General features: G+C 49.2%; 2 non-coding genes across 2 annotated transcripts; both read right to left on the bottom strand.

Annotated features, from left to right (window-relative positions):
* Positions 1 to 9,012: 9,012 nt before the first annotated feature.
* TRNAS-CGA (transfer RNA serine (anticodon CGA)) lies at positions 9,013 to 9,094 on the bottom strand. Its single transcript has one exon. It is a non-coding gene; the product is annotated as a tRNA-Ser (tRNA).
* Positions 9,095 to 60,688: 51,594 nt separating this feature from the next.
* Positions 60,689 to 60,770, bottom strand: TRNAS-CGA (transfer RNA serine (anticodon CGA)). Its single transcript has one exon. It is a non-coding gene; the product is annotated as a tRNA-Ser (tRNA).
* Between the last annotated feature and the right edge of the window lie 178 nt (positions 60,771 to 60,948).

Genomic DNA, 60,948 nt, shown 5'->3' with positions numbered 1-60,948 from the left:
AGTTGCAGGAACAACACGAGGTTGATGAGGCAGAAGCAGTGGAGGAACTTGTACATACAGAGGAAGGATTGAAACACACGACTCGTGGGGACGGAAAGACTTGTACAGCAGACACTTCTCCATCTATCACCATAGTTACCCAGTGCCCAGTCAGCGACATGTAACGCCCCTGTCCATGTTTACTGTTCCAAGTATCTGTGGTGAAATGCACCCTGTCACACAGAGTTTCTCAAAGAAGTGGTGATATTTGGTGCGACATGCTGGTGTAGCGCGTGCACGCCTTTGTTGCAGAAGGAGTGGCGCCTGGGCATCGGCTATTGGGGCACTGCGATGGGCATAAGGTCTCGAAAATCCTCAGTTAAAAAGGTTGGAAAGGCAGCATTTTGGTAGCCAACAGTTTGCAGATGCAGAAAGTCAACCTCTAAGCCATGTCATGCCCTTCTAAAAGCATGTAAAACACAGCAAGGGGACTCCAACTACAGTCTTCCTTGTTTCCAAAAATTGGTCCACACACATCCCACTTGACTGGCATCAATTGACCCCCATTTTCAAGCTTACAAAGATGCTTTGCATGAAGCACTATCAAAAATACGCGTGCCTTTCGCCTCCCCTGGCTGACCCAGGGGAAGAAAAGTCCTCTGAGAGCCATGACTTGTTCATCTTGGTTCTTTTTCAAAAGCGAGGGGACTCCAACCACAGTCTCCCTCGTTTCCACTAATTGGGCCACACACACCTCACTTGACTGGCATCAGTTGACCCCCCTTTTGAAAAAGAAAAAGATTCTTTGCATGAAGCACTCTCAAAAATACGCGTACCTTTTGCCTCCCCTGGCTGACCCAGGGGAAGAAAAGTCCTCTGAGAGCCATGACTTGTTCATCTTGGTTCTTTTTTAAAAAGCGAGGGGACTCCAACCACAGTCTCCCTCGTTTCCACTAATTGGGCCACACACACCCCACTTGACTGGCATCAGTTGACCCCCCTTTTGAAAAATAAAAAGATGCTTTGCATGAAGCACTCTCAAAAATACGCGTGCCTTTCGCCTCCTCTGGCTGACCCAGGGGAAGAAAAGTCCTCTGAGAGCCATGACTTGTTCATCTTGGTTCTTTTTTCAAAAGCGAGGGGACTCTAACCACAGTCTCCCTCATTTCCACTAATTGCGCCACACACACCCCACTTGACTGGCATCAGTTGACCCCCCTTTAGAAAAAGAAAAAGATGCTTTGCATGAAGCACTCTCAAAAATACGCGTGCCTTTGGCCTCCCCTGGCTGACCCAGGGGAAGAAAAGTCCTCTGAGAGCCATGACTTGTTCATCTTGGTTCTTTTTTCAAAAGCGAGGGGACTCCAACCACAGTCTCCCTCGTTTCCACTAATTGGGCCACACACACCCCACTTGACTGGCATCAGTTGACCCCCCTTTTGAAAAAGAAAAAGATGCTTTGCATGAAGCACTCTCAAAAATACGCATGCCTTTCGCCTCCCCTGGCTGACCCAGGGGAATAAAAGTCCTCTGAGAGCCATGACTTGTTCATCTTGGTTCTTTTTTCAAAAGCGAGGGGACTCCAACCACAGTCTCCCTCGTTTCCACTAATTGGGCCACACACACCCCACTTGACTGGTATCAGTTGACCCCCATTTTCAAGATGAAAAAGATGCTTTGAATGAAGCACTCTCAAAAATACACATGCCTTTCGCCTCCCCTGGCTGACCCAGGGGAAGAAAAGTCCTCTGAGAGCCATGTCCACATTGTCAGTGGACAGACATGTGTGCTTATCTGCCAACAGACCCCCAGCAGCACTGAAGACAGGTTCCGAGAGAACGCGGGCTTCAGGACACGACAAGATCCCCAAGGCGTACGTGGCAAGCTCAGGCAATTTATCCAGATTGGAAGCCTAAAATGAGCAGGGCTCAAGTTGCACAGTAATGGCATCGATGTTTCCTTGCATATACTCATATATCTGTGTCTCCTCCTCTTTTTCCTTGTCCAGCTCTTTTGTTTTCGCATGAGTATATGTCCTTGTCACTTTCCCATGTGTTTGTGTTGTGTTGTGAGTTGTTTGTCACGTTTTGGACACCTTTGAGGGTGTTTTCTAGGTGTTTTTATGTGTTTGTGATTGCCTGCCATTGTTTCCTATGCGGTTCGAGTTCGGTTCGTCGAACGTTCGACGAACCGAACTCGAACAAAACGCCCGTTCGGCGAACCGAACTCGAGCCGAACCGCGACCGGTTCGCTCATCTCTAGTCTCCATCCGCCCTGCACAGTATGGTGGAACTGAGATGGCTGAGTCTGCAGAGCTGTTCAGTCACACTATAGCCTGGGAATCAGAGGTCTGCTCCCAAGCTACAGTGAGTACAGACCAGGAAATGGTCTGCAGTGATGCCCAGAACCTTTGTGACTCAGATTCAGGCCGTGATGACAAAGTTTCTGAGCATAATGATGACCCTTATTCACAAACTGAAACACGTGTGGTAATAGACAATGAGGAACATACTGATGACGATGAGACGCAGATACCAGATTGGGATGACAGCTTAAATATTCGGTCAGGGCAAGAAGAGGCTCGGTCTGAGGGTGAGGGGAGTGCAAACACAACAATTGATGAGGAAGTTCTAGATCCCACCTACTGTCAACCCACAGTCAGGCCCTCGAGGAGGTCAACAGAGACGGTGGAGGAGGCTGCAACTGATGACGAAGTTACCTTGCGCCTTCCTGGACAGAGTCAGAGTACTGGTAGCACGTCTACAACTGCATCCTCAGCCACCACTGTGCCTCTGAGCACTAGTTGGGGTGGATCAGCAGGTCGCATGCCCTCTAAGCCTTGCCTAGCCTGGTCCTTTTTTGACATAGGAAAAGATCGCCCAAATTATGTGATCTGTAAAATTTGTCGTGATTCTGTTATTTGAGGGCAAAACCTCAGCAGTTTGACAACTTCTTCCATGAATCGTAACATGAATAAATATTATATGTCCCAGTGGGAAGCTCACCGTGCTGCAATGCGGCCTAGCGGAGTGAACCATCCACCGCCTGCCCCTTCCAGTGCATCCGCGCGCTCTTCATCTTCTAGGACTGTGGGGACAGCTGTCACACCTGGTTTTCCACGCACAACTTCCACCACTGTAACCGCAACAGGCAGTTTGCTTGGTAGGTCGTCAGTTGGTTTGGAAGGGGAAACAAGTGCGTGTGTACAGCTCTCTCAGACATCGATAGCACCAACGTTGGATGAAGGCAACATCATGTCTACGCCTGCACTTTCCTCACAAACCTGCATTTTTCCAGGGACACCCTACTCAACACCGTCTACACACAGCAGCCAGATCTCTGTCCCTCAGATGTGGACAAATAAAAGGCCATTTCCTGCGACCCATGACAAGCTAAGAGGTTGACTTTATCCCTCTGTAAGCTCTTGGCTACCGAAATGCTGCCTTTCCGCCTGGTTGACACACAGGATTTTAGAGACCTTATGTCTGTCGCTGTGCCCCAGTAGCAGATGCCCAGTCGCCACTACTTCTCTAAGAAAGGTGTGCCCGCGCTACACCAGCATGTCGCAAACAACATCACCGCTTCCTTGAGAAACTTTGTGTGTGAACGGGTGCATTTCACCACCGATACTTGGACCAGTAAGCATGGACAGGGACGTTTCATGTCACTGACAGGGCACTGGGTAACTATGGTGATAGATGTTGAAGGGTCTGCTGCACAAGTCTTGCCGTCCCCACGACTTGTGTGTCAATCCTCTGTCTGTCCAAGTTCCGCCACTGCTTCTGCCTCCTCCACCTTATCTGGGTCCTCCACCTCCGCCCCAAGCCTGCCTGGTTAGGCCACCAGCGTTCTCACTGCGCAGAACGAATCACGTACCCCTCATTACTATGCTGGCAGCAGAGCGCAACGGCATCAGGTGGTCTTTAGCTTGACATGTCTTGGAAATAGGAGTCACACAGTGGATGAGTTGTGGGCAGCTCTGGAGACTGAGTTTAATAAATGGTTGTCTCCACTCAACCTGCAGCCTGGTCAATGCTGCAAACCTGGGTGCGGCCCTTTGCCTGGGCAAGGTGACACACGTGCCTTGTATGGCTCACGTGTTGAACCTTGTTGTCCAGCAATTTTTAACACACTATCTCCACCTAGATGGCCTTCTGAACAGTGCACGAAAACTGTCTGCTCACTTCCGCCGTTCAACCACCGCTGCTGAGCGACTTGCATCGCTCCAGAAGTCTTTCGGCCTGCCAGTTCATCGCCTGAAATGCGATGTGGCGACACGCTAGAATTCGACTCTCCACATGTTACAGCGACTGTGGCAGCACCGCCGAGCCCTGGTGCAATACGTCATGACATGTAGCCTGGGACAACGAGATGCAGAGGTGGGGCAGATCACCTTGATGGAGTGGTCTCAGATCAAGGACCTATGCACCCTTCTGCACAGTTTCGACATGGTGACGAATATGTTTAGCGCTGACAATGCCATTATCAGCATGACAATTCCAGTAATTTACATGCTGGAGCACATGCTAAACACTATTCGGAGTCAGGGGGGGGACAACAGGAAGGGGAGGAACTACAGGAGGATTCATATGCGCAAGACACAACAACATCACCAAGGTCCAGACGTTCATCATCACCAACGCGGCAGGCATGGGACCATGGGGGACAGGGATCAACAAGGGTGCATGGTAGCAGGAAACATGTTGAGGAAGGTGCAGGAGAACATGAAGAAATGGAGGACGAACTGTCCATGGACATGGAAGACTCAGCGGATGAGGGAGACCTTGGTCAAATTTCAGTTGAAAGAGGTTGGGGGGAGATGTCAGAGGAAGAAAGAACGGTTAGCACCTCTATGCCACAAACACAGCGTGGACTTCGTCCGCATGGCTGCGCAAGACACATGAGTGCCTTCTTGCTGCACAACCTCCAACATGACCCTCGTATTGTCAAAATTAGAAGTGATGATGACTACTGGCTTGCCACACTATTAGATCCCCGGTACAAGTCCAAATTTTGTGACATAATTCCAGCCATAGAAAGGGACGCACGTATGCAGGAGTATCAGCAGAAGCAGTTACTCGATCTTAGCTCGGCTTTTCCACCAAACAACCGTGCAGGTGCAGGGAGTGATTCTCCCAGTTGTAACTTGACAAACATGGGACGGTCTCGTCATCTTCAACAGTCCACCCGTACCAGTAGCACCGTATCTGGTGCTGGTAACAGCAATTTTATTGAATCTTTTCATAATTTTTTTAGACCCTCCTTTGCAAGGCCACCAGAGACAACAAGTCTGACACATAGTCAACGGCTGGAGAGGATGATACAGTATCTCCAAATGAACATCGATGCCATTACTTTGCAAATGGAGCCTTGCTCATTTTGGGCTTCAAATCTTGAAAAATGGCCAGAGCTCTCCACTTACGCCTTGGAGATTTTGTCGTGTCCAGCTGCCAGCGTTGTCTCTGAACGTTTCTTCAGTGCTGCTGGGTGTGTGCTGACAGATAAGCGCACGCGTCTGTCCAGTGACAATGTGGACAGACTAACGTTCATCAAAATGAACAAGTCATGGATCCACAAGGAATTTACTACCCCTGTGTCATCCTGGGGAGAGTAAATGCTTTTGGATTTTGAATGTGCTTGATGCAAATCTAGCTGTGAAGTGTACAACTAGGGCACAAGTGCTGCCACTGATGGGGTGTCTGTGTGGCCCAATTTTTGGAAAAAAGAGAGACTCTTCTTGGAGTAACCCTTGCTGTGTTTTAAAAATGATCCAAGATGCACAGCGCTGGGATCAGGAAAGACTTTGCTACTTACCCCGGTGTCATACTGGGGACGGTTAAGTATGGCGTATTTTTGAATGTGCTTGATGCAAATCTAGCTGTGAAGTGTACAACTGGGGCACAAGTGCTGCCACTGAAGGGGTGTGTGTGGGGCCCAATTTTTAGAAAAAAGGGAGACTCCGCTTGGAGTAACCCTTGCTTGCTGTGTTTTTTAAAAGGAGCCAAGATGAACAAGTCATGGTTCAGCAAAGACTTTGCTACCTACCCCGGTGTCATCCTGGGGACGGTTAAGTATGGCGTATTTTTGAATGTGCTTGATGCAAATCTAGCTGTGAAGTGTACAACTGGGGCACAAGTGCTGCCACTGAAGGGGTGGGTGTGTGTGTGTGGCCCAAGTTTTGGAAAAAAGGGAGACTGCGCTTAGAGTAACCCTTGCTTACATTGTTTATAAAAATGATCCAAGATGAACAGAGCTGGGATCAGGAAAGACTTTGCTACCTACCCCGGTGTCATCCTGGGGACGGTTAATTATGGCGTATTTTTGAATGTGCTTGATGCAAATCTAGCTGTGAAGTGTACAACTGGGGCACAAGTGCTGCCACTGAAGTGGTGGGTGTGTGTGTGTGTGGCCCAAGTTTTGGAAAAAAGGGAGACTGCGCTTAGAGTAACCCTTGCTTACATTGTTTATCAAAATGATCCAAGATGCACAGAGCTGGGATCAGGAAAGACTTTGCTACCTACCCCGGTGTCATCCTGGGGACGGTTAAGTATGGCGTATTTTTGAATGTGCTTGATGCAAATCTAGCTGTGAAGTGTACAACTAGGGCACAAGTGCTGCCACTGATGGGGTGTCTGTGTGGCCCAATTTTTGGAAAAAAGGGAGACTCTTCTTGGAGTAACCCTTGCTGTGTTTTAAAAATGATCCAAGATGCACAGCGCTGGGATCAGGAAAGACTTTGCTACCTACCCCGGGGTCATCCTGGGGACGGTTAAGTATGGCGTATTTTTGAATGTGCTTGATGCAAATCTAGCTGTGAAGTGTACAACTAGGGCACAAGTGCTGCCACTGATGGGGTGTCTGGGTGGCCCAATTTTTGGAAAAAAGGGAGACTCTTCTTGGAGTAACCCTTGCTGTGTTTTAAAAATGATCCAAGATGCACAGCGCTGGGATCAGGAAAGACTTTGCTACCTACCCCGGTGTCATCCTAGGGACGGATAAGTATGGCGTATTTTTGAATGTGCTTGATGCAAATCTAGCTGTGAAGTGTACAACTGGGGCACAAGTGCTGCCATTGAAGGGGTGTGTGTGTGTGTGTGGCCCAAGTTTTGGAAAAAAGGGAGACTGCGCTTAGAGTAACCCTTGCTTACATTGTTTATAAAAATGATCCAAGATGCACAGTGTTGGGATCAGGAAAGACTTTGCTACCTACCCCGGTGTCATCCTGGGGACGGTTTGGTATGGCGTATTTTTGAATGTGCTTGATGCAAATCTACCTGTGAAGTGTACAACTGGGGCACAAGTGCTGCCACTGAAGGGGTGGGTGTGTGTGTGGCCTAATTTTTGGAAAAAAGGGAGTCTCCACTTGAAGTCACCTTTTCAGTGTTTTACATGATTTTAGAAGGGCGTGCCATGCCTATATCTGTGTCTCCTCCTCTTTTTCCTTGTCCTACTCTTTTGTTTTCACATGAGTATATGTCCTTGTCACTTTCCCATGTGTTTGTGTTGTGAGTTGTTTGTCACCTTTTGTACACCTTTGAGGGTGTTTTCTAGGTGTTTTTATGTGTTTGTGATTGCCTGCCATTGTTTCCTATGCGGTTCAAGTTCGGCTCGTCGAACATTTGCCGAACTGAACTCGAACGAGATGCCCGTCGGCGAACCGAACTCGAGCCAAACTGCGACTGGTTCGCTCATCTTTACTCTTGAGGTTCACTTGGACTAACTTCTGAAAAAGTGTAAAAGTTTATTTTTAATACATAAAATGGGTCAACTGATTTAAAAATTGGTGAACCCTTCATTTTCTAATCTTTGGGTCTAAATTTGTTTCATAAATAAAACTAAAATGTAAATTACTTGATGTTTCCAGGACATTGGCGATATCCTTTATTCTTCTCAGGAAGCTCTGATCAAACCTGTCTATGTTTCTGAATATGCTCTGCCCAAAACGTCTATCGGCAAATCAAAAGTCCATTCCCACATTCAACCACAAGCAGAAAAACTTATTTCCAAAAGACATTGGAGAACCATCAGAAAAGGCTACAAGGCTTGATGGCTACATGAACGTTAAACTTGAAATCCGCATTATGGTTCATATTATGTTCAGAGTGCAGGGTTTTACCTTTGAAAAAATGGGACTTAGCTCATGAATGTTTAGCGAAATCAAAATATAGAAAAAGTTTATGAAAAAGAAAAAAATATATACAGATTAATTCCCTGGTTGCATTCTGTTGCAAAACACAAATCGAGCAGTAAAAAATATCTAGTAGACCACATCTCATTATGCCCAAGGATACAACGCTATTATCATTTTCTTCATGCTGATCTGAGATCACACCTTTCTCTGTCAGTAAGTTAAGCAAGATTTCTTTCCTATGACCATATTGTCAATATAATCAAAGTAAACTTAACCCAACACCTTCTTTTAGACCTGACTATTAAGTGAATTTTGCAAAAACATCTGATAACTTGCTGTACAGATTGGCTGAGGTGGCCGAGTGGTTAAGGCGTTGGACTTGATAACCCATGGGGATTTCCCTGCACAGGTTATAATCCTGTTCCCAGCGATGTATTTTATACATTTTAAAAAGAGATATTTAACTTCCTTCAGAAGGAAATCCCTATAAATCTATGGTTGAGATAAGTCTAAAATCATTGTGCAAATGAATAACTGCCATCTACAATACAAATGTCTTTCTTGTTAGACTCAAAAATAGTAAGATATATGAAATAAGTGAAGGTCTATATTTCTCATGACGCCGACTACTTCTTTCCATGTTCCAAGAAACCTCAGATCAGACCTGTCTCTGTCTCTTTTTTAACTATTTGCTAATAAAAGCATACTTTACAGCTTTTTAAGTAAATTGAAGACCCAAATAAAGTTTAATTAAATAAAAATTAGAAAAAGTGTAAAAAATGAACTAAACAGTTAAATTCCCAAGTTTCCTGCTTCTTTTTGCTCAAATGTCAACCATAGTATTATAGAGATTTATTTCTAAAGGAAATTAATTTCTTCTCATTAATATGTGTAAAATATAGCACTGTGAACAGGATTTGAACCTGTGTGGGGAGACCCCATTGGATTTCGAGTCTAACACCTTAACCACTCAGCCATCACTGCCAACCTGAACAGCAATAAATTAGATGTTTTACAAAGATTATTCTAGAGCAGGACATAAAACAAGGTTTTGGGTTAAGTTCTCTTGAATCTCTATCTCATGGTCACAGGGCAGAAAAACTGCTTGACTTACTGAAAGTATAAGGTGTAATCTCAGGTCAATATAAAGAAGCCGATAAAAGCTTCTTATCCTGGGACACACAGAGATTTGGTCTACTAGATGTATTTTACTGTTGAAGTTTTTTCACAAAGAATATAACCAGGGAATTAATTTGAATATTTTCTTTTCTTTTTCTATACTATAATTTCACGAAATTTTAATCAAATATGTCCCATCATTTCAAAGGTAAAACCCTAAACTCTGAACATGATTGGAATCAATCTGAGGATTTTAAGTCCAACATTCATGTGGCCATCAAAACACATGCCTTCGTATTTGATTCCCCAATGTTGTTTGGGAAGCACACTTTATATGTTGGTTTTTAACTGTGGGAATGGATTTTTGATGGCCGACAGATGTTTGAGGTACAACATATTCAGCAACCAAGGCAGGTCTGATCAGAGTTTCCGGAGAGGAACATATATGTCTTCAATGTCCTGGAAAACATCCAGCAATATTCATTTTAGTTTTCATGCTGTTTTGACACAGTCATAGGGAAGGTATCTTTGTGGAATGTGATTGACTTCCAGAACAAGAACCATGTAATCTTAGGTTAATGAGAAGAAGAACGTTAAAGACTTCTCCCCCAGGGCAGACAGAGATATGTTTTTTTTGTTATGCTTCCCACAGTACAAATTGCAAGTTGAGGCAGCAGAAAACCAGGAAATTATTCTGTGTATTTTATTTATTTTTCCCTATTTTTTATATAATTCATTTATATAAAACCTTATTGCAATCTTTAACCCCCTCACGTACCTATACGTCCTAGAAAGGAGGTAGCTCCTGATCCAGAACGTATATGTAAGTCCTGGCAATCGTGCAGACTTTATCACTGTGCCCGGCATGATTGCCCCTGGGGCCTCAGTTTTTCTGAGAACCAAGCTCCGGCTCTCAGAGCCAGGGACAGTCCCAACGCCATCCCAGGCTGTTTAACCACCTTTCCACCATAAATTATATTGACCAAAGCACTTAAAAGATTGAGAGAGGGACTGCATTCCCTCTCTTCTCTGATTGATGCTCTCATGATTACATCACAAGGGCCCGATTGTCACCATAGTGACTCAAAGTCGACTTGATGACCTCTAATACCGAGATCAGAGCAGCAAAACTTAATGCCACATATGGGGACTAAGTAAAAAAGTAAAAAAATGTAATTATATTTTAAAGAGAATTAGAAAATGTCGAACAAAAAAATGCATCCAATAAATATATATATTTGTGTAAAAAAAAAAGAAGAAAGTTTACTTATTTGGTATTGCCACGTCCATAACAACCCGATCTATAAAACTGTCTCACTAGTTTACCCTTTTCAGTGAACACATTAAAAAAATAAATGTAGCAAAAATTGTTTTCATTATACAGCTATTAAAAAAAAGTTAAATAAAGCGCAATCAAAAAGTTACATATATAACTTTACATATGACTCTATATAATATATAATAACGTGTGAAATAGATCCTTCTGTTTTTAATGACTCTATTTAATATATAATAACACGTGAAATAGATCCCTTTGTGTAACGACTCTATATAACATATAATAAACACATGAAATACTGGAGATCCCCTATGTGTAATGACTCTATATAATATATAATAAAACAGGAAATAGATCCCTCTGTGTGTAATGACTCTATATAATATATAATAAAACAGGAAATAGATCCCTCTGTGTGTAATGACTCTATATAATATATAACAAACATGTGAAATAGATCCCTCTGTGTGTAATGACTCTATATAATATATAACAAACGTGTGTAATGACTCTATATAATATATAGGAACAGATGCCTCTGTGTGTAATGACTCTATATAATATATGTGTTTTCTTTTTATTTTGAATTACTGAAATAAATGAACTTTTTGTTGATATTCTAATTTATTGAGATGCGCTGGTATATTTATTTGGTGGGCAATTAATTAAAGGACTTTTGGGGTAGCAAAAAACTTGAAAAGTCAAATGGGATAAAATTAGTGACATGTACTTTGATGCCAGAAGCTTCTAAAGAAAGGGGGGGGGGGAGAATTGTGGGAAAAGGACTGCTTGGGATGCCACAGTGTCACTGCATCTGATGTTTTCGCAGTGATAACCGATTCCGTTTCTGATTGGGTTGTGGGATCCCATGGAGGAAGCCGAGTCATTACTACCTGAAACATCTCTGCTTTAGAGGCAGATTCGGTATTCATCCCAGGACTACAAGAAGAAGCTTGTACCCCTGCTCCACACTGAGCATTCTGCACAACATGTTATTTTATGTCCCTGCCTAAATAAAAAAAAGCAAACCCAATCTAACTAGCAATTTTTTTATTTTATTTTATTTTTAAAATTATTATATACGTTTTTTTTAGCTTTAACAATAACCGTCACCTTAACCCTAACTAAGAAACAAAGAAACCATGTTTTTAGCTCACTATGGGGATGACACGGTACGTAGTTATTAAGGTGGGGTTTAGGACATTGGGGATAATGGGGAAGGATTTATTTGAAGCGAGCTAAAAAATGTATTTTATTCTTCATTGACAGCATTGTAATGTATCTCCCTTCTCTCCCAGAACAACAATGAGGGTGAGAGGAGAGAGGCGCACCCAAGTGTTCCCTATATTTACAAAATATTGGGGTTTTGAACAATTTGATAGGGTCTAATCTCAGGAAGCAATGAAACTGGCTCCTGACTGTTGCTGGGTGCCGGAGGCAGATCATAGCAGATCATGGCAGGCGCATAGCGCTTGCACCCTCCATTATGGACCGTAAAGAAGAGGAAGTGGATCTAGGGAGAACCTTTCTGATATCAAGGTACTGTGAGGACCAGGAGACACCTTTTCTCTCTCATCTGACATAGTTGACCAGGTCAGAGAAGAGAGAAATGATTTTCAATGGGGATCATACTATCATTTTACATGAACACTGTTATTCAACAAATCATGCATTCGAGAACCGTAAAAACCAACACTGATCATGTTACCCAGGGTCTCAGCTAGTCGTAGTAGCTGAAATCCCAGAGTTTTTCTGATGCTGAGAGGTGGTACAGGCTTATTCCTGATCACCGTTTTTAATTGGCATTTAGGGAATGAGGTCCCATAGAGGCCGCCATTTATATGTGAATCAGCAGTCGTTACATAAGCCAAAGGAACTCTTTTGGCCATTTAATCTCCAGGGAACGGGTGCAATTGCAACCGCTGTGTCTATTGTAGTTACACCTCTGCAAGTATGTCAGTAATATTGGGGAGGAGGGTAAAGGGTAAACAAGGCATATAGCCTAAAATAGAGCTAGGATCTTAACCATGCTCAATCCAAATATTGAAGGGTCATTGTCCTCAATTGACTACACTACGCCAGGAGCAGTAAATTCTCTCTAGTAGGTCTTCACTCCAAGGCTATAAATCAACGAACAAATCACAATTCTGCTGTGCACAGACGGTGCCCCAGCTGGTGGAGGTGTGCAACCTGCATCCACTGAGGTCTGATATCACAACAGAAGCTCAATGAGTGCCTCGTGTGTCCAAAGTTGGGAATTACCTTAACACGTTTCAAAAGATACTGCTTCATTCATCAGGAACTGTCCCCAGGCCAGACCTGTTTTGTGAATTTCTTGTTATATTATTGTTTCCAAAGCTTGTTTAATATGATAATGGCATTTACGGCCGATGCATCTCTATAATGCTGCATCCATATCATTCCCCAATAATTTAACCCCTTCAACCCCAAGCACGTTTTCACCTTCCTGACCACGCAATTTTTTGCAATTGTGACCAGTGTTACTTTATGATGTAATAAGTCTGAAATGCTTCAACATATCCCGGTGATTCTGACATTGTTTTTTCTTGACATATTGTACTTCATGATAGTGGTAAATTGAAAACGATATTTTTTGCATTTATTTGTGAAAATAATGGAAATTTGCCAAAAATTTTGCAATTTTCAAACTGTGAATTTTAATTCTCTTCAATTCAAAAGTTATGTCACACAAAACAGATCAAATAATATTTAGTATATAGTTATGTCACACAAAACAGATAATAGAATAATATTTCTCACATCTCTATTTTACATCAGCACAATTTTTGGAACATAATTATTTTGGTTAGGAAGTTAGAAGGGTTAAACTTTTATCAGCAATTTCTCATTTTTCCTACAAAATTCACAAAACCTGCTTTTTTAGGGACCACATCTACAGTTTTACTCAAATGAGTCAGTTAAAAAATGAGTACACCCCTCATCAACAGCTACTACATCTAGTATTGTGTACGACCTCCATGATATATAAGGATAGCAACAAGTCTTCTAAGGCTGAAATGGACAAAAAGGTGACTTATCACAACACCTATCTTTTTCCATTCTTCAGAACAAGCTACTTCTAGATCCCAGACGCTGGATGGAGAGTGATGACCACTCGTCTCCTCAGAATCCCCCATAGTTGGGGTCAGATCAGGAGACAATCAGCCACTGAATCTCTTTCACCCTGCTCTTATTCAGAAAACCAGCAGTGGCCTTAGATTTGAGTTTTGGATCACAGTATTCATGTTGGAAAAGTGCACATTTACCATGGGCATGGAGTGATCGGAGCAGGGATGTAAGAATCGCGGTCATAGAGATTGCAGACGGGCCTCAGAGGGGAAGAAGTCCACTGACCCTAGCGTCTACTTCAGCTGGGTGTGTTGACATACATTGCAGTGCAGATACCTGTTGAATCCCTGCACAGCAATACATGCGGCCAGCCAAACAGAGGCCGGCAATTGACACTGCCATGACCAGGTCTCACAGTAGGTGCCAGGCATATTTCTTTGTTCTCACTTTTGCATTAGCCAGTTTTGAAGCCATCAGCTCCAAAAACATTTATCTTAGTTTACTGGGACTCTGTCCTCTGGAATGATGAGACCGAGATAAATGTTTTTGAAGCTCACAGCTTCAAAACTGTGACGAGAACAAAAAAAATATTATATGAATCTCCGTCTTCTCAAAATTCTGGAAATTGTTCAGCGAAATATTGATTAAAATCATACTTTCCCAGGGACGAAAGGGATGTACCTATTTATGCTGAGCTAGATACATCTATATCTATATATATCTATATATATATAGATATAGATATATATATATATATATATATATATATATAATGTAATTAGAAAATATCCATAGGATAATGATTAGCGATCAAACCCAATGTTCCTATAATTCTGCAGCTAGATTTTCAAGCAAAACCCCCTATTTTGCCAAGAGTAAACTAAATCAAAATAGAAATAATTCCTATATGTCAAATCTGCGCTGAATTAAGGTTTAATTTAAATTTTTATTTATTTCTATCCTTATTTCAATGATGAAAAACTTGCGATAAAAATGTACAAAGGACCATAAAACACATAAATACCACTATGTATACTGTGAAAAAATTCTTCCTCTAAAACGTGTGTGGAGCCCCGGCCAGCGGCTACCACCTACAGATAGAAATTATACAATTAAAACGTAGGTATACTGAAGAAGGGTTGGACGTCTTTGTCACAGATGGAGAAATAAAGGAGGAGAAATAAAGGCGTCAAATAAAAATATATTTTCCAATAATACGGTCCGTTCAGAATCAGAACAGTATTTTTTATATATACTGTGTGTGAGAATGTTTAAATAGCTTCACAAGGAAAGCTAAAGTTCCTCCAAGTCTTGCAAATATTGCTATAAAACATGCGCTCCACATAAAACCAAGCTCCCCTTGGTATGTTTAAACTTCCCGCACTCCTGGCGCTAACCACAGGAGTGTTGCAGGAATGCAACGATACACCGGGACACCCGTGACAGGTACCCAGTGCAGGTTACCTGAAAAACTATACCAGTCTGGAGATTCCAAGGCAGATGCAGTCCCTGCGCGATGTGTGCTTCTCGTGTCTGGATAGATCAGTTTCAGCAAGGTTAGATCAGATCTCGTCTGTGCGGAATCCTATGCCCTGAGACACAGATGCTAGTAGGATTGTGTCCAATCACGGCTCCGCTCTCAGATGGCAGGGAGATCGTTAGTTTCAAGGGTTAGAGGTTCTTCCAGTGCATGGGTAGGAAAGCTTTTTGATGTTTTTTTTTTAAATTATTTATTTCAATTAAAAAAAAAAAGCTCCTTCCTGTGATCGGTTGCAGTCAGCTGACACGTTGCCACTCAGGGTGGGGGCGCATCTTACTGTAACCAATTACACGCGCTGGTGGGTGGGCAAAGTAGTGAATATTGAATTGTCGGCTCCGGAAGGAAAAAGTGTGACCCAGAAGGAGTTTGCCGCCATGACACAGCCTGGGTGAGTAGACCACGCTTGCTTCTACCCCCGTATCCCCCCCACAAATGCTTTTAATCTCCGGATTCTGGTCCCCATTGACTTATATGGGCACCGGACTCCGGAGCGGATCGGAATTTTTTTTTCAATCTGTCAGTGATCTGCTGCTCCCGGTTTTTGGCTGGTTCCATCAACTTTAGTTGTGTCATGATCCAGGCCCGGTATTCTCCACTTCAGAGTTTCCCAGATCTGGCCTAGTCATGTCAGGGGTTAACTCCCATCAGCCTCATTCTGGTTTCTGGAGACACTATATTTGGCCTCTGCACTTGCATTCCTGTGCTGGTTATATTTTTTCTTTGCAGCCTGTGACTAGCTCTGGTGAGATTTCCTGTTTTATCTGACTCCTTGTTACCATGCCCTGACCTGTACCCTCCCCCATTTGTCTCTGCCCCAGTCCCTGACTTCCCGCTCCTGTCTGTTGTTTGTATTTCCCTCTGTATTCCTAATCTCCCGGCTTCTCACTTGGTTCTGTGTTCTAACTTGATATTGATCCTCTTTTTGCAGTGACTTGACTTTCCTGGCTTGACCCTGACTGTTTGACTACTCTATGGCCCCCTGGTGGTTCGCCTGTTAACTGCCTTCTGAAGTAACTCTGCTGTACTACAGCTGCCTTTCTATTACAGTGTTACTTTGACTCGCCTTCACTACACTGCTGCCACCTAGTGGGGAATACGCTGTACTACGTCTTACTAGCCCCTTTGTACAGCGTGACCAGTTGGTTTTCAAGTGAAAGGTCACTGGTTCAAATCCAGTGAGCCATGAGGAAGATTTTCCTAGAATAGAGACATAGCATCATCCAGCTCATCGATCGCTGTCTCTCGGCCAAGAAAATTGCATCATGTGAGGCCATGACAGCTAGAAGAATATGAAATAAAGTCTGTTCATCCAAAAGCAAAGAGGTGACGTCCAGGCAAATATAGGAGTCAACAATTCGGCTTATCACAAGATCTATCAGTTCTGGAGACACAGATGTCCATGCAAGCACCGAGCAACATATGTTACACAAGTGTGGAATGGTGGCCCAAAATAAAGGTGAAGAAGACTTGACTTCAATATCATCATAATAAGCGTTGGCTCAAGCTTGCAAAAAAGTACAAAAAGTGGAAAATTGGAAACGTGTGATTTGGAGTGATGAGATGAAAATCAATAGATGTCTCTGCTGGGGGCAAATGGGTCTGGAAAAAACAAAGGAAAAGGGGCTAATGATCAAGAAATGGAAGGAGCTGTCAAGTTAAGTGGAGGAAGCCTGATGATATGGGGGTGTTTCACAGCCAAAGGTGCTAGATACCTGACCAGGATGGATGGTGGTCTCAATGCTGATCTATATGTGAGTATCCTACAAGACGAATTACTTTATACACTCAAGTACTATCGGTATGAAAAGGACGACATAGTGTTCCAGCAGGACAACAACCCAAAGTATACGGCGAGATTGGAGGAAAAATAGTTCAATGACAATGAAGTAGAGAAGCTACATTGTCTCCAGAGTCCCCAGACCTCAAGCCAATCCAACACATGTGGGTAGAGATGAAGAAGTTATTTACAGGGGAGGTATAGTTCGTAATGCTATTCGTGGTGTATGGTAATGAAGGGATACCGCCGCTGCCGATGGGAGTACTCGGGGTGATGGAGTAGGACAGCAAGGTGTCGTTGCCTTCCATGGGTAGGGGAAGGCCCCGGGACTCGGTGGGATGCCGTAGGATGCAGGGATCACTCAGGTACTCACTCAGTCAATAAGCAGGCGCTGACAACCGGGTAAACCAAATCTCGGGGTATCTTTGCCGCTTGAGAAGAGCTCGTCCGGGTCCCATCCCCTACGGTGTTGCCTGGTGATCCGTGACCTGCCTCCTGGCACTAAGTTTAAGTTCAACGTGGTGGCCCAGTAGTCTGAAAGTTGCCAGGCCCCGCTCCCCGCTGTGGCTAAGTGTGGTAGCCTGCTCTCATGGCTCAAGCTTGGGATTTTCTTGAACCGTTTGTTTGGAAGGCCCTATCCCTCTCGTTGCACTAGTGCCCTGATTCTGGAGCACGTGGGAACAGATCATGAAGGCTCCGTTCTCCTCAGGTTAATTTTCGGGTTGTCTGAAGCTTCTCCCCGACCTAGGCTCCGTGACCCCGCCATGCCGGACCGGTGACAGTGCCAGGCTGCTGACCATCCTCCTTGACAGGTCCAGGCACCGAGCCACAATCCCCTGAAACTGGGGGTCCGACTCCTCTAGGTCCAGACCACCTCTGCAACCTAGACAGCTTCTCTTGGGAGCCATCACTCCCAACCTCCTCTCACTCACTCTTCTCTTACTTCACTCTAACTACACTACTCACCTCGCTTCCCTGACCCCCCAGGTGGGTGACTCTATTCCACTCAAGCCGTCCACTGGTGTGCCTGGTGGGTGTGGTGCAGTGTGTATCTAGGATTTGATTTGTTGTTGGAGGCAACACCGTAAGATAGGGACCCAGAACCATGAGAGACTCGAAATACTGCATGAAAGGGCAGCTTGTGCAGTACTTTGTGACGACCTGATAGTCCAGGGGCATCACACATTACCCCTTGGTTAAACGTAGCTCGTCCCCAAGCTACAGGACATCCAGAGGTTTATTTTTGGCAACTGGAAGAAAAGAATAACATTTTATTTACAGGTTCACGTCCCACATTAGGGAGGCACATTTCTTAAACGTTACTTTAAACTCTTAGGGGTACTTTGCACACTACGACATCGCAAGTCGATGCTTGCGATGCCGAGCGCGACAGTACCCGCCCCCGTCGCAGCAGCGATATCTTGTGATCACTGCCGTAGCGAACATTATCGCTACGGCAGCTTCACATGCACTCACCTGCACTGCGACGTTGCTCTGACCGGTGACCCGCATCTTTCCTAAGGGGGTGGGTTCTGTGGCGTCATAGCGCCGTCACACGGCAGGCGGCCAATAGAAGCGGAGGGGCGGAGATGAGTGGGACGTAAACATCCCGCCCACCTCCATCCTCCCGCATAGCCGGTGTGAGCCGGTAAGCGTATGTTCCTCGCTCCTGCGGCTTCTCACACAACGATGTGTGCTGCTGCAGGTATGAAAAACGACATCGTACCGTCGCTGCCGCGCAATTATGAAAATGTCAGACACTACACTGATGATAAGATTACGACGCTTTTGCGCTCTTCAATCGCATCAACAACGCTTTACACACTACGATATCGACAGCGACGCCGGATGTGCGTCACTTTCGATTTGACCCCACCGACATAGCAGCTGCAATGTTCTAGTGTGCAAAGTACCCCTTACAGTTCATCTTTAACCATGGAACGCTACCGGTTATGCTAGTAGTGGAGGCTCAACCTGCTCTGTTGCAGCCTCTTCCTGCGACAGTCCAGTCCCAACGTCCCGGATCCTGTCAAGCCGCCACCCAAACAACCTGACCCGCTGCATTCCTACTTTTAGATCTGTGACCAGGTTAAGGTCTCGGGTGTTGAAAAGATGACTCTGTTAGGCATAGGAGGTGCAACTATTTACAATTAGCACAAGTCCATGCTGGCCGCAACCAGTCCCGCAGCCATGGTCCATTTTTACTACTAAAACACCTATAAAAGAACCGTAGTCCGTTCACCAGGTGAAAACATTATTATAAGTTCATAATAAGATGAAGTATTCAGTTGATTAAACCCGGTGGTAATCGTTTTTGCATACAAACACTACTTAGCATTCTCAAGAAAAATAATAAACTATGAAAAACAAGAAAAGGAAAGCACTGATTTTTCTAACATTCTTAACTTTAGATAGCAAGGTACCAATAACATCACTGCAACAGGCAATCGGGGTCTACCTGCGCCAGCGTCCCCTCCAGGGTGCAACGCTGCATTGGGCCACAGTCCTGTGGGTCCCGGACCCAAATGGCATTTTCACTCATAAGCTCCCGAGCGGCGATTCTTCTCCTGCGCCGCTCTCTAGCAAACGCTTTTGCACGGAACCACATCAGCCGTCGCCAATGCCTCTCCCAATCATGGGAGCTGATGTCAGGCTTCACTTCGATCTCTGGTACTGGTTTTATGTGAACTCCTGCGGCCCCAGCAGCTGCTGGGATGCCGCGCTGTGGCGGAACTGACAGCTCCTCAGGTTCTGCCTCCGCCACGATGGGAAAAGGGACTGACTGCTCCGCAGCCGGATGTGCAGAGTCCGGGTGCTCTGTATCAAGGTACGGGCCCGGTAATGCGGCCGGGTCTGGTTGGGCCGGTATCAGGGTAACCGCTGTCGTGGCCTGGTGGAGTGATGGGGTCTGGAGCTCGCAGCTGGCTCCTCGCAGATTGGGGCTGAAGGTTCCGCTGCCATGGTTGAGATAGGCAGCTCGGCGTTCGCCGAGGACGAAGGTGACAGTGGTAGAGTGCTTGCAGCGGGCGGGGGCAGACCGAATCCCACAGCCGCATAGGCCGGATCAATCGGATCAACTGGGACTGGGTAACTGCTTACCTACTCCTCGCGTGGGACTTCTATCTCATGGGCTCGTACCACCATTGCCAGGCTCCTCATCTCTTCCCTCCAGTGGTCCAGTATGAAGAGGAATTGCATCCGCATCCTCCTGCAGAGCTGTTCCGTCTCTTGTTCGATCAAGGTTGCGGTCCCGGGAGCAGCGGGCTCCGGTGACCAGTCTCGCGCAGCCACCATCTTCCCTCTGCGGTGTCCAGGAACATTATGGCGGAGTCTTGGCATCCCTGCTTCTCTTCCGCTATTACATGCCGTCACGCCCCCTCAGTTTTCGCCCGCCACTCACTGCTGCACTGGGGCCCGCTGGGAACTTCCGGTTCCAGGCAGACTCTCAGGACGAATGGCGGGGCTTCTGCTTTGCACGCTTTTGGTCCAGAAGACGGCATTTTGGCACCAAAGATGGTGGAAGATGGCGGAAATGGCAGGAAACGGGACCTTTGACACACAGTTTGGACTTTCAAGGCGCACGTCACCCAGGTTAGTGGGTCCTGTCCAAATCCTATTCATGATGCTAGGTAATTTAGAGGTGTGCCACCTCTGCAGCGGATCGAACCGCTCGGATCCATGTGATGACTTGTGGCTCGAGGGTCTCCGGACCCGGGGGCTCAGGGCCACTTCTAAATGTAAAAGGGGAAAGTTATTTACAGGGGAGGTATAGTTCGTGACGCCACCCATGGTGTACAGTAATGAAGGGATACCGCCACTGCCGATGGGACTACCCGGGGTGATGAAGTGGGGCATCAAGGTGTCGTTGCCCTCCACGGGTAGGGGAAGGCCCCGGGACTCGGTGGGATGCCGTAGGGTGCAGGGATCACTCAGGTACTCACTAAGTCAATAAGCAGACGCTGACAACCGGGTAAACGAAATCTCGGGGTATCTTTGCTGCTTGAGGGGAGCTCGTCCGGGTCCCGTCCCCTACAGTGTTGCCTGGTGATCTGTGACCTGCCTCCTGGCACTAAGTTTAACTTAAACATGGTGGCCCAGTAGTCTGAAACTTCCCGGGCCCCACTCCCCACTATGGCTAAGTGTGGGAGCCTGCTTTCAGGGCTCACGCTTGGGATTTTTTTGGACCGTTTCTTTGGAAGGCCCTATCCCCCTTGTTGCGCTAGTGCCCCGATTCTGGAGTGGGTTGGAACAGTTAATGAAGGCTCCATTCTCATCAGGTTAAATGCCGGGTTGCTTGAAGCTTCTCCTCGACCTAGGCTCCATGTACCCCGCCGTGCCTTTGGTCCCAGACCGGTGACAGTGCCAAGCTGCTGACAGTCCTCCTTGACAGGTCCAGGCATCTAGCTGCAATCCCCTGCGACCGGGGGTCCGACTCCTCTAGGTCCAGACCACCGTCTGCAACCTACACAGCTTCACTTCGGAGCCACCACTCCCAACCTCCTCTCACTCACTCTTCTCTTACTTCACTCTGACTACCCTACTCACTTCCCTTCCCTGACCCCCCAGGTGGGTGACTCTATTCCACTCAAGCCGTCTACTTGTGTGCCTGGTGGGTGTGGTGCAGTGTGTATCTAGGATTTGATTTGCTGTTGGAGGCAACACTGCAAGATAGGGACACAGAACCATGAGGGATTCGGAATACTGAACAGAAGGGCAGCTTGTGCAGTACCTTGTGACAACCTGATAGTCCAGGGGCAACACACATTCCCAAGTGAACCTGCCAGTATACACCAACACTGGGAACGTGTAGAAGAGACCTGGGATCAGATTTTGGTCAAGACTTGCTTGAATCAGATTGAGAGCTCAGAAGGATGCAGGCAGTGTGAAAGCCAAATGTGGATTTACAAAATACTAACAAAAAATACAAATTTAAATTTAGATGTTTAGGAGCAAAACACTAACAATGCAGCATCATGAGAAGAATCTGCATATCTAATCATTATAGATGAGCGAACCGGTCGCGGTTCGGCTCGAGCTCGGTTCGCCGAACGGAGGTCCCGTTCGAGTTCGGTTCGTCGAACGTTCGACGAACCAAACTCGAACCAATAGGCTATAATGGGAGGCAATCACAAACACATAAAAATGCATGATAAATGTACACAAACAGTTAATAAACATTGCCATAACACTTACCGGTCCCCGCGATCCCTCCTGCACTCTGTCTCCTGCAGCTATTCCATCCGATGATCGCTGAATCCTCCCGGTGACCATCACTGCCAGCAGTGATGCAGGACCTATCGTGACGTCAAAATAGCCATGTGACCCGTCACGTGGCTATTATCTCATTGGCTACAGACTGGTCACATGACTATGACGCGTCATGTAGGACCTGTCATTGCACTCTCCGGTACACGGTGCACATATGTGTATCGCCGTGTACCGGCGACATGCTCTAGCACACGGTCGACTCCCCGTTCCGTTAGGGACCGGCTGACACAGCCGGTCATTAACGGAGATCACCGTTGCCATAGCAACGCAGTTAGCGGTGACGTCACCGCTAACCGCGGCTTCGAGAGCACCGTTGCTATGGTAACGCGTCTGTCAGCGTTACCGCTGTTACCGCTGACAGCCAGCAGCACCGATCTCTCACGGAGTGAAGGCTGCACGCTGCTTCCCGATTGTAGTGAGGATTGTAGTGAGGATGAGGTGATGAGTTGGGGCACCTCATCCTCACTACAATCGTCACTACTACTACACTAGTGAGGATTGTAGTGAGGATGAGGTGCCCCAGCTCATCAAGTGATGAGCTGGGGCACCTCATCCTCACTACAATCGTCACTACTACTACACTAGTGAGGATTGTAGTGAGGATGAGGTGCCCCAGCTCATCAAGTAATGAGCTGGGGCACCTCATCCTCACTACAATCGTCACTACTACTACACTAGTGAGGATTGTAGTGAGGATGAGGTGCCCCAGCTCATCAAGTGATGAGCTGGGGCACCTCATCCTCACTACAATCGTCACTACTACTACACTAGTGAGGATTGTAGTGAGGATGAGGTGCCCCAGCTCATCAAGTAATGAGCTGGGGCACCTCATCCTCACTACAATCGTCACTACTACTACACTAGTGAGGATTGTAGTGAGGATGAGGTGCCCCAGCTCATCAAGTGATGAGCTGGGGCACCTCATCCTCACTACAATCCTCACTACAATCCTGAAGTGCAGTTTCTTCAAATTCATTTAAAGGCACTTGGAACGCTGAAATTGCTGCTTATAATTTAAGGGGCACTTTGCACACTGCGACATCGCAGGCCAATGCCGCGATGCCGAGTGCGATAGTCCCCGCCCCTGTCGCAGCAGCGATATGTGGTAATAGCTGGCGTAGCGAAAATTATCGCTACGCCAGCTTCACACACACACTCACCTGCCGTGCGACGTCCCTGTGGCCGGCGACCCGCCTCCTTGTTAAGGGGGCGGGTCGTGCGGCGTCACTGTGACGTCACACGGCAGGCGGCCAATCGGAGCGGAGGGGCGGAGATGAGCAGGATGTAAACATCCTGCCCACCTCCTTCCTTCCGCATAACCTACGGAAGCCGCGGTGACGCCGGTAGGAGATGTTCCTCACTCCTGCGGCTTCACACACAGCGATGTGTGCTGCCGCAGGAGCGAGGAACAACATCGGACTGTCGCATCAGCGTAATTATGAATTACGCCGTGGCTGCACCAATAATACGATTACGACGCTTTTGCGCTCGTTAATCGTATCATCGAGACTTTACACACTGCGATGTCGCATGCGATGCCGGAAGTGCGTCATTTTCAATTTGACCCCACCGACATCGCACCTGCGATGTCGCAGTGTGCAAAGCCCGCCTAAGCCTCTATTAAAACCTTTTTGCTTATGGATTGAAAAAAACTCTCCAGGTATCTGAAAAATCATATTGTAGTGATAGTTTCAATTGACATTAAATATCATATGCCTTGAAGCATCACTTAATATACTATACTAGATTTAATAATTGCTCTACTACCGGCCGGGGTACTGCAACCAGACACCTGGTATCTGTTTGCTGCACTATCAATTACTTATTCTTTATTTTTACTTTTATTTTTATTTCTACCATATGTGGTTTATTCTTCTTTCTTTTTCCTTGTTCTATTGTGTGAATTGTTTTGAATAAATTTGTGTCTAAAACAAGGATAGCAATAAAAAGTATAAAATATTAATAAAAAAACCTCTTATCAGCGCTGGTTTATTGGGGATTTATTGGGCTGACAGGGGGTAATAAAGATGGAGTCTCTAATGCAGACCTGGGCAAGGGGCGGCCCGCGGGCCACATCCGGCCCGCCTACTCTCTGTGACCGTCCCGTCTGGCTCCGGGCGTCCTTGCTGGCCGGTCACTGATGAGGGCAATCTGACCTGTTGTCCGGAGCTCCAGGCTCCGGGCGGCCCGTGGTCAGATTGCCCTCATCACACGCTGCGTGCCGGCAAGGAACAGAGGACAGATACTGCAGCACCGCACAGTGCAGCAGCGGAACTCAGGAATCTGTCCTCTGTTTCCTGCCGGCACTTTCTCTGTGACACACACGCGCGCGCCCTGATGTCGTCAGTACGGCGCGCGTGTGTGTCATTTGAAAAGTTCCCGCCCCGGCAGGAGAAGAAGATGCAGCAGCCGGAGCCCGTACGGAGAGAGGAAGCAGCTCAGCGGGGAGCCGTACAAGAGAAGAAGGATGTCAGCGGGAGACCGTACAGAGGTGCCTGAGGAGGGAAAGGTGAGTGGTGACTAGTAACCTGAGGGGACAATGGGGGGAGTGGAGTGACTGGTGACTAATATTTGGGTGTAGTGATGTAGTATATGGCAATGTAGTTTTACAGGTGTAGTATATAGGGGTCTAGTGATGTATATGTGGATGTAGTGATGTATATTACAAGTGTATATAGGGGTGTAGTGATGTATATTACAGGTGTATATAGGGGTGTAGTGATGTATATTACAGGTGTATATAGGGGTGTAGTGATGTATATTACAAGTGTATATAGGGGTGTAGTGATGTATATTACAGGTGTATATAGGGGTGTAGTGATGTATATTACAGGTGTATATGGGGGTGTAGTGATGTATATTACAAGTGTATATAGGGGTGTAGTGATGTATATTAAAGGTGTATATGGGGGTGTAGTGATGTATATTACAGGTGTATATAGGGGTGTAGTGATGTATATTACAGGTGTATATGGGGGTGTAGTGATGTATATTACAGGTGTATATGGGGGTGTAGTGATGTATATTACAAGTGTATATAGGGGTGTAGTGATGTATATTACAGGTGTATATGGGGGTGTAGTGATGTATATTACAGGTGTATATAGGGGTGTAGTGATGTATATTACAGGTGTATATAGGGGTGTAGTGATGTATATTACAGGTGTATATGGGGGTGTAGTGATGTATATTACAAGTGTATATAGGGGTGTAGTGATGTATATTACAGGTGTATATGGGGGTGTAGTGATGTATATTACAGGTGTATATAGGGATGTAGTGATGTATATTACAGGTGTATATAGGGGTGTAGTGATGTATATTACAGGTGTATATGGGGGTGCAGTGATGTTGTGTCGCCCTGGGCAAGCCAGGGGACACAGGTCACACACCACCACACCCTACATCCCAGTTAGGAACACCAAAGCTAACCAGAAATCCTTGTTGCCTTCCTCCAGAGGCTGATGTTCACACCAGGGGGTGGGCCAGGCGGATGGCTCCGCCCACCGAGGAGGACACAGCTCTGGAGGCGGGAGGAAACCAGGCAGTTAGAGCTCAGGGAGAGCTTGAGTAAACAGCTAAGATGAGTTAAAGAAGTGAAAGTAGAAGGAAGTAAAGTGGTAAAGGAGGAAAGCAAGAGTGGTGACAGAGAGAAAGCCTGAAGTAGTCCAGCTGTGTGCAGGACAGGTCAGCAAGGTCAGCAACGGCGGTGACTGTCTGGAGGGGGACCGTTTGGAAGTTCCTGGAAGGACCGCGGACGGGTAGTGACCCGGCGGTCTGGAGCAGTGTTCCGAAGGACAGTCAGCACCAGGGCAGGGGCCTCTCGGACCCCGGCAAGGCTAGGAGTCGTCAGAATTTGCCAGATCCGTCAGTGAAGGGGACGTAGATCCCCCAACAACAAAGTCCCGATTGAAGGCAACAGCCCAACCAGTGTAAGAGAGGCACCGCCACCGCCAAGGCACCAGTTTCTCAGGGCCAGCGCCTGCGGGCAAAGAGTAGAGCTACCCCGGTCCAGCTTGAAGCCGGGGAGCGGGTTACCGGTGGGGACCCATCGCAACCAACAAGTAAACAAAGGTGCAAGGAAGAGGGACATCACCGTCACCTACTGGGAGAGCAATTGCAGCCGTCCATGGGACCGTCTTACCAGCCGTTTGGTTTACCGTAAAAAACTGTGTCAACGTCTCAGGCTGAGTGAGTACCACAGTGCCACAAGGCACAGCGCTGCCCCCGCGTCCCTGCGCCCACCAGGCCCTGCACCTCCCAAGCCATCACCGGGCCCCGGGATCACCAACCCCTACCCACGGAGGGGCAACACAACACCTGGCTGCTCCGCATCACCATCCCCGGGACCCCCATATAGAGCAGCGGTAGTGAAATCACCACAACCGTGGGTGGCATCACGGACATTATCCCAACACCCCAAATTCCCCTTTTCACTCACAGGTGAGGAGCGCCGCTCGAGAACCCCCAGGATCCGGCCCACAGCTCGAGCCACCACTGAACAGCGGCAGCAGCCGGACCCGAGCAGTAGGGGGGTGAGCGCGGTGTGCTGACACCCTCCTCCCCGCCCACGACAACTTGGCGTCACGAACAGGATTCGAACCTGTGCGGGGATGCGAGGAGGAGGCGGAGAAAGGGAGGGTGAGTGACCCACGTCCCGATGCCCTTGAAGGGCCGGTCATCGCGGCTGTTGGGCCCGGTCCAAGCCCTCTCCCCTCGTCGCCTCCCTCGCCACCCGTCCCGGAGGCCGTGACCCCGCCACTAGGCCTGCTACCACCGCAACCGGTAGCAATACCCAGCATCCCCGCCCAGGCGGGCCAACCCGTAGCCGGAGCCCGTAGTAAACCGGAGGTGTTGCTGTGGAAGATTCCGAAGGTTGAACCGGAGGCATCCCTTGAGAAGTTCCCCGAGCCGGAGCCGATGACCCGCTCCGAACCGAAGGCCCAACAGCGGAAAGCCCCTATGCCCATCCCCCACACCTCGGCTGAGGTAGCGCCGGGTTGTTGCTGCAAGGCAGCGCCCAAGGCCAAGACACCGCGGGACATGCCGCCCAGATTCCTGACAGTGGGCAACGTCCAGAATGTCCCGCGGGGCCCGACCCGTGCGCCGGAGCTCGCAGCAGCGCTGTATTGGGATAGGGAGCCGGTACCGTTGGGCCTGGAGATCGCTGAACGGGAACGAAAGAAGGCCGAGCTGGTGGCCAGAGCCATTCGGGAGAAAGAGAACCTCCGGCAAGCAACAGCCCGTGTCCGGGGACCGTTGTACGAGGGGCGGGTGAGGCGGTTTGATGTCCGCCGGGGCTACGGGTTCATCTACGAACCGGGCCTGGAGGCCGAAGTGTTCATAGCCCGGCGGGATGTGAATGCCCACCTGCCTGAGGAGCATCCCGGCCGCAATCTGATGCCGGGTGACATCGTGCAATACACCCGGTACTTTGGGGAGCGGGGGTGGTTCGCGCTGGACGCTAAACTAAGGAGGGGCCCAGAGGCCCGAGCGAGCGCAGCACTCCCTCCCTTGGCAGCGGCACCAGAGCTTGAGTATCCGGAGTAGGGCAGAGGATGCCCGCTGCACCGTCCCCGTTGGGACCACCACTTTGTCTGTTTGTTTAAAAGTTTGAAAGTTTGAAAAATGATGAAAATGATTACCGAGTACCTCATCTGATTTTCCGTGTGATTGAACCGGCCGGAGCCGGCACCGTTGTCCCCGTGGGGACCGTTACAAATTGTTTTGCATGGAGGACTTTCTATGGACAAACCCGTGAACTTGCAGGGCACCCACAAACGTTAAGTGGCTTGTAAATATGTTGTTTGCCGTTACCGTTTTCCGCAGGCCGCCTCCGGAGAGGCAGATTGGAGGGAGGGCCCTCAGCAGAGCAGGCTGGGGCCCAGCCACCAAAGGAACCGGTGGCTACCCTCTGGAGGGAAGGACAGATCCCGCTCGGGTACCGTGTGCTGGACTGTGGGTCAAGGGGTGCTACCTGGGCTTTAGGGGCAGCATCAGGGCCAGGTTGCTTGGGTGGAAAAGAGCGGAAACCGTAACCGTAAACCGTTATGCAACGTTAAAGAAATGTGCCTCCCGTTAAGGGAAGAGTTATTAAAAATGTACATATGTTATTATTTTACCATGTTATCTTTTGCAGATAAATAAAACCGGTGTTGGACGGCAGCCCGCGGACGGTCTGCATTTTGCTAAGGGGGAATGTGTCGCCCTGGGCAAGCCAGGGGACACAGGTCACACACCACCACACCCTACATCCCAGTTAGGAACACCAAAGCTAACCAGAACTCCTTGTTGCCTTCCTCCAGAGGCTGATGTTCACACCAGGGGTGGGCCAGGCAGTTGGCTCCGCCCACAGAGGAGGACACAGCTCTGGAGGCGGGAGGAAACCAGGCAGTTAGAGCTCAGGGAGAGCTTGATTAAACAGCTAAGATGAGTTAAGGAAGTGAAAGTAGAAGGAAGTAAAATGGTAAAGGAGGAAAGCAAGAGTGGTGACAGAGAGAAAGCCTGAAGTAGTCCAGCTGTGTGCAGGACAGGTCAGCAAGGTCAGCAACGCCAGTGACTGTCTGGAGGGGGACCGTTTGGAAGTTCCTGGAAGGACCGCGGACGGGTAGTGACCCGGCGGTCTGGAGCAGTGTTCCGAAGGACAGTCAGCACCAGGGCAGGGGCCTCTCGGACCCCGGCAAGGCTAGGAGTCGCCAGAATTTGCCAGATCCGTCAGTGAAGGGGACGTAGATCCCCCAACAACAAAGTCCCGATTGAAGGCAACAGCCCAACCAGTGTAAGAGAGGCACCGCCACCGCCAAGGCACCAGTTTCTCAGGGCCAGCACCTGCGGGCAAAGAGTAGAGCTCCGCCGGTCCAGCTTGAAGCCGGGGAGCGGGTTACCGGTGGGGACCCATCGCAACCAATTATTATATTACAGGTGTATATGGGGGTGTAGTGATGTATATTACAAGTGTATATAGGGGTGTAGTGATGTATATTACAGATGTATATAGGGGTGTAGTGATGTATATTACAGGTGTATATGGGGGTGCAGTGATGTATATTACAGGTGTATATAGGGGTGTAGTGATGTATATTACAGGTGTATTTGGGGGTGTAGTGATGTATATTACAGGTGTATATGGGGGTGTAGTGATGTATATTACAGGTGTATATGGGGGTGTAGTGATGTATATTACAGGTGTATATGGGGGTGCAGTGATGTATATTACAGGTGTATATAGGGGTGTAGTGATGTATATTACAGGTGTATATAGGGGTGTAGTGATGTATATTACAGGTGTATATGGGGGTGTAGTGATGTATATTACATGTATATATGGGGGTGTAGTGATGTATATTACATGTATATATGGGGGTGTAGTGATGTATATTACAAGTGTATATAGGGGTGTAGTGATGTATATTACAGGTGTATATAGGGGTGTAGTGATGTATATTACAGGTGTATATGGGGGTGCAGTGATGTATATTACAGGTGTATATGGGGGTGCAGTGATGTATATTACAGGTGTATATAGGGGTGTAGTGATGTATATTACAGGTGAATATAGGGGTGTAGTGATGTATATTACAGGTGTATATGGGGGTGCAGTGATGTATATTACAGGTGTATATGGGGGTGTAGTGATGTATATTACAGGTGTATATGGGGGTGTAGTGATGTATATTACAGGTGTATATGGGGGTGTAGTGATGTATATTACAGGTGTATATGGGGGTGTAGTGATGTATATTACAGGTGTATATGGGGGTGTAGTGATGTATATTACAGGTGTATATGGGGGTGTAGTGATGTATATTACAGGTGTATATAGGGGTGTAGTGATGTATATTATAAGTGTATAAAGGGGTTGAAGTGATGTATATTACAGGTGTATATGGGGGTGCAGTGATGTATATTACAGGTGTATATGGGGGTGTAGTGATGTATATTACAGGTGTATATGGGGGTGTAGTGATGTATATTACAGGTGTATATGGGGGTGTAGTGATGTATATTACAGGTGTATATGGGGGTGTAGTGATGTATATTACAGGTGTATATGGGGGTGAAGTGATGTATATTACAGGTGTATAGCGGGGTGTAGTGATGTATATTACAGGTGTATATGGGGGTGTAGTGATGTAGTATATGGGGATTGTTTGTGTATATATGTATATAGCGTGTGCGTATGTATGTGTGCGTGCGTGCAGAGAGAAAAGCCCGTAACTGCGAGTGGTACTGGAGTTACATCGGGTACCACGTGCTCTCTCCCCGCCCCCCTGCAGCGCCATACCGCCATTACAGGGCCTGATTGCGTTTCTCCGGTACCTGTTTGCATACATGTGACAGGTACCGGAGAAAACACGAGTTTTCCATATTTACCTGCTTTCTTCGGCTCTGCTGCCTCCCGCTCCTGACCACTGCTCATTCATTGATTATTCACCGCACTCAGGACCTGGAAGCCGGAGCATCGCGATGACAGCACCGGGCACAGCACCATTGAGGACATCACCGCAGGGACAGGTGAGTATTCTGCAAGCACAGTGACCTCCAGGAGGTCATCAAAGTTTCCAATGAACTTTGATGACCCCCCCTGCGACACCCACGCTACAGCTTCATGGGTTCATCAGAGTTCATTGGGAACTGTGACGAGTCCCCGAGATGCTCCGGCTTCCAGGTTCTCAACATACACACACACCTCGATGCGGTCCCCAGCGCTGTCCCTGCTTCCAGCTGCTCACTGCAGTGAATATTCAGTGAGTATAATTACCAGCGATAAGGAGCGGGAGGCAGCAGAGCCAGAGACAGCAGAGCCGGAGACAGCAGAGCCAGAGACAGCAGCGCTGGAGAGAGGTAAATATAGAAAATCTTTTTATTAAAAAGACCCGTGTTTTCTCTGGTATTTGTCACACTGATGTCACACAGATCACATCAGTGTGCGATCCGTGTTACACCCGTGCTGCCAGAGAAAAAAAGGACATGTGTGCATGCAGGGCCACGAGGGGTCACACATTCCGTAACTTACTGTTTGTATATGAAGGGATAGTATATATGCTATATACAGTATTGGCTAAAACTGAGTTAATTATATTAGTCAAGCCCTCTAAAACCATCCCAATTTCTCATGCGGCCCCATGGGAAAATTAATTGCCCACCCCTGCTCTAATGTGTCTGTGTATTTATTTCTATTAAAGTATTTTTTCTCCGTGTGGTGTCTTTTTTTTTAACCCTTTATTGGAGATTCTTAATGGCCGGGTCAAACGTGCCTGACATTAAGAATCTCTGGCTTAATACTGGCTAGTAAAACAAAGCCAGTATTAACTCATGATTACCCAACAAGCCAACCGGCTCCAGGGCTGTTGGAAGAGTTGGATACAGCGCCAGATGATGGCGCTTCTATGAGAGTGCCATTTTCTGGGACGGCTGCGGACTGAAATTCGCAGCAGAGGCGCCCAGAAACCTCGGGCTAACTTGTGCCGCGGATTCCAATCCACAGCTGCCTAGTTGTACCTGGCTGGACACAAAAATGGGGCGAAGCCCACGTCATTTGTTTTTTAATTATTTCATGAAATAAGTGAAATATTTAAAAAAAACGGGCTTCCCTATATTTTTGGTTCCCACCCGGGTACAAATAGGCAACTGGGGGTTGGAGGCAGGCCGTGGCTGCCTGCTGTACCTGGCTAGCATACAAAAATATGGCGAAGCCCACGTCTTTTTTTTGGTGGGCAAAAAACTTCTGCATACAGTCCTGGATGGAAAGTAGTTGAGGGATTTCACCAGCACAAAACTCCAGGCATCTTATTCTTTAAAATAAAACTTCTTTATTTCTTGTCATTAAAAAGTCCATGCTATAGTGGTTGAGCCCATGTTAGAGAGGACGCGTTTCGAACATCCAGTTCTTATTCAATCTCTAAACCATCTAGTCACAGAACTGTTTAAAAAGGGCTAAACCCAAACATGTGATCAAATGGAAGGAAAGAGCAGGATAATTGCAAAAACATTAACCCATTGTGTTGGATCACTCCATATAGTGCCATGACACCCATATACATACATGGTATTTAAGCAAGATTAGTATGCAAACATCAATTCATTTCTTTTATTTAAACCTTTAGGAAATCTTGTGCCCATTAAAAACATCCATTTTATTTCTCTTTGAAAAAGGATATCCTTCAAATTTCCACCTCTTCTAGGTAGTTTAATTTTTTCTATGGCATTAACTTTCATGCCTTTCAAATCCCCTGCATGTGCGTCGCGAAAATGTTGAGACGCTCCTGATAATTTTCTCGTGGTGGCATTATTCACATCATAGATGTGTTCAGATATCCTTTTTCTAAGTGGGCGACAAGTGCTGCCTATATATTGCAGCTGACAAATGGTACAAGATATTAAATAAACTACATGGTCTGAACTGCAGTTTATTAGTGACATTATTTTGTAGGTTTTTTTATCTGCATATGAGGAAAAATCCTTAACATTTAACATATAACCGCATAGTCCACACGATCTGTGGCCACATTTAAACGAACCTGTGCTAGGTAACCAATTGCCGGTATTTATAGATGATGTACTTATTGTATGGCAAAATCCAAATAAAAAAATTGAGGATTTTATTTTTTACATCAATAATAATGCCCACAATCTTTTTTTCACTTTTTTTCATGATGTATCAAAAATTAATGTTTTTGCAATTATCCTGCTCTTTCCTTCCATTTGATCACATGTTTGGGTTTAGCCCTTTTTAAACAGTTCTGTGACTAGATGGTTTAGAGATTGAATAAGAACTGGATGTTCGAAACGCGTCCTCTCTAACATGGGCTCAACCACTATAGCATGGACTTTTTAATGACAAGAAATAAAGAAGTTTTATTTTAAAGAATAAGATGCCTGGAGTTTTGTGCTGGTGAAATCCCTCAACTACTTTCTATGCACATGGACTGGCTCTCCAAACCTTTTCTCCGTGCACAGCCCAGGTTTTTGGCTTCCATTGCACAGGTGAGCTGGGTAAAAAACTTTTTTACTATTAGTCCTGGATGGAGTATGCTGAGCCTTGTAGTTCTGCAGTTGCTGTCTGCTCTTCTCCATACAGACAGACAGCAGCTGCAGAACTACAAGGCTCAGCATACTCCATCCAGGACTGTATGCAGAAGTTTTTTGCCCCCTGAAAAAATTATGTGGGCTTCGCCATATTTTTGTATGCTAGCCAGGTACAGAAGGCAGGTACGGCTGCCCCCAACCCCCAGTTGCCTATTTGTACCCGGCTGGGAACCAAAAATAAAGGGAAGCCCTTTTTTTATTATTTCATGAATTTCATGAAATAATTAGAAAACAAATGACGTAGGCTTCGCCCCATTTTTGTGTCCAGCCAGGTACAACTAGGCAGCTGGGGATTGGAATCCGCAGCACAGGTTGGCCTGAGCTTTCTGGGCCCCACTGCTGCGAATTGCAGTCTGCAGCCGCCTCAGAAAATGGCACTTTCATAGAAGCGCCATCTTCTGGCGCTGTATCCAACTCTTCCAGCACCTGCCTGCTATACCTGGCTAGCATACAAAAATATGGCGAAGCTCACGTCCTTTTTTTGTAGTTTTTTGCAAAAAAAATAAAAAATGCTTCCCTGGCCAGTGAAGGTAACACCAAGCAGTGGGGGTTAGCAGCCAGTAGCTGCTTGGATTACTCTTAGCAAGCAATACAAAAAATGCAGCGGGAGCCCATATATATTTTTTTTAATTATTTATTTAAATAACTAAAAACAAAATGGGCTTCCCTGTATTTTGATTGCTGGACATCACAGTGCTGTAAAAATAAATCTTTAAAAAAAATGACGTAGCGCTCCGCGGTATTTTTGATTCTCAGCGCAGATAAAGCAGACAGCTATGGTCTGGTATTCTCAGGGTGGGAAGGTCCATAGTTATTGGGCCTTCACAGCCTAAAAATAGCAGGCCGCAGGCACCCCAGACGTGGCGCATCCACTAGATGCGCCAATCCTGGTGCTTCACCCCAGCTCATCCCGTGCCCTGGTGCAGTGGCAAACGGGGTAATAAATCGGGTTGATACTAGCTGTAAAGTCACCTGAGATCAAGCCCAGCAGTTTGTGATGTCATGGCGTCTATTAGATACCCAACATCATAAACTGTCAGTACTAACAAAAAAAAAATCGACAAAAGAAATTTATTTGAAAAAACAGCCCCCAAAACATTTCCTCTTTCACCAATTTATTGTAAGAAAAAAAATAAAGGGGTCCCACGACGACTCTGGACCGTCTAGAATATGGGGGGGAGACACTCAGGGAACGTATCCCCCATTTTCTAGGAGTGTGGACCCTTCATGTGAGGAGTGTGGGTGCAATGAATCTGCACTCACTCTCCCCAGGTCCACAGCAGCAGAGTCCATGTCGTAATGGTTGCTACCAAAGCTGCAATGCCCTGCTCATGAGGTAAGGGCATGCCTAATCAGGAGAACTACTGTAGAGGAAGCTCTGCTCACTGGTATATAGGTGCTCAGAGGTAACAATAGATAAAATTAGTGAGTAACCTCGGCACTCTAAATCTCCCAGACTAAGTCAGTAAGTCACAACGGATAGTAATGCAAAATCACTCTTTATTGGTCCGTATTAAGAAAAAAAAAATTTTCATAAGCATATATGTTTTTGTCCAAATCAAGTTACAAATGACGTTTCGGCCTGAGCCTCTGTCAGATTGGACTTATCTGCATGTAATCATGAAAAATGACAATAATCAGTATCACATAAGAGTGAGAGAACAATAACCTAAACTCGAACAATGTGGAGGTACAATTGGGATGCAGCAAAAAAATTGCAACACAGCAAGAAATAAAACACATGATACAAATGTCATAATACAGTACAAGGACAATATAGTAATGACAAATATGGGGTAAGAGTAGGCTTAGACAACTCTGGTACGAAAGAGATGTCAATCATAAAGTAACATGTGCAGTAGGTGTAGAGCTACACTATGCATGGCAGAGCTAATGGGTAGACCGACCATACAAAAAGAACGGAGAAAAAGTGGAAAAGAAGTGGAGGAAAAGTGGAGAAAAAGTGGAGAAAAACTGGAGAAAAAGTGGAGAAGAAGTGGAGAAGAAGTGGAGAAGAAGTAGAGAAGAAGTGGAGAAAAAGTGGAGAAAAAGTGGAGAAGTAGAGAAAAAGTGGGGAAAAAGTGGAGAAACAGTGGAGAAAAAATGGAGAAGAAGTGGAGAAGAAGTGGAGAAGAAGTGGAGACAAAGTGGAGAAAAAGTGGAGAAAAAGTGGAGAAAAAGTGGAGAAGTGGAGAAAAAGGAGAAAAAGTGGACAAAAGGTGGAGAAAAAATTAAGAAGAAATGGAGAAGAAGTGGAGAAGAAGTGGAGACAAAGTGGAGAAAAAGTGGAGAAAAAGTGGAGAAAAAGTGGAGAAGAAGTGGAGAAAAAGTGGAGAAAAAGTGGAGAAAAAGTGGAGAAAAAGTGGAGAAAGAGTGGAGAAGAAGCGGAGAAAAAGAGGAGAAGAAATGGAGAAAAAGTGGAGAAGAAGTGGAGAAGAAGTGGAGAAGAAATGGAGAAAAAGTGGAGAAAAAGTGGAGAAGAAGTGGAGAAGAAGTGGAGAAGAAGTGGAGAAAAAGTGGAGAAAAAGTAAAGAAAAAATGGAGAAAAAGTGGAGAAAAAGTGAAGAAGTGGAGAAGAAGTGGAGAAGAAGTGGAGAAAAAATGGAGAAAAAGTGGAGAAAAAGTGGAGAAGTGTTTGTTCATGCCAGATGGGAGATAAATAATTTTTTACTGGCGCTGTCATTTACTGTAACGTGATCATCGGTGTACGGTGTATACCTGTGATCACGTGAGCGGGGACCGGAAAAACCGTCCTGAATCATGATCTCCAGGGTATCAGCTAGCCCTGAAACCCCGGAGATTTTCTGACGCCGGGGGCGTTATTCACTTATTTCTGCCTGCTGTTTATAAACGGTAGATCAGAATACGGCTACATTAACACGACCGATCCATTTTTGCGGTCTGCAAGAAACAGTCCGTTTTTTTTCACGGGTGCATCCGTGTGGCATCCGTTTCCGGTCCGTATGTCATCTGTTTGTCATCCGTGTGCCTTCCGTTTTTTTTGTGTACTGCAAAAAAACTGAAGGAGGGTAAATGCATAAATTTACCCAGGATCCATAGCTTCATCCTACATGAGGCGGTCACATGTTCACTCCAGTGCCATTTTTCTACTGCTTTTCACAGCGTAGAGCGCTCTGGTGATTTTCTTGTGCTTGTGCACTTCATATCAGTCTTTTCTGTCATTATAATGGCAGAAAGACACATAATGTCCCACTCTCCTGCATTTTGTAATTTTGCACCCTTTGGTGCCTTTCATGTGGCACTAAGGGGTGCTTAGCTTTGTATTTAGCCAAAAAAATGGAGAAAAAAAATGACGTAGGGTTCCCCCTAGTTTTGTAGCCAGCTAGGGTAAAGCAGATGGCTGCAGCCTGCAGACCACAGCTGGCAACCTCACCTTGGCTGGTAATCCAAAACTGAGGGCACCCCACGCTGTTATTTTAAATTAAATAAATAATTAAAAAAAAAACACGTAGGGGTCCCCCCAAAATTGGATCACCAGCCAAGGTAAAGCAGACAGCTGGGGTCTGATATTCTCAGACTAGGGAGGTCCATGGTTATTGGACTCTCCACAGCCTAAAAATAGCAGGCCGCAGCCGCCCCAGAAGTGGCGCATCCATTAGATGCGCCAATCCTGGTGCTTCGCCCCAGCTCATCCCGCGCCCTGGTGCGGTGGCAAATGGGGTAATATATGGGGTTAATACCAGATGTGTAATGTCACCTGGCATCAAGCCCTGGGGTTGGTGAGGTCAGGCGTCTATCAGATACACGACATCACCAACCCAGTCAGTAATAAAAAAAAATAGACGACAAACACATTTTTATTTGAAAAAACACTCCCCAAAACATTCCCTCTTTAACCAATTTATTAGAAAGAAAAACAAATCCAGGGCTGGTGTAATCCAAGGGGTTGCCATGACGATCCACACTGTCCCAGTCAATGAAGAGTAGAATGTTCCCCATTGGCTGGGAGAGCAATGCAGTGACCTGAGCTAACATCAATGGGTCAGCCCAGGTCACTGCAGGGCATGACAAGTGCTGCTGTCAGCGAGGTACATTACCTGCGCTGATCTCCTGCACTGCTGACAGCACCTGTCACTGAGTTCAATGACCGCCGCCTTCACAGCCAAGTATCGCGAGAGGCCCGTGATGTCACCGCTAGTCAGTCTCGGGTCGGAAGCGAGAGAAGGTGATGTGACAAGCGGCGGCCATGGAGGACAGTGACAGCGCTGAGGTCGGGATGGCGGGACTTCATCACCGCAGGTAAGTCGAGCGGGGCCATGTGTGCAGAGTGTGTGTGTGTTTGTGTGTGTGTGTGTGTACATGCCGCGGGCAGGAGGGGGCGGAGCGAGCTGAGCGGGGAAGTGTGGGCTTCCTGCACGTAACTAGGATAAACATCGGGTTACTAACCAAAGCGCTTTGGTTGGATACACGATGTTTATCTTGGTTCCCAGCTTGTGGCAGGCTGCCAGCGATGGCTCCTGCACACTGTAGCTGTAAAAAGCCCTGCTTTTTGCTGCTAGAACCGTTCTCGAACGTATCTAGAACTATCGATCTTTAGCAAAAAGCTCGAGTTCTAGTTCGATCTAGAACAGCCCCCAAAATCACTCGAGCCCCGAACTGGAGAACCTCGAACCGCGAACCGCGCTCAACTCTACTAATCATATGCTAAAAAACAGCAAGTCACATTTATGTATGAGAAATCCAAGATGATTGCCTGTAAAATGAAGGTGGTTTCACATTGGAAGCTGTAATGGATGGTGAGATTTACTTACAGCAAGATGGAATTGCAGCTGTATATTGCTCAGGCCAAAAGACTACTACTACTCCAGCAGGATACAGCTAAACCCCCACTAGGTGGAGGCATCACAGGTGGAGGTGGAGCCATTCACACTCACTTCCAAATATGGAGGAGGTGATGGCTGGATGGTAAAACTGCACACTGGTGGCTTGCATAGAGCACTGTTCACACTAGCAGACGCACAGTCACAAACGTCTTATGGCCATAACGCTAACAAAAAACCTCAAAAACTTTTTGTACAGGATACAGCCAGGCCCCTTTTTGTTAGGCCTTGCTATCAGAGTTTCTGTCCCTACGTAGCGCGCAGTGGGGGTACGGCTTGGCAGCCCGCCTGATCTAATAGTATGGGCGTCACCTAATAGGCTGCGGGTTTGTGACTGTGCGTCTGCTAGTGTGAACAGTGCTCTATGCAAGCCACCAGTGTGCAGTTTTACCATCCAGCCATCACCTCCTCCATATTTGGAAGTGAGTGTGAATGGCTCCACCTGCACCTGTGTTGCCTCCACCTAGTGGGGGTTTAGCTGTATCCTGCTGGAGTAGTAGTAGTCTTTTGGCCTGAGCAATATACAGCTGCAATTCCATCTTGCTGTAAGTAATGATATTTTCTTTTTTGCTTTTTTTATATTATATATAGTGTAGGGACCTACAAGCATGAGGTTCCCGTGACGAGGGTTGTAGGCTTACGTCTTATGGCCATAACGCTAACAAAAAACCTCAAAAACGTTTTGTACAGGATACAGCCAGGCCCCTTTTTGTTAGGCCTTGCTATCAGAGTTTCTGTCCCTACGTAGCGCGCAGTGGGGGTACGGCTTGGCAGCCCGCCTGATCTAATAGTATGGGCGTCACCTAATAGGCTGCGGGTTTGTGACTGTGCGTCTGCTAGTGTGAACAGTGCTCTATGCAAGCCACCAGTGTGCAGTTTTACCATCCAGCCATCACCTCCTCCATATTTGGAACTGAGTGTGAATGGCTCCACCTGCACCTGTGTTGCCTCCACCTAGTGGGGGTTTAGCTGTATCCTGTTGGAGTAGTAGTAGTCTTTTGGCCTGAGCAATATACAGCTGCAATTCCATCTTGCTGTAAGTAATGATATTTTCTTTTTTGCTTTTTTTATAATGGATGGTGAGATATGGAGTCTGAAAGTCAAAAGTTCAAAACATTGTTACCCTTTTGTTCATCAGTGTGAGTACTGAATATGTCACCCATTTTCTAAGTAAATATATTTCTAAATGCGCTATTCAGATGACGTTTTCTCCAAATCTCAGTAATAACCCTCCAATGCACACAGGCAAAGAAATCAATAAATTTAGTGATGTGTAATAATGAAAAGTGACACAGGCAAAAAGTATTGAACTGTTACTGAAATTTATTTAATACTTCTGTGATGCCCCTGGACTATCAGGTCATCACAGCCCTTGAGCTGTGAGAAGCTCTGAGGAGGTCAGGAGCGGTGACTCTGTCGCGGGCGGAGGAGGGGACGCTGTGCTCTCCCATTGCTCGGGTCCGTCCGCTGCTGCTGCGGCTGCTGCTACTCGGTGGTGGCTCGAGCGGTGGGCCGGATCCCGGGGACTCGAGCGGCGCTCCTCGCCCGTGAGTGAAAAGGGTGGGGATTTGATTGTGGGGATTTGATATTGTCCGTGACGCCACCCACGGTTGTGGTGAGATTGGTGACACCACCGCTGCTCTGGATGGGGATCCCGGGAGCGATGACAGGGAGCAGCTGAGATGTTAGTTCTCCCCTCCGTGGGTAGGGGGTTGGTTGTCCTGGGGGCCCGGTGATGGGGTAGGGATGAATGGCAGGCGGGTTACTGGGCCTGGCGAGGTGCAGGGTTGCGGGGGCAGCGCTGTGCCGCACGGCACGGTGGTACTCACTCAGCCAATGATGTACACAGAGTCTCCGGTAAAACAAACGGCTGGATGGATGGGTCCCACAGACGGCTGCGGTGTTTCTCCCCTGACCCAGTTTGGTTTGGTGTAAGTCCTTTCCTGCTCCTTCGTGTACGCTCCTCCTGCGCTCCGGTTTCCAGCTGGCTCCCCGGTTCGGTACCGGACAGGCCATTACCCTGTCCCGGCTACCTACGGTTCCACCAAGACTGTCTTCCCGGCTCCTGCAGACGGCCACTACCGTCTGCCCCACTGGCTACACGAGGGACCTAGGCTCCAACCTAGGCCCCAGTCTGCGACTGCCTCTCTGCAGACCTACTCTCAATTCCTCTGCCTGGACTTGTCTGCTCTAGTTTCCTGCCTCAGGACAGCCAGACCCTTCGGTGGGCGTGCCTATCTGCTTGACTCCGCCCACCTAGTGTGTCTGTCTGGACCCGAGGGAAGGAATCAGGTCTCACTGGGGATGTCTGTTGTGAACTGCTGGGGGTGGGTGTGTGTGTGTGTTGTTACCTGTGGCCCCTGGCTTGTCCAGGGCGCCACATTCCCCCTTAGTAAAATGCAGACCGTCCGCGGGCTGCCCGTCCATCACCGGTTTTATTTTTCTCTTTTAAACTGAAAAGATATAAAAACAAACACCAAACAGTAAACATTTCAAATCTTCCCATACGGGAGGCATAACACTTCAACCGTTGCAACAGCAATAAAACACTTTTAATAACGGCAACGGAACGGGTCCTTCAGTCACCCACCCAAATAACCTGGCCCTGATGCTGCCCCTAAGAAGTGGGCAGCACCCCTTGACCCCAGTCCAGGAACGGGCCCAGATTCCTTAAGGGGATGGGTGCTTTGCTGCCGTTGCGGCCGGGTGGACTGCCGGGGCCGTCGTCATCAGCGGTGCCGGACGGACGGGACATCTCGCGCAGCGGTGTTCCAGGAACCAAATACTTGCAGAGTCCTGGCGTCCCTGCTTCCACAGCTGCGGTTCACATGCGGCCGGACGCCATCCGCCCCCCCTTAGTGTCTCTCTGGCACCTCCTCTACAGGGGCGGGGTTTAGGCCTTCGCGCCTCCACTGCTTGAGGAGATGCTCGAGCGGGAATTTTTCGCGCCCAAAATGGCGGCTTCTCCAAATTTTCGTCCGGACACCTCCGGCGGTCACAAGGCACACCTCTACCAGACGGCAGAGCGGTAAGATCCTGTTCATGACGCCAAGTTGTTGTGGGTGGGGGGTGCGCTGCTCGACCGCGCTTGCAGCTCGGGTCCGGCTGCTGCTGCTGCTCGGTGGCTCGAGCATTGGGCCGGATCCGGGGACTCGAGCGGCGCTCCTCGCCCGTGAGTGAAAAGGGGATGGTTTGGTTTGGGGATGTAGTCCGTGACACCACCCACGGTTTGTGGTGATAATAGGACACCACCGCTGCTCTGGACGGGGATCCCGGGAGCGATGACAGGGAGCAGCTGAGATGTTTCTCTCCCCTCCGTGGGTAGGGGAGTTTGGTGGTCCCGGGGCCCGGTGATAGCGACTGGAGGGTGGATGGCAGGAGATGGGGAGGTGCAGGGTCGCGGGGGCAGCGGTGGTACTCACTCAGCCAATGATGTACACAGAGTCTCCGGTAAAACAAACGGCTGGATGGACGGGTCCCACAGACGGCTGCGGTGTTTCTCCCCTGACCCAGTTAGGTTTGGTGTAAGTCCTTTCCTGCCCCTTCGTGTATGCTCCTCCTGCGCTCCGGTTTCCAGCTGGCTCCCCGGTTCGGTACCGGACGGGCCACTACCCTGTCCCGGCTACCTACGGTTCCACCAAGACTGTCTTCCCGGCTCCTGCAGACGGCCACTACCGTCTGCCCCACTGGCTACATGAGGGACCTAGGCTCCAACCTAGGCCCCAGTCTGCGTCTTCCTCTCTGCAGACCTCCTCTCACTTCCTCTGCCTGGACTTGTCTGCTCTAGTTTCCTGCCTCAGGACAGCCAGACTCTTTGGTGGGCGTGCCTATCTGCTTGACTCCGCCCACCTAGTGTGTCTGTCTGGACCCGAGGGAAGGAATCAGGTCTCACTGGGGATGTCTGTTGTGAACTGCTGGGGGTGGGGGTGTGTGTGTGTGTTGTTACCTGTTGCCCCTGGCTTGTCCAGGGCACCACATTCCCCCTTAGTAAAATGCAGACCATCCGCGGGCTGCCCGTCCATCACCGGTTTTATTTTTCTCTTTTAAACTGAAAAGATATAAAAACAAACACCAAACAGTATACATTTCAAATCTTCCCATACGGGAGGCATAACACTTCAACCGTTGCAACAGCAATAAAACACTTTTAATAACGGCAACGGAACGGGTCCTTCAGTCACCCACCCAAATAACCTGGCCCTGATGCTGCCCCTAAGAAATGGGCAGCACCCCTTGACCCCAGTTCAGGAACAGGCCCAGATTCCTTAACGGGATGCGTGCTTCGCTGCCGTTGTGGCCGGGTGGACTGCCGGGGCCGTCGTCATCAGCGGTGCCGGACAGACGGGACATCTCACGCAGCGGTGTTCCAGGAACAAAATACTTGCAGAGTCCTGGCGTCCCTGCTTCCACAGCTGCGGTTCACATGCGACTGGACGCCATCCGCCCCCCTTAGTGTCTCTCTGGCACCTCCTCTACAGGGGCGGGGTTTAGGCCTTCGCGCCTCCACTGCTCGAGGAGATGCTCGAGCGGGAAATTTTCGCGCCCAAAATGGTGGCTTCTCCAAATTTTCGTCCGGACACCTCCGGCGGTCACAAAACGCACCTCTACCAGACGGCAGAGCAGTAAGATCCTGTTCGTGACGCCAAGTTGTTGTGGGTGGGGGGTGCGCTGCTCGACCACGCTTGTGGCTCGGGTCCGGCTGCTGCTGCTGCTCGGTGGCTCGAGCGTTGGGCCGGATCCGGGGACTCGAGCGGCGCTCCTCGCCCGTGAGTGAAAAGGGGATGGTTTGGTTTGGGGATGTAGTCCGTGACACCACCCACGGTTTGTGGTGATAATGGGACACCACCGCTGCTCTGGACGGGGATCCCGGGAGCGATGACAGGGAGCAGCTGAGATGTTTCTCTCCCCTCCGTGGGTAGGGGGGTTTGGTGGTCCCGGGGCCCGGTGATAGCGACTGGAGGGTGGATGGCATGAGATGGGGAGGTGCAGGGTCGCGGGGGCAGCGCAGTGCCAGACGACACGGTGGTACTCACTCAGCCAATGATGTACACAGAGTCTCCGGTAAAACAAACGGCTGGATGGACGGGTCCCACAGACGGCTGCGGTGTTTCTCCCCTGACCCAGTTTGGTTTGGTGTAAGTCCTTTCCTGCCCTTCGTGTACGCTCCTCCTGCGCTCTGGTTTCCAGCTGGCTCCCCGGTTCGGTACCGGACGGGCCACTACCCTGTCCCGGCTACCTACGGTTCCACCAAGACTGTCTTCCCGGCTCCTGCAGACGGCCACTACCGTCTGCCCCACTGGCTACACGAGGGACCTAGGCTCCAACCTAGGCCCCAGTCTGCGTCTGCCTCTCTGCAGACCTCCTCTCAATTCCTCTGCCTGGACTTGTCTGCTCTAGTTTCCTGCCTCAGGACAGCCAGACCCTTCGGTGGGCGTGCCTATCTGCTTGACTCCGCCCACCTAGTGTGTCTGTCTGGACCCGAGGGAAGGAATCAGGTCTCACTGGGGATGTCTGTTGTGAACTGCTGGGGGTGGGGGTGTGTGTGTGTGTTGTTACCTGTGGCCCCTGGCTTGTCCAGGGTGCCACAACTCCCATAAGGAAACTGTCTAGGTTGCAGATGGTGGTCTGAGCCTAGAGGAGTCGTACCCTCGGTAGCAGGGGATCGTGGCAAGGGACTCGGATCTGTCGAGTAGGACAGCTGGCAGCCTTGCACCATCACTGGTCCGGGACCGAGGCACGATGGGTTACGTGGACTCTAGGTCAGGGAGTAGCTGCATACAACTCGATAATTTACCCGTGGAAAACGGAGCCTTCAAGATTCGTTCCCAGCCGCTCCAAAATCGGGGAACTAGCGCAACGAGGGGAATAGAACTTTCGACCTAAAACGGTCCAGAAAATCCCAACCATGAGCCCTGAGAGCAAGCTCTCACACTTAGCCACAGTAAGGCAAGTTTCACACTACCGGGACCACCAGAGAAGTAAACTTAGTGCCAGGAGGAAGGTCACAGATTACCAGGCAGCACCATTGGGGATGGGACCCGAACTAGCTCCCCTTAGCGGCAGCGGTGTCCAGAGATTTGGTTTACCCGGTTGTCCGTATTTTGCTTAATGGACTGAGTGAGTACAAGAGTGACCCCTGCATCCCACGGCCTTATCCCAACACCGAGTCCCGGGGCATTCCCCCTTACCCGTGGAGGGTTCCAACAGCTTGCTGCCCTGTTCCAACATCCCCGGGTATAACCAACTGCAGCGGTGGTACTCCTAATTACCACACACCACGGTTAGCGTCACAAACTCTATAATCCCTTGCACACTTCTTACAAAAACCTTTGTTGGTGATGAAGCTTCCAAACACCTCCTGTATGGAGACACTAGTCACCTGCATTGCTCAGGTGGATTTTGGTCCATTCTGATACACAAACACTCTTCACATCCTGAAGGTCCTGTGGGCTTTATCTATGAACTGTAACACGCCCATGGAAGATGGTATGTTAGCCATGTGTTTGCCATACTGGAGTTGCATATACTACAATGGATGCATCTTAGGAAGTACTAAATCACAAAAGATATATATAAAAAATAACTCACAATTATTAGAGCCATATAGTTAGAGGCGCATATTGTGAACATGAGGAGGCCATATCTGAAAAGGCCACAAGGGGGCGAATATATGTCAAAATACTCATTAAGCATACCATACAGATAGATACATGTAAAACATATATTGAAATATATTAAAATTTATTATGGTGGCTGTGAGGCAAATCCCGGGATATGAAGATGAATTATGACTCCAGTCATAATCCCTCATCACTCCCTGGCAGTGCCCCCTCCCTTCTTGTTCTCAGTGTTCCACTTACACCTCCATGGCCATGTCCTGTGATATGGAAATTAGGTGGTGTGGGAACAATGGACACAGGATGACTCCCTGCCGTCACCCTGTAGTAGGAGCTGCTAGCTAGTTAGCAAGGCTATGGAAATAGCCAGACAGAACGACTCCAGTAAAAAATGGTTCATATCTCGCAAGCCATATTTCCGATAAATATGGCAACCATAAAAATGGTGTCTCTGCATGCGGACGATGCCGGCACACCCTTTTTATGGGAGCAGGACATTGGGAAATGCCCCAGGCGTGATATCAGCCAATGGGGAACTGGCAGGCAGGTCATGAGTCCCCTCGTTCTGTAGCTAAATTCATAACTGTCACAATGAGAGCATTGGCGTCCGCCTACGACGCTCCCAGGCAAAGTTATGGCCATATTCCATGTTGTGGATTTTGTCCATAACTCCAGCCAGGGGTGGAGCAGTGCTCCCTCTGAGGTCACGAAGGTAGGAGGGGACCTGGATTTGTCCAGGTTGATAACCCTACTTCGGCCATTTTCCAGTGTTCTTTCGCTGGGGGTCACGTGCAGGAAACATCTGTGGGAGTTCCTGGAAACCTGGTCTACAGCGCCCCCCTGTGGCCAGACGCACAAGGTAACTGATTGAATTGCATACCTGTCTGTAAACCATGCTTTATCTGTAACTGTACTCTGACATATGTATATTCTGTAGATTCCCTATTGTGTATATTGTAGTTCTAGTGTGCTTTAGGCTGATTAAATTATATAATTAATCTTGGGCTGTTCTGTTATCTCGATCTTGAATCCCACGTCTGTGTGTTCGGCTAATAGTTACCGTAAATCGGTTGGTGGCAGCGAATTGTGCCAAGGATTATTGTGGGGAGGCCAGTGAGATTCGGGGAGATTTTATATATTCCGCCCGCGGAGGTCGGGGGAATATATACCTTACTCTCACCGGGGACCCTTCAATAATCGGCATAAGTAGTATAGCGGCCTCCTTGCTTATTGTCGGGCAATTCCATAATTGGCCTGACTATAAGAGGGGCGCTAGAGAGCGCGTCACGTGCTCTGTCTGTCGGTCGGGAGGTATAAAGGAGGGGTGACCCCCACTTGTTACCCCCCGATTGTGACGTACTGGTAGCCAGCGCGGGGGATTTCTGAGTGACCCCCCCGGTGGTTTGTGACATATTGGTGGCATAGCGGTGGGATCGAGATAATAGTGTGTGTGAGTGTGAGACCCATACTCCCAGACACTAAAGACTGCCTGCAGCAGCTGTGGCTGCTGGGGTCTTCAGACTAGCTCAACACTAGAGTGTCAGAGTGCAGATACTGTAAGGTGTGTGGAGGCATCAGGTGTCAGTTCTGTGTCAGTGACCAAAGTCTGCAAGAATGGCTGAGAGCACCAGGAGCAAAGCCAAAGGAATGGCCGATGCTCAGGCCAGAGACGATGAGGAGGTTGTCCACGAGCCCTCCAAGAGCCCGACGCCAGAGAACAGCTCTGCAGAGGACATCGCACAACCTGGCACTGCTGGACAAAATGAGGAGGAGCTCGCCCAAGGGTCCTCAACGAGCCAGATGCCAGCCCTCCGCTCTGCAACGGACAGTGAATCACCAGGCTCCGCAGCGGGCCGCAGATCACCACGTGCCATTCCACCGAGCCTGGGAGGCTCGGATAGCCTTCTTCAAATGGCTATGGCCCTTCTCCAGGCTGGAGACCAGGAGGGCTACAAGGAACTCCTGGCAGAGCGCAGGGCAGAGCGGCAGGCAGCGCGTGAAGAGCGCCAGGCAGAGCGTGAGGCTGCGGAGCGACGGCAACAGGCAGACCGTGACCACCAGCTGCAGCTAGCTCAGCTCCGGCCCTCATCAGCCACACGTGACCTTCAAGACACCAAACTTCCAAAGGTCCGTGTTGAGGACTTCCCAGTGCTGGAGAAGGATGGAGACTTGGACTCTTTCTTGACTGCTTTTGAACGGACTTGCTTGCAGCACCATCTGGACAAGGAGCAGTGGGCCAAATACCTGACCCCCCGTTTAAGGGGTAAGGCCCTGGATATCCTTGGGGACTTGCCTGCTGAGGCAGATCAGGGCTACGACACCATCAAGCGGGCCCTGATCCAACAGTACAACCTCACCCCAGAGTCCTACCGCAAGAAGTTCCGGAGCCTACAGAAGGGACCAAAGGACTCCTGGGCTGACCACAGGCGGGCACTTGCCCGAGCTGCCGACCACTGGACCCAAGGCCTGCAGCTTTCCACCGGACCGGAGATCCTGGACTTGTTCATCACGGAGCAACTCTTGTGGAACTGCCCTGAGGATCTCCGCCAGTTCATCCGAGACCAGAAGCCAAAGGGGTCCACGGCTACAGCTGCCCTGGCCGATGACTACACCAACAATCGGGCTCCGGAAGCCAGGAGAGCAGCCACCAGCAGCACCTGGAGAGGGGGTAAGATGAATTCTGCGACTGCCCCACCTGCCCCTAGACTGCAGGGGGTGTCCCCCTCAACTCCCCTCTCCAGGCCCGTGGCAGAACCAAGACGGTGCCACCAGTGCCACCTACCTGGACACTTCAAGGCCATGTGCCCTCAGCGTCCCAAGGCCCCGGCTCCGTCCCCGTCCCAAGGGCCGCCCAAGGTGTATTGTGTGGGTGGGGGTGGTGGTAGGTCCCTGGACAGCTTCCAACCTGTCACCGTCGGCCGGTCTGTGACCATAGGACTGCGAGACAGCGCCTCGGAGGTGACTCTGGTGCGGCCTGAGATGGTGTCCCCCCAAGACTTGATCCCTGGAAAAACCCTCGCTGTCTCCGGGATTGGAGGCATTGACCCGGCGCTGCCTGTTGCTGACATTTATGTGGACTGGGGCGCAGGGCGAGGGGTGAGGGAGGTGGGGGTAACTGATCGGATCCCCGCAAACGTGCTACTTGGGACAGATTTGGGGCAGATAACCTCCCAGTTTGGGCCCCAACCAAGGGCTGAACCTTCAGCCAGTACTGACATGCCTCCGGACAATGTTAATGTGTTATCTATGAATGATGTAAGGGAGGAGGGAGTGAACTCTGATATTTCTGCTTGCATAGACACCATAGACACACACACAGCTGCAGCTGTGACAGGGGAGGGGGTCAGAGAAAGGTGTGACAATGCCTCTACAAGTAATCAGCCTGTGAGCTGGGATCTGCTGCCCTCTGCAGGGATAAGCAGAGAGCAGGGTGCTGCAGGGGGAGGACCAGTGTGTGGGGTGGGGGCTACCACAGCAAATGTGGGGTCCCCAGAGATTTCACAGCGGGGTTCTGTTGCTGCAGGAGGGGAACAGGCAGGTGAGATTGGGGCCGGTCCAGGAGCGGAAGTGCTCCCAGGTAAGATCTCGGTGCATGGTTCCCCCACAACCGGGGTGTCAGGAAGCCAGGTAGGTCTGCCTGAACCGGCGACTTGGTCAGGAATGGAGGAGGAGCAGGCACGACCCACGGTCGCAGCGGCTGTGGCCGCTGTCACCCGCAGTGGGAGTGCTGGAAGCCAAGGGGCCTCCCGGAGGTCCGATAGCTCTTCCCCTTCTGACCAAGTGGCAGCCGAGTCAGGTGGAGGCCAGGACACAGGTCCCGGGGTACTGACCGAAGATGTGACAGTCTCGTCGATTCTGGCCACATCTAGTCAGGGGTTTCAGGCAGCGTTAGAAGCTGACGACAGCCTGAAAGCTCTAAAGGAGCAGGCGGCACAGCCTCCCTCGGACTCGGACCCGGAGCGAGTGGTCTGGGACCAAGGACGGCTGTACCGGGCCACGGTCCAGCAGGGTTCACCGGAGGCGTGGCCCAGGGACCGACAGTTGGTGGTACCCTATCCGTTCCGGACGGAGTTGTTGCGGATCGCACATGAGATTCCGATGGCCGGACACCTAGGGATCGCTAAGACCAAGGCCAGGTTAAACCAGCATTTCTACTGGCCAAAAATGGGGGCCGATGTGGCTGCCTACTTCCGTTCGTGTGAAACCTGTCAGAGAGTGGGGAAGGCGGGGCCACGCCCCAAAGCCCCACTGGTATCTCTGCCCATCATCGATGAGCCTTTCAGGAGGGTGGCTGTGGATCTGGTCGGCCCGCTGGCCATCCCCAGCAGCTCCGGGAAACGCTTCATACTGACGGTAGTGGACTATGCCACCCGGTACCCAGAAGCAGTGGCCTTGTCGTCCATTCGGGCTGACAAGGTGGCCACCGCATTGCTGGAGATTTTCTCCCGAGTGGGTTTTCCCCAGGAAATGCTCACTGACCGGGGGACCCAATTCATGTCCCAGCTGATGGAGGCCCTCTGTAAGCAAGTCCAGGTGCGACATCTGGTGGCCAGCCCGTACCATCCACAGACTAATGGCCTGTGCGAGCGGTTCAATGGCACCTTAAAGCAGATGCTTAAGATGTTGGTCGACTCCCATGGGCGTGACTGGGAGCGGTATCTCCCACACCTGTTATTTGCTTGCCGGGAGGTTCCACAGGCCTCAACAGGATTCTCACCGTTTGAGCTCCTGTACGGGCGACGTGTGCGGGGCCCCCTGGCTCTGGTGAAAGAGGCTTGGGAAGGGGATTTGGCCACCCCTGGAGTGTCGGTTATCGAGTATGTCATGCGCTTCCGGGACAAAATGCAGGCCTTGACGCAACTGGTACACGACAATATGGCTCAAGCCCAGGCCGATCAGAAGCGTTGGTACGACCAGAACGCTTGTGAGAGGACCTACCAAGTGGGTCAAAAGGTGTGGGTACTGGTCCCCGTACCACAGGACAAGCTTCAGGCAGCCTGGGAAGGCCCATACCTCGTGTACCAGCAGCTCAACCCTGTGACGTACCTGGTCACCCTGGACCCTGCCCGTGGAAGGCGGAAGCCCTTCCATGTGAACATGATGAAGGCACATCATGAGCGGGAGGCATGTGCGCTCCCCGTGTGCAACCTGCCCGAGGAGGGAGAAGCGGAAACCCTCTTGGATATGCTAGCCCAGGTTAGGGCAGGCGGATCCATTGAGGATGTGGAGGTTGGCCACCAGCTCTTGGAGGACCAACGGTCCCAGCTGTGGGCCACCCTACACCCCTTCCGGGGGTTGTTTACCAACCAGCCCGGAAGGACTGACTTGGCTGTCCATCACGTGGACACTGGGGATCATCCCCCGATCCGGCGTTCAGCATATCGGGTCTCCCTGGAGGTGCAGCAACACATGCGCCAGGAGATTGACGAGATGCTGAAGCTGGGGGTGATCCAGGCATCCAACAGCGCTTGGGCCTCGCCTGTAGTCCTCGTCCCTAAGAAGGACCGAACCACTCGGTTCTGCGTGGACTACAGGGGGCTCAATGCGGTCACGGTCGCCGATGCGTACCCAATGCCACGCATCGATGACCTGCTCGATCAGTTGGCCGGGGCTCAGTACCTGACCATCATGGATCTGAGCCGGGGATATTGGCAGATCCCCCTGACTCGCAAGGCCAGGGAACGCTCTGCCTTTATTACCCCATTTGGACTGTACGAGTCCACGGTGATGCCATTCGGGATGAGGAATGCCCCTGCCACTTTCCAGCGGATGGTCAACACCCTGCTCAAGGGACTTGAAGGGTACGCGGCCGCGTACCTGGATGACATTGCCGTCTTCAGTCCCACCTGGGAGGACCACCTAGAGCATCTAGCACAGGTGCTCAGGCGGATCCACCGGGCAGGTTTGACCATCAAGCCGGGAAAGTGTCAGCTGGCCATGAGCGAGGTCCAGTACCTCGGTCACCGGGTAGGCGGGAGAACACTGAAGCCCGAGCCTGAGAAAGTGGAAGCCATCGCATCCTGGCCCACCCCCAGGACCAAGAAGCAGGTGATGTCCTTCTTGGGGACCGCTGGGTACTATAGGAGGTTTGTTCCATGCTATAGTAGCCTGGCAAAGCCCTTGACGGACCTCACCAAGAAGAAGCTGCCCTCTGCAGTCGATTGGACAATGGACTGCGAGACAGCCTTCCGGGCCCTAAAGGACGCCCTGTCCAGCCCGCCCGTGCTACAGGCAGCCGACTTCACGCGGCCGTTTGTAGTACAGACCGACGCCAGTGACTTCGGCCTCGGTGCGGTGCTCAGCCAGGTGGACTCTGCGAGCCAAGAGCACCCAGTCTTGTACCTGAGCAGGAAGCTGTTACCAAGGGAAGTTGCCTATTCCACGATGGAGAAGGAGTGCCTGGCCATAGTGTGGGCCCTGCAGCGTCTGCAACCCTATCTATACGGGCGCCACTTCATCGTGGAGACGGACCACAATCCCCTCAGCTGGTTGCACACCGTCTCTGGGACGAATGGGCGATTGTTGCGATGGAGCCTTGCGCTCCAGCAATACAACTTCACCATTCGCCACAAAAGGGGCCGTGACCACGGTAACGCAGACGGGCTGTCCCGACAAGGAGAGGTCGCGGACGGGCGCACGGGGGAACACCGGAGTGTGCTGCCCCCTAGCGCCCTCAAAAGGGGGGAGGTGTGAGGCAAATCCCGGGATATGAAGATGAATTATGACTCCAGTCATAATCCCTCATCACTCCCTGGCAGTGCCCCCTCCCTTCTTGTTCTCAGTGTTCCACTTACACCTCCATGGCCATGTCCTGTGATATGGAAATTAGGTGGTGTGGGAACAATGGACACAGGATGACTCCCTGCCGTCACCCTGTAGTAGGAGCTGCTAGCTAGTTAGCAAGGCTATGGAAATAGCCAGACAGAACGACTCCAGTAAAAAATGGTTCATATCTCGCAAGCCATATTTCCGATAAATATGGCAACCATAAAAATGGTGTCTCTGCATGCGGACGATACCGGCACACCCTTTTTATGGGAGCAGGACATTGGGAAATGCCCCAGGCGTGATATCAGCCAATGGGGAACTGGCAGGCAGGTCATGAGTCCCCTCGTTCTGTAGCTAAATTCATAACTGTCACAATGAGAGCATTGGCGTCCGCCTACGACGCTCCCAGGCAAAGTTATGGCCATATTCCATGTTGTGGATTTTGTCCATAACTCCAGCCAGGGGTGGAGCAGTGCTCCCTCTGAGGTCACGAAGGTAGGAGGGGACCTGGATTTGTCCAGGTTGATAACCCTACTTCGGCCATTTTCCAGTGTTCTTTCGCTGGGGGTCACGTGCAGGAAACATCTGTGGGAGTTCCTGGAAACCTGGTCTACAGCGCCCCCCTGTGGCCAGACGCACAAGGTAACTGATTGAATTGCATACCTGTCTGTAAACCATGCTTTATCTGTAACTGTACTCTGACATATGTATATTCTGTAGATTCCCTATTGTGTATATTGTAGTTCTAGTGTGCTTTAGGCTGATTAAATTATATAATTAATCTTGGGCTGTTCTGTTATCTCGATCTTGAATCCCACGTCTGTGTGTTCGGCTAATAGTTACCGTAAATCGGTTGGTGGCAGCGAATTGTGCCAAGGATTATTGTGGGGAGGCCAGTGAGATTCGGGGAGATTTTATATATTCCGCCCGCGGAGGTCGGGGGAATATATACCTTACTCTCACCGGGGACCCTTCAATAATCGGCATAAGTAGTATAGCGGCCTCCTTGCTTATTGTCGGGCAATTCCATAATTGGCCTGACTATAAGAGGGGCGCTAGAGAGCGCGTCACGTGCTCTGTCTGTCGGTCGGGAGGTATAAAGGAGGGGTGACCCCCACTTGTTACCCCCCGATTGTGACGTACTGGTAGCCAGCGCGGGGGATTTCTGAGTGACCCCCCCGGTGGTTTGTGACAGTGGCATTCCATACATATACATGTGGCACCCTGGACAAGCCAGGGGCCACAGAGCACAACACCCACACACCCCACACTCCCAGCAGGCACACCGAAGTCAGACACAAAACCCTTGTTGCCTTCCTCCAGGGGCTGATGTCCACACCAAGGGATGGGCCAGGCGGTTGGTCCCGCCCACCGAGGAGTTCACAGTCCTGGAAGCGGGAAAAGTAGACAGACTAGTGTTGGAGGTGCAAGTGAGCAGACAAAAGTTGGTCCGGCTGGGTGGCCCGGACGGATCAGCAAGGTTGGCAGACGGTGGTGACCGTCTGCAAGAGAGGCTTATCGGAGTCTACCGTAAGGACCGTGGACGGGTGGTGGCCCGGCGGTACCGGACCGGTACGCAAAGAGAAGCCAGCACCATCTGGCAGGGGCTTACGGACCCCGGCAAGGCTAGGAATCGCCGTGAATTTGCCGAATTCGTTAGTGAAGGGAACCTCCTGGGTTTCCCAACAGCCAAGTCCCGACAGAAGGCAACAGTCCAACCAAGAGAGGGAGACACCGCCACCGCCAAGGCAACCGTTTCTCAGGGCCAGAGCCTGCGGGCAAAAGGGGCTCCTCCAGCCCATATCCAAGCTGGGGAGCAGGTTACCGGTGGGAACCCATTGGAACCATCTACCGTACATAGGTGCAGGGAAAGGCAGTCACCACCAACCTTCCGGGAGAAACAACACCGCAGCCGTCTGTGGGACCCGTCCATCCAGCCGTGTGTTTTACACTTAGAACTGTGTACTCATCATTGGCTGAGTGAGTACCACCGCTGCCCCCGCGACCCTGCACCTCGCCAGGCTCCGTAACCCGCCTGCCATCCATCCCTACCCCATCATCGGGCCCCGGGAAAACCAACCCCCTACCCACGGAGGGAGAACTAACAACTAAGCTGCTCCCTGTCACCGCTCCCGGGATCCCCGTCTAGAGCAGCGGTGGTGTCACCAATATCACCACAACCGTGGGTGGCGTCACGGACAATAATCAAAACCCCCACAATCAAAATCCCCTTTTCACTCACGGGCGAGGAACGCCGCTTGAGTCCCCGGGATCCGGCCCACCGCTCGAGCCACCACCGAGCAGCAGCAGCCGCAGCAGCAGCGGCAGCCGGACCCGAGCAGTGGGAGAGCGCAGCGTCCCCTCCTCCGCCCGCGACATAAACATACATGTATTTGTCGCGGGCGGGGAGGACGCCGCTGCCGCTGCGCTCTCACTAACGCTCGGGTCCGCGGCGCTGCTGCTGCTGCTCGGTGGCTCAAGCGGTGGGCCGGAACCGGGGACTCGAGCGGCGCTCCTCGCCCGTGAGTGAAAAGGGGTAGTTTGGTTTGGGGATTTTGTCCGTGACGTAACCCACGGGTTGTGGTGAGGTTGGGGCACCACCGCTGCTGATGACGGGATCCCGGGAGCGGTGTTAGGGAGCAGCTGGGATGATATTCTCCCCCTCCATGGGTAGGGGTTGGTGGTCCTGGGGCCCGGTGAGGTGACAGGGAGGCAGGGTTGGTGAGGTGCAGGGTCGCTGGGACAGCGCGGCGCGGTGCCGGATGGCACTGGTGTACTTACAAACGACACACAAAGTCTCCGGTAAACCAAACGGCTGGATAGACGGGTCCCGCAGCCGGCTGCAGTGTCTCTCCCTGGACAGGTGATGGCGGCTATCTTTCCCTGCACCTGTGTGTATGTTCGGTCCCGATGGATTCCCACCGGTAGCCTGCTCCCCGGCGTATATATGTGCTGGAGGAGCCCTTTTGCCCGCAGGCTCTGGCCCTTGGAACTCTAGCTGTGGCGGTAGCTGTATTTCCTTTTGCTAGTTGGACGGTTGCCTTCAATCGGGTCTTGGCTGTTAGGAAACCCCTGGGGTTCCGGTCACTGACGGATTTGACCTCTAATGGCGGCTCCAAGCCTGGTCGGGGTCCGCAAGCCCTGACTGAGTGTGCTGGCTTCACTTCGCACCCCGGTTCGGTACCGGCGGGCCACCGCCCAACCCCGGTCCTACGGTTCCGCATTGATTCGCCTCTCCTGCAGACGGCCACCACCGTCTGCCAACCTTGCTCGGTCAGTTTTCTCCTCCACTACTACTTCTTCACTCCTCTCCCTTTCACTTCCCTAACTGGTCTGCTCTGACTTCCTTTTCCCGCCTCCAGGACTGTGAACTCCTCAGTGGATAGGGCCAACCGCCTGGCTCCACCCCACCTGGTGTGGACATCAGCCCCTGGAGGGAGGCAACAAGGATTTTGTGTCTGGCTGATGTTCCTGTCTCAGGGTGGGGGTGCATGTTGTAGTACCTGTGACGACCTGGCTACTCCAGGGCGCCACAAGTCCTTCCTCCCTGTGTTGTGTGAGTCCTGGTGGCTTGAAGCTACACTGAGACCCTAGTCTTTGGATTTGACTCTGTTCCTGTCCTGTATGGCAGGCAGCACGAGTCCGTTACTAGTGCCGCTATTGTGTCATGACTCCCGGCTCTAAATGCTGCTGTGCCCTGGGCACTTGGTGTGGGCCAGAAGACTTGAAATTCTCTGCCCAGCGGATTCTACTGGCTGGCCTTGCAATGCCCACCAGCCTAGGGCTCTGCACCCTGTTCTCTGTGCACCTGTTCCTGAGGGAGCTATATCTTAGCTTTCTCCTCAGCGACTGTGTCCTCCTCATCTCACTGGTTCCCTGTCCATCACTATCTGACGACTGACTGCCTGTGTGTGTGTGTCACTTTACTCCCGGTGTCAAGCTCCTCCCCCTCGGGTTCCTGAACTCGTGAGGAGAGGGCCCACTACATTAGTGATGGCCACCCCCTAAGTCTCCACCCTAGCTCAGTCCCGGTGAGAGGGCAACTAACTGTGTGTTGTGGTGGATTGTGGTGATTTTACTAGCCAAGATCTCCTCCGTATCCGAGATGAATACTGCACCCCGAATGAGGTGCAGTACGCTGTGGCGCCTGAAGCCGCAGGAGTGCCACAGTACAACTCCATGGCCAATAACTCATCAAGAAAAGTCAGAGGCTTGTTGAAATAATTAATTTTGACCAGACTGTCTCTGAGGTTATTAGGTTTTAGGTACGTGATATTGGGTCTCTCATTAAGATATTTTGCCAGGATTGGATCTGCAGATCAATATCTCTCCAGATGTTTCCACAATATGGCCAATTTTAGATGGCATTGGGTAATAAACCTAACCTGTTGGATCTGGGTAGTTGGATTAGAAGAATGTAGAAGCTCGAGTCTTGATGGCCCTACTATATGCAAATTTAACAGATCTGCAATAATACCCGCTGTCATAAAATCTCTCCATTAAATTGTGAGCTTGATGTTCTCATCCTAACAAGTGTGTAGAAGACATAAAAATTTGCCCATGGGAATGGATCTGATCTTTGCTGGGGGATGTGAAGAGAAAGCATGGAGTAATGCATTGACTGATGTATTTCTCGGGAACAGATCAGTATGCAGGTAACTGGATAAGTCCTGTTTAATGATAACATCTAAAAATTCAATAAATTTCTTGTCCCCATGATACAGGAGATATACATGGTGGGCCATAAGTGTGGATACACCCTGATAAAATGGAAGTGGTTGTGGATATCACCTTACCGTTTGTGGCATATTAGTACATGGTAGGGGCAGTGGCTGGGTGACACTCATGGTGGCCATCTGCAAAGCCGCCATTTTTTATTCAATTTTACTTTTTTTTTATCAGGGTGTATCCATACTTATGGCCCACCCTGCATATTGGAATTGTTGTTTGATCAATCATGAATGAATTAAGTGCCTTTTCAAAATCCTGCCAAATCAGGAAAATATCATCAATGTATTGTGTCCATTGGTGAATGCTGATCAGACCGTTAGAGGTCCCTCTCTCACAGCAGCAAGAATAAGTTTGCGTATGAAGGCATAAAAGATGCCCTCATAGCAGTGCCCTGGAGATATAAGTAAAAGGACCCCTTAAATATGAAAAAATTATGTCATAAGGTAAACTATATGAGTTGCAAAATCACATTACTCATATCCTGAGAAAGGGTGGTTGTTTGTAAAAAAAATTGTAGTACCTAAATGCTGTCCATGGGCCATATATTGGTATATAATGACTCAACATCACATGTTACTAGTAATGAATCATCATCATTATGCAATCCCTCAATTTTCCTCAAGAGGTCACCAGTGTCCCTCGTGTATGAAGGCAGCACTCCACTAGAGGTTGAAGTTCAGCGTATGAATTTGTTGACCTTGTCCAAATAATTATTTCTGCCAGACATTATGGGCCTTCCCGATGGTGTATAAATATTTTTGTGAATTTTAGGTAACAGATATAATCTAGGAATCATGGGTTCACCAACCTGTCGTATGAGAAATAACTCCTTGGAAATTATGTCATTGTTTTTAGCTGATTTAAGGATGGTATTGTGTTCTGTGTGAAATTTATTAATAGGATGAAATATTAGTTTCCTGTAGCATGTATGATCTGCAAGCTGGGGAAATACCTCAGCCTCATAGCTTTTGGCCAGATTACTACATTCCTACCCTTGATGACTACATCAGGTGTATTTTGAAGTATTTAAGACATGACCTTTCATCACAATTCAGTCTGTCATGACCCAAATGAGAGGGTATTTTTCAAAATCTGGACTGATCATTTTTACAAAAAGATCCAAATTAGGGTAGGCTAACAAGGGTGGGATTTTTTTAGACATCGGTCTAATTGATTTGGGGACCTTACCACCCTCAGCGGTGTTGCGTTTGTATGCGACTTTGTCCAACATGCTCTGCCTCTGTGAGAAATAATGTGAGAGAGAAGATTCATCATGAAAGTATTTCTGAACATTAGTGACTTAGTAAAAATCTGGAGGTTTTTAATGGACGTGAATGTATTGAATCTGACAACAGGTCAGAAAGTGAGATCCCTATTAAGGACGGAAACATCGATATCTGATAGGTTGTGGGAACTCAAATTAATTATCTTCAGGTTGGTTTTCTTTCGTTCCAGAGAATATGCATAATTCTGTTTGGGGGAAAGCATGATTCAGTCTATTTGATGGGTGTCTCAGCTCATGCTTACGTTTGGGGGTGGTAACCACCACTCTGGATGTGATGCGGGCGGGGACTGATCACGTCAGGGGGCTACTCGAGACGCTCGTATCCGGGCGTTTGCTGTTGCTCGAGTGGCACCCGGACACGGGCTCGTGCAGCCATCTGTCGCCCACAAGTGAAAAAGAGGGTTATTTATAGGGGAGATTTTGTCAGTGACACCATCCGTGGGTTGTGGTGATTGTTGGTGCCCAGGGCTGATGGAGCGGGGCAGGAGGATGGTATCCCCTCCACGGATAGGGTAGGTGTTGTGCCAGGGCCCAGGTTGGGTGGAGAACTGGGACGCAATTTGCAGGGCTGGACCGGATGATTCCATTGTACTCACTGTTTTGAATGAAATCACACAGTCCAGATAGTAAACCAAGTGCCGGAAACTGGTAGCCTCCGGAGGGATGTGTTCAGGTCCTGCAAACTGGTGGACAGGACAAGGGCCCTTCCTCCTGACTCTTGTGTTATTGTTTTGTGTGTTGACTAGTCCACATGAAACGGGGTAAGTCCGCTCCCGGTGACTATTCGTGTGAGCTGTGGCCCGCGAGAGCTGACCCTTGGGATTTTGCAGGCGCATTATCACCCATGTTGGGCTTCCGTCTCGCTCTATCTGGGCTGCTAGTGGGACAAGATGTGGAATCTTGCCCCCTGCTGGTTAATTGGAAAGGTGCTTGCAGCTGTCCTCATCCTAGGGTCCAGGTACCCCAACTGTGCACGGCCTCCAGACCGGATTCCCACTGTCGGCACCGGCGGGCCACAACCCTGCACCGGTCCACTTAAGGTCTCCCACGACCAGATCTCCATCGCCTGTGGCCCTGCTCTGCCGTCTGCCGTCTGCCACCTAGTCAGCTCAGGTAGTCCGGTAGTCCGGAAGCTACACTGAGCTAAGTGACTACCACTTCACTCCTCTCACTTCCACCGTCTCAGCTTATCTGACTTGTTCCCTCCCCTTAACACCTCAGGACCCCTAGGTGGGCGTCACCATCTCCCTAACCCCGCCCACTGGTATGTCCCTATTGTCCTGGGGGGGTGACTAGGCTTTCGTGGCTGGTGTTTGTACCTGTATGGGGATGTGTTGGAAGGCCAAGGAGGAGGAAATCCTGCATCTGGAAGATGGATGCAGTATCCTGTGACAACCTGATTTTGTCAGGGCGTCACAGATGCATAGGATGAAATATCTGTAGTATCCATGACCTTCAAGCTCTCAGAATGCCTTGGCCTCATACATAGGTTTTGGCCAGATTACCACAATTCTAATGGCTCTAATAATTTTATTTTGTATTATTTTTTATATGTACCTATTGTGGTTTTGCACTTCCTTAGATGTATCTATTGTATTACACGCAACCCAAGTAAGGCATACACTTGGCTAACACACCATCTTCCATGGGTATGGACCTGCTTTGTCCTGCTGATCCTCCCCCTTTTTTTGTCACTTTGGTGACTCCTTGCATTGTTTAGCTCTGATTGGCTGAGATTCACCAAAAACCATAAGTTGTTCAAGTGCTGCTAGGCAAAAATTATATAACTGAGCATGAGGTTATTAGTTTAACATTCTAACCAGACTGTATGAAGTCTTCGGCAAATGTCTCAATGGGTCCCGAACTTTAAGTCTTAAAGGTGCGGCGTAATGCACAAACTACCGCCGCAGCGACAGTGCACTAGCATGGCAGAAGACCTGGTCCAAGCTAAGTCCCCGAGACTCCAGGCCCCACAGACACAAAACCACCCCAACAATGGCCGCCACATAGCACCAACACCCTGTGAATGGAGCTGGGTTCTGCCTCTTTTGCTTTAAAGGGGTGGTTCACCCATATTTTTTATTTTCTAGATCGATATTATGTTGAGAAAGAATGTTTCTCTCAAATACCTTCTGTTGGCAATAGTGCCTGTGAGAGGCTATTGTGGACCGCTGTTCCCCATGCCTGACCCCCAAGCTCGGTGATCTGGTGATGTCACGTCAAGTTCCTGTTAACCTGACATCACCGCGGCCGGCCACAGTCTTCCTGACTCACTGAGCTGTGGGCGGTGTTTCACCGCTCTTCACAGCCCATCAGCTCCCTCCTTCCTCACAGCAGAGCACCTCAAGCAGGAGACACACTGGGCTGCGACGAGCGGTGAAACACCACCCACAGCCCAGTGACTCAGGAAGACTGGGGCCGGCCGCGGTGATGTGACGTGATCCGGAACTTGACGTGACATCACCGGATCCTAGAGGTCATGGAACCCGGGGGTCAGGCATGGGGAACAGTGGTCCGCAATAGCGCTTCTCACAGGCACTATTGCCAACATAAGGTATTTGAGACAAACATTTCTCCCTACTAGCTCTTTTAATTGTTTGATGGTTTTTACTATGTACAGCAATAATTTAGTTAAATGAACAGTCTCCTATGAAAGCCCAGTTAGGCTTCATAGGAATACAAAGATAGCAACCACAGGGATCTTTAGGAGGTCCAGATCTTGGTAATGTATCCGATTGTAACCCCTTCCAAGATCAAAACAAGTAAATGTTACTGTCAGATCTTAAATACAGAAGCAAACGTAGCTAGCTCCAATTTCTGCTGTTAGTGGCAGGTCAAGGCTGTAAAACACAGCTGTCACCCATCTTGTCTGGTGTGGTCTCAGCTCCCGAACCATTTCCATATGCACACCTGACATATACAAAACACCTATGGTGGATGCCGAGAAGGAATTAAAATATTTATTATCCCTTAAGATGAACGCTTTAAAAAAAAGGCAAAAAAACCATCAAAATTGCTGTTTTTTATTATGTAGCCAACTTGTCACTTCGGTTATTATTTTGGTATTAGGATTTAGAGTCATATAATTCTTGTAATTAAGGTCCCATTATTAATTATATTGTTATCTTCTTAGAAAACTTTTTTAAAAAATTCTAAAAAAGATACCACAAACTCACGCTGTGAACAGGATTTGAACCTGTGCGGGGAAACCCCATTGGATTTCGAGTCCAACGCCTTAACCACTCGGCCACCACAGCTTTGTGTGTGTGACACTTTCCACCTCTAAAGTCACTCATAGGTCACTGCGTGGAAAACACTCATGGAACCCGTAGAAGTGTAATTTTTTTAGCCATAAATTTGTTTTTGGGTTTTTTGATATCGCTTGTGAATATTTTGCTATTGATTGATATCACCACCATGGTGAATTATTTTTTT

The sequence above is a fragment of the Anomaloglossus baeobatrachus genome, chromosome 4 (assembly GCF_048569485.1).
Source record: "Anomaloglossus baeobatrachus isolate aAnoBae1 chromosome 4, aAnoBae1.hap1, whole genome shotgun sequence".
Classification (NCBI taxonomy): domain Eukaryota; kingdom Metazoa; phylum Chordata; class Amphibia; order Anura; family Aromobatidae; genus Anomaloglossus; species Anomaloglossus baeobatrachus.
The sequence above is the reverse complement of the archived record's forward strand: the minus strand, read 5'-3'. Positions and strand labels throughout refer to the sequence as shown.